At 46.6% G+C, this 72,089-nt stretch overlaps 1 protein-coding gene across 1 annotated transcript; it reads left to right on the top strand.

The window, feature by feature from the left end:
- Positions 1-35,833: 35,833 nt before the first annotated feature.
- Positions 35,834-62,550, top strand: LOC138448018 (proton channel OTOP2-like). The gene is made up of 6 exons (XM_069604550.1): positions 35,834-36,179; positions 40,263-40,399; positions 41,065-41,123; positions 45,526-45,707; positions 47,256-48,130; positions 62,216-62,550. Exons 1-6 carry the CDS (start codon positions 35,834-35,836, stop codon positions 62,384-62,386), a joined length of 1,770 nt encoding a protein of 589 aa, XP_069460651.1. The 3' UTR covers positions 62,387-62,550.
- The last annotated feature ends 9,539 nt before the right edge of the window (positions 62,551-72,089 follow it).

The following is a 72,089-nucleotide window of genomic DNA, read 5'->3' as shown; positions in this document are numbered from 1 at the left end:
GCCCCTGGAAGGTACTGGCATCATTGAAAGGAACTGTAGCCTCGTGCTGGCGTGGCACAGGAGTGTGCTGTGCTCAAAGGTTCTTCCTTGTCCCATGCTCAAAACGTGGGGAAGGGAGACCCTGCTATACCATCCTGACTTATCATTTGGTGAACATGTCTTTCTTTTCTTGAGAACATTATCCCACACTATTTTGTAACTTAGTTGTAAGGATTGGCAATATTTATTATTTTGTATATGCCCTTCTTATTTTTACACAAGGCCACCAGGATTGCTTTCTTATTATTTGATGGTCGTAGCTTGCTCCTATCTTAGAGTTAGGTTTAGATTAGGTGTTTTTCTCACCCATTATACAGTTTAAACACCCTTGAACTGTTTACTTTTGTCTGTATTTACTGTTGCCACCATGAGTTCCTTGTACTACCCATTGGCAAGGTTCTCCCTAAACACTGGGTAGTAGATCCCATCCCAGCCTACACTGCATCCCAAATGTTTTCCTCAACAGTGTCCTTTAGCACCCTTGCATTTCTTCCTTCTGCGCTCAGCCACCTCACCACTCGGCTGAGACTGCAACACAGCTTACCTAGCCTCTCCTATTGAACTTGCTCCCTTCCACCGACTACTACTACTGACTTGCCACATATCCTCCACCCCATCCTGACTCTTGAAACACTGTGTGCTCTGACATTGGTCAATAACCAGACCAGCTACGCTACTGAACAAAGCCAATCCATAACTACCACATTACAGAGCCCAGTTACCCCGGATTCACTCTGTCTATCAAGCACACATGTAAGCAGCCATTCACACAACATATGCATTGCGTGGGGCCTACCTGCCAACTCAGACTCCGGGCCAGAACCCGTCACTTCACCACCACATCCACTCCTCTACTGGGCTCTCCAAGACTGATGACATCTAGCCCTCTGACCCGCTCTCCCTCTCCACCACCTGCTCACAGACTACAACAGTCTCCCTCTCACTCCTGTCCCACCCCTCCACTCAAGCAATCAGAGGTCTTAAAATGTGCATTACTCCATGTGAGATCCCTATGTGCTCATGCCATTGACATCCCTGATCTCATCCTTGAACACAACCTGTATATCCAAGCAACCACTGAATCCTGGCTCCACAAAGCTCCTGGCCCTCTGATCTCCCTTGCCAGCCCTCCTAAATATACGATATTTAGGACAGACCGCCTCAACGCCATAGGAGGTGGGGCAGCCCCATCACCAAATCTTCCTTAAAGATTCAGCCTTGCGCCTTACCCACCACCACACGGTATTAAATGTTGCTTGTTAAGCTCACCACTGATCCCTCAACCACTTTCAACCTTCTCCTTCTCTATAAGCAGCCTTCCTGACCTAGTCATCCCACTCCTTATAGCTCTCTTTATGAAACCCTTGACGAAATGCATCAAATTGGGAGACTTTAACCTAGGATATAACAATGCCATAGATCCCAAAGCCTCTATGCTTACAGCAGCTCTCAGCAACATTAACTTTACCCAATGGATTAATGTGCACACGCATTCCAAAGGGCGAACCCTGTATTGGATTCGTATAGCCAATGTAACCATGAACATCTAATTTGTTGACCCATTTCCATGGTCCCACCACTTCCTCATCCAGTTGTAGCTCTCCTTGGCTAAGCCCCTCAAACACCTGCCTCTAGACTGAATCCTAAACAAGTTTACAATACCCGCAACTTGATGCATGAGTATCTAAGGCCCTCACTCTTGGCAACTCTCAACTCATGCACCAAGGCCCCCAGCATCTCCCCACTTGACTTGGCAAACCATTTCCATGCACGTCTGCACCAGACCCTTGACCACCGTACTCCTATTAAAAATAAAATGCCTAAACCCCACAAACCCAGGAATACCTGGTTTTCGGACCACCTAATGACCCTGCGAAGGAACAAAAGATCCCTAGAACATTTTACCAAAAAGCACCCCCCCCAAGCAACTACACAGCCCTCTCCACTGCAGTTCACTCATTCAAGAAAGCAGTAGTTGAATGCAGAGCAAATTCTTACAATGTCAGAATTGACAATGCTACTTCTAATACGAAATAATTATTTTCCACCCCTAGAGAGTTGGAAACACCCATCCCAACTATCGCTAGTTCTCAATCCGACAAAGCCTAGCACACCAGGATACAAGACTCCCTGTCTCATAAAATTGCCACACTACTGATCAAAGTGAGTGCAAAAAAGGTCTTGCTTGCTGCCAAAGCCCACTTGTCCAACTCCTTTGACCAACCCAGTGTTGTTCACCCCTCGCTGACCCCCCCTTTCACTTTCTGCCAAGTCACGCTAGAGCAAGTGGCCACCACTATCCAAGGGCTAAAACCCTCTAATTGTAAAGTTGACCATTGCCCTGCCTATTGTGAAAAACCTGATGGCATTCGCCCACCCACTCCCTCGGGATCTTCCATTCAGGTGGCCAGGGAAGGGCCATCGCTTTTCGATCCCGACCCTGGGGGTGGACAAGGGAGGGAGTATCACCTGAGTGGAGGGTCACAAGGGATTTGGAGGAGGATACCCAAGGGACAGACGTGGTATTTACCCATTCCCCAAAACACCCCAACCTACTCTCCCTCAGCCTTTGTGGAGTATCTCCAGTCTTACCCCATCTCCCCTTCCCCATTTCCAATAAATACTGAGACGAGGAAGAAGCAACTAAGATCAGCAAAGATTACCCATATGAATAACATGGGGAAAACCAGGTGAACCTACCATAGAAAGTACTCAAGTTGTCCCACTAATAGAGTCAGGCAGGGTCAGGCATTCGATAGTAACTATTTACACCTGACTCCATTTGACTGGTCTTTTCACTATAAAAGGTGTGGTCTGACACAGATATATGATTGTGTAGGAGAGCAAGCAGGAAAGCGAACTGGGAAGAGAGCCAAAATGCCAGAGTTGGCCAGGACCAGAGGCTAGAGACCAGGATGCCGGGATGCAGAGAAACTGCATTGCTAAAGAGCAGAAGCATGGCGAGGGAGCCGTGTCTCCAGGGAGCCAAGCTGAGTCTGTGTATGGGCGCCGAGAGGCGTGCTGGTCCGATGATGAACCTGTGTGTGCAAATGTGTGTTCCCCTGGGCCATTGAGATAGCCCCAGAGTATCCGAAGGGCAGGCGTTGAGACCCTGACCTTAGATTGAACAACTGTTGTGGAGCTTCAGCACAGAAGTCAGCCCAGTGAGTTTGAAAGCATTGCAGAGCCGGTTTGTGAAGAGCGCAATACAAGATAATGTAAGAAACAGGTAAGAAAGAGGGCCACGTTTGAATGAGCATTCAATTGCAGCTGACGGGAAGTCTTCAACAAAGATGGAAGTAAGAGTGTAAGCTCAAAACTAGGGAAAAGCGCGAGCATATTGGATAAAGAAGCGAGATGAATGAAAAGAGGGCTAGAAGCCTGTGGAAAAGGTACAAGAGGCACAAAAGGAAAGGACATTATAAAAAAGTGTGTGATTGACCCAGAAAGAAAGAAACAAGTGCAAGGGTGCAAAGAAACATCAAAGCAGCACGAGCAAGATAAGGAGTGAAGGACAGTGCAAGTATGCACGGAAAAGGGAAAGGAATACATAAAATGATGCAGGAAGCATCTGAAGATACAAAGCACAAAAGAAAGTCAGAATAAGACATAAAGAGCAAAGGGTCAGAGTGGTCATGCTGAAAAAAATCAAAGAGCCTGGCCTTTTCAGAAGCCTCTGATTCTACCCCATAAGAAGATAATATGTAAGAAAGACTTTACATAGGAAAAAGACACATCCTGAGCGGCTGACTTTGTGTTTTGTGGTGAAATTTGGAAGAGGCCTAAGCTTGCGGAAAGGAACCCTGAGGGGCCTGTTGAAGAAATTGATTTTGCGTTTTGTGTTGAAAGCTGAAAGTGAACAAGTTGAAGCTTGGGGAAGGGAACCCCAAGGCACTCCAAGACATTGAAGGTATTGAACCTCACTGTAAGGGCCCTGTCGAGAAGGTCTTACAAACAGCCCTGGTGAGTGAACCTATCTTTGTAACATTTGCTAAATTGCACCTGGTGAGAAGACCACTGGAAACCATGACATTTCTGTTGGACCACTATTTTTCCTTTTCAAAAGACGCCCCTATCACATTTTCGTACTGTGTGAGGGCAAGCATAGGTTTAGATACAGACAGACTTTTATTTTGGACTATTAGACAACGACGGCCATTAGAAACATCAGTTAAGTGAACCATCCCTTTAGAGTTAAGGACTGTTAGGCATTTCACCACCCCAGGAACCTTAGTAAATAAAGGTTTTAAAACAAATACTTTTCAGTCTGTGTCTCTCTTGATACCATGCCTGTCTCACACTATATAGTGAAACTCTGTGCTCCCATGTTGGCACCCGTTATCACTGAGTTTGCCAATGCCTCCTTCACTACAAGCACTGTGCCTTCAATATCAAATCCGCCTGGATCTCACCACTTTTAAAGAAATCCTTCCTAGACCCCTCCATCCCTACCAACTACCGTCTTTTCACCACTGTCTCTTTTCTACTTAAAATCTTGGACTGCCTTGCCAATGTCCATTTCCAGCAATTCCTGGAGCATCACCACATGCTTGGTGACAGACAATCTGATTTCTGTTCTAAGCACAGTAGCGAAACTGCCCTGCTGGATTTAAAAATCCAAGTGGATAGGATCCAGTACTCAGGCAACCATGCCATCCTCCTCTTACTAGATCTTTCAGCTACGTTTGATTTAGTTGACCATAAATTCTCTGCCAGCACCTCAGACAAAACTGCCACTTTTCACCTGAAGCCACTGATTGGATAAAATCCTTCCTTAGTGAGTGTACCAACAGAATATTCATTGCAGCCAAACCCATCCCTGCCCTGTTAGGTGTCCCACAAATTTCCTGCCTTTCACCCACACAGTATAACACATACACAAAACCCCTTTTCGATCTCTTTGACTCCAGAGAAATCATTTATACCAACTTTTTGGTTGACAAACAAATATTCATACCCATCACTGGCAATCATGCCCAGGATTCCACCAATATCAACTCAGTATACAGAACAATCCAAAACTGGAGGGCCATGTACAACTTCTGATTGAAGGATGAAAAAACAGAGCTCCTCATCGTTGGCTCCCCATACTGCTTCAAAAACACTTGGATAACACCTTTTCTTTCTTCTGTATTGATGACGGTACCATCTTCATCCTGAACCACATCAAACTGCTGAGGGTCCACCTCCAAGCGGACATATCCATGACCAGGCACATCAATGCCCTGGCCTCTTCCACTGCCGATACTGCAAGGCTCATCTCAATGAGTAGGCAATTCCTTTCACCGAGCAACTGCCTTACACTTGCTCGACCCCTTATTATCTCACAATTGGACCACTGTAATGTTATTGGGCACCACTGTGGCCAACATGTCCAAACTTCAATTACTACAAAAGAAAGCACTTCGAGAAGCCTTTGGTTTAAAACGCTCTGATCACATCACAGCAACCAGATGTGAGACCCACTGGCTCCCCATCAAAGCATGGGTTATCTTTAAAACACTGACTATCGCGCACCAATGTATCTATAAGGGGGCACTCTGCTACCTCAACAATTGCATTACTCAAAACATCCCCATCCGGGACCTAAGATTCAGCTACTGCACTTTTTTAGTCACTCCCCGCTTCAAGAACAAAAGAACTGGGCGGTCAGTTTTTTGTGTCACGGCTCCGTCTGGAACTCATTACCAGCACCCATCAGAAATGAAGAAACCTACACTACATTCAAAAGACTAGTAAAAACCTGGTTGTTTGACAGATATGAGTAAAACTGTTTTCTGGCGCTCACCACAATTGCCTGCTACTAATTATACTCTTTTTACTGATATACTGTACTTAATGCCATAATACCCTCGGGTCTGGGCATTGTCACAAATGTTAAAAATAAAATAAAATTAAAATAAATAGTGCTTCTCAGGGACTTAACCATCAAGACTGTGTTCTCTGTGTGGTTGGCCAGTGTTTGCTTGCTAACCTTCTCTTTTCATGCCTCTCGCCTGCTAAAAGACTGTAATTATGCTTTATAGAAAATACTTATAGATAATAATAGCATTGGTTCTGTGCCTAACCAGGCAAGGTTGGCATTTAGAAGTTCACAGTAACAATGCCCCATTGGGGGATTTTGTAATTAATTCTGCTGCCAGTTTGCTTCCTATTGTTTCTGCTTTTTGATAAATCGTGCCACACCCATGATATGATATGGCATTTGTAACGCGCCTATGCATGCCCCACCTACCCATGAATCCCTTTGCCTTAAATCTGCCACAGAGTGTAATCCTAAGAAGCATCTTTAGCAGACGTTCAAGTAGTCTTGCAGGTAAATGTGTCAACCGTGGTCCTAACAACCTGGGTTTGAATCTAGGCTTCTGCACCTCATAAAGCAGTCGAACAGACTAAACCAATTTAAGGGTGAAAATTGATTTTTCCAGATCAGGAAGTCATTTTTTGCTGGATCACAGATCTGGGAAATCTTAACGACAGCACTATTTTAGGGTGCTCCTACATCCACACACAATGGAAGTTGGGCCCCCCTGATCACAAACCTGGGCAACCCAGATAACAATTCCTGGAGCCGGGCCTGCATTGGACTAGACTCTACCTTCGGAATACTGACCTCATGTACATGTTTCCTGGCCGACGTGTCCTGCTTCCAGACTTTCTTGACACCGTGACCTTCCTGTGCTTTCAATTGATCTGAATTGGTGGATGTGCGGCCTTGAAGGTCGATGGAAATAGAACACCTACTTTTCGGTGTAAGCCCATCAGCTGAATACACGTTCCAGCGAGCAGTTAGTAACCCACATCGCCTTAGGACACAGGTGCAGGCAGCTTATAGTGAAAGGAAAAGCATGTGATGGACAGCAGCTGACTGGGGGCATACAATGTCTGAATCTGAATAACTTAAAGGCACAGCAGTGTCCCAAATCTCATGCACATCGGCCTTGGGCCAAACACATGCCGCTCCATAGTTGTTTGCTTAGAATTTTTTCATCTGATCGTTGATCCTTTGCCATTTCGTGTCAACTTATGTAACCTTTAAGTGCTCTAAATGTTTTTTTTTTTTTTTAAATGTGACTTAAACGTTGGCAAACTATTTTAGCCAGGAAATCCAGCCCCACAGTCATGTCGTCCGACTGTTTCTATTGTTCATTGTCTCCTAGACGTATGTAGGAACTGTACATTGTACACACTATGGGCCTCATTAGGACCCTGGCGGTATGGGTTTAACAGCGCCGTTAAAGGTGCCGGCACCCTTCAACCCATACCGCCCTATTACGAGGTTCCCTCGCGGGACCCGCTCTGGACGTCTGGTCAGACCAGATGCCCTTTGCGGGTCCCGCTAGGGGACCAGGGAGCTAACAACGGGCCCGTTATTAACGGGCCCATTGTTAACTCCCTCCCCATTCCCATTGAGCCCTATTGAGGCTCGAATGGGAATGGGGATGTTCCGGGTCTGGGTTTCCTGAATGGGGAAATACCGGGCCCTCCAAGGTCGGAATGGCCCGGTATTTCCCCATTCAGGGAACCCGGACCCAAGTTTGGAGGCAGCCATGCCCTTTTTAAGGGCATGGCTGCCTCCAAACCCCTAATGAGGCCCTATTTCTGCCTCAGATGTGTTGCCGGAAGAGCTATTGTGTAAGTAGAAATCATGTCATATTAACCTGGAGTTTCGTTGGGCATTCTGATGGCAAGCATCTGGCGAGGCCTTTTGTGCTCGGATATTGTCATCTAGAGGGTGGGGCGCTGTTTGTGCAGCAGATACAATGGCAGGCAGGTCGCAGACTCGCAGCCTGAAAACAAGGTGTTATGGAGGTGTTTTTCCTCCATTGTGGGACCGGGTGCGGTGACTAATGTTTGTGGGCCTGATTCATGGAGCCTTTTCCTATTGGGTTGCACCATTATAAAACCCTTCTGTGAATCGGGCCCTGCTCTCTGAAACAAGGCCTGCCCTGCCTCAACGCCTTTTGTGTCCTGTGTTTGCAAATGTTTGCAGTAAGTCCTATGAATGCGGGAGCTTAGCTGGACACGGAATCCTTTGTATGTGTGACTTGACCCGACCCTACCCAATATCAGCGGCATCTGATTTCTCACCATCGCGCCTCTGTTCATTGAATTTTTTTTTTCAAACCCACACCCACGATGTGAAGGAGTGTGTGTTTAATGAACGTTAAACTACTACATCTGATTCGTCCTCGGGCCCGGCTGCCACTCAGGCCAGGAAGACAGGCGCACTCTGCTGACGGGCCACCCGCAGTCGCAACACTGCCGAGACAGGTGCTTCTCCTGGCGGAGTCAGTCATAGTGGGCTGCGGGCAACTGTAGCTGTCGTCTCTTCTTCCCCACGCCGGCCCGGTCGCCCCCAGGCCGACCAGGTACACCCACTGTGGGGACACCAGGCCGGAGTCGGATCACAGGGAGCAGGGCTTCTAGCCTGTGGAGACGGAGACTGGGGCAACTGTGGCGGTTGGCGCCAGGGTCCCTTTGTGCAGCCTGGGTGGGGGTGAGGCCTAACGTTACTTACGCTTGACAATTCATGCAGGCTGCAGCTTGCAAGTGATGGCCTGGCAGAGCCCGTGGCCTGCGGTCGCATCATGGTGGTGCCGGGTAACGTAGCGCTCACAATGCCCATGCAGCCCCTCACACACAAGACAGAAACGTGCCAGCCCTATGACCAGGCTGAACTTACCTCATTGAGCAGAGGCAGGGAGGGCTCAGCTGAGCTCGAGACAGTTGAGACATGACACGTGCTACTGGCAATGAACAACGAGACAAAATGGAGCCTAGCCTAAGCTACACAGCCAGTCTTGCCTCACTCTAGCCATTCCCCCAGCACAGGGGTTGCAAATGGATTGGTAGGAGCTGCAAACCCAAAGGGAGGAGTCACAATAGCGACCCCTACAGACTGCTAAATTATGTCCAAGATGGAGGCAAAGAAAGTTAGGGACAGAAGCAGGTTAGAGGCGAGAAGAAAATGTTAGCCAGAAGGCAGATGAGAGGTAGATTTAGAGGCTAACTCGGAGTCGCTGTGGTAGGCTTTCTGTTTGGTTTTAAACAAATCCAAGTGGACTGGTTCTCGGATGTCCTGGGGAAGAGAATTCTGAACTTAAGGCCCTTGGCGGGTAGCGTGTCATACAGTTGGATGGGAAGAAGAGTAACTCTTTACACCAAATAATCAAACCAACTCAGGAAGATGATAAAGTTTGTTGACTGTTGCAACTGACATCAACGGACGTCGCACACCATTCTCTCTCTCGAAGCATTTCATAAAAAAGAATACTTTTACAGTAAAAATTCATCATACATGATGTCATACTATGTGGCAAACAAGAAAAACCTAAGGGGAGTTGTGGTTGGCTCAAGGTGAACATTTAAGTATACTTTCTATAAGGGGTTGTGTTGTGATTGGGTCTTTACAGTCAGGTGGAAAACTCATGCCCACCCCTAGTGCAAGTCATCTTCAATAGTTATTAGAAAAAGTACATCAATGGCTCTCAAACTATAAGGACCTTCATTATATGGCCCTCTACAATTGGTTTGCATGCTTGTGTCCTTCTGGAACATTCAGCTCACTAGCAGCACATACGCACATACCCCAGGTGCCAGTAGGTGGACATGACTTTACGTCCCCACCCAATTAGCACAACATCTCTCATCACCCATGCCTTCTGCCATGAAGATTGTCTTTGAACTTGGCCTTGCAAGAATATAAGGGAGTGTGGGCACATGGTTATCATGGATCTGGAACTGTATACCCAACTCTATTTTCATCCTGCGCTCAAATGACAGGAGACCGCAATTTGGTCCATTTTGCAGCTTTTAATTGTCTTGAATTAATAAAACTTGACACTCATGGTGTTATTTCTTTGCGCCTTAACAAGGGATGATTCAGTTTCTCACATTCTCTGCCTTCAAGAATAGATAACCAGTTCTTTGGCAGCTCCAGCCTTGGCACCTCAGACTTTCCTTCTCGCCTCTTCCACAATCCCAGTTAATTCTCTTCTGCGACACAGCTTTCAGCTGTTCTCTTCATGGGTTTGAACTTGCTAAAGTTGTGACACTGATGGCCAGCTTCTATATAATGGCAGCTCCGCCTGCAGAATATTTACTACGTATAGCCAGTTTTGAAGATTACTTGATCTACTTGTGTTGCTGCATCTGTACAGTTATTGAACGATTTGCATTTTCTGCAGTGCTCTTCACATGTGCAATCTTTGTTTTCGCATATGCAGGTTTACTCGATTCTTTACTTAATCATCAGTTTCTATAAGGACCATACATTCTCTTCTTCAGCCAGTCTTCTCAGTGCATCACACTCATTTCTTGTGACATCACCAACTTCTCTTTCTCTCTTTTTCATATTCCTTTGGGGATCTCCAAGAGATTGTCATCTCTTCGGGAATACATCTGATAGGGTTTTCTTAGTGGATACCTTGTCTTGAAGTTTCGACGCAGAATAGTCACAACTGCTGGTGTCAAACATGGCACAATTTCAGGCTGCCAGCATACAGGTAGTACAGGGGTAGGACATCCTGAAGGGGCAGATGACTGCTCTTCTACAATTCCATGCAAGTGGAGCAAGAAGAGAGAAAGAGCAGAAAAGAGAGGAAGCACATGGACTGTGAGGTGCCACAAGGGTAGTCAAGGAAGCAGAGCAGAGATTATGAGAAAGTTTGCAGAGCAGTGGCAGAGCGAGGCGAGGGGCAGGTAGTGGATGCCCCTTGGTTTCTCCCTGGTGCCCAGTGCACCCCCCAGGCTCCCGTTGGCCCCCTATTAGCCATCCCCGACACCAAATCTGCCTCTGCTACTGTTGCAGAGTTGGATAGAGGAGGATAGATACGGTTGTGCCTGACCGTGGATGGATTTGTGAACTAGGACAAGACATTTAAATATGGCCCTGTTTTGTATCATCAGCCATCCTGCTTGGTGACAGTACGAGGAAGTAAGTGTGAAGTGAGGGAGTTCAAAGAGAGTCCTTGTAGTCGAAGTTAATGATCTTGTCGAAAGAACAGAAAGCAAAGTTGGGGAGACCAAAGAGGACGATGGCCCAGTAGTCCAGTTTATAGAAAACAAGAGTTGTTAAAAGATGCGTGGCAGTGTTCAAAGGAAGGAGGTACCTGATGTTCCTAATATTTAGGAGGTTGAGATGAGCTGCTGTAGCAGTTATGGAGATGATAGTATAGAATGTGTGGGAAAGGTCATAGATGGTGCTGAGCTTTCGAGCATAAGAAGAGTAGGGGAATGAGTCAGGTTGGAACTGGATAGGCAAGGGAAGAGTTGAGAGGGGGATTTGCCAGAGAAGAAGTGCACCTCTATTTTGGAACAGTTTAATACCAGAGGGTGCAAAGCCATCCAATATTTAATTGGAGAGAGGCAGTTAGAACTTTTGATAGAGAGATCACAGGAGAGTTAATGAAAAGAGAAGAAGATTTGGCTGCTGTCTGCAAAGAGTTGGTACGAGAACCCAAAGAAGCCAATTAGTGCCTCAAGAGCAGAGGCGTAGAGTGTACAGAGAAGAGGACGCAAGATAGAACCTTGACCTTGTGGAACACCAACAGTTGGAGGAGTGAGTTGAGAGGTAAATTTACTCCAGGAGACAGAGAATTGGCGAGGTGCCAGATAGGTTTCAATCCAGACAAGGGCTTGACCGTGAATCCCAAGAAGAGAGTGAAAAACAGTGTCAAAGACATCAGACAGATCAAGAAGAATTAAGATAGAGGATAGGTTGGAGTGCGTAGCAGAGGCATTGATGTTGGAGACTTTCATGAGAGCAGTTTCTGTGGAGTGACATGAGCAGAAACCTGCGTGTAGGGGGTCTAGATTTGTGGCTTTCTAAGAAATTGGTAAGACATTTGAATACAACCCTTTCAAGCACTTTAGAGTAGTGCAGAAGGAGAGACACAGGGTGAAGGTTAGCTAGTAGCTTCTGGACAACCGCTTTCTTTTTTAGGAGAGTGATGAAGTTGGACGTTTTAAAAAATAGAGGAAAGCAAGTAGAGTATAAGGACAGGTTGATGGGTTTAGCGAGGTAAGAGGTCACTGATGGGGCTATAGGTTTAACTATCTGAGAAGCAAGAGGGTCCAATGGGGCACAAGAGGATTTTGCCTTCATCAGTAGAGAGAGGACTACTTCAGGTATTAGTGTGACTAAAATGGGAGATAGAGGCAGAGGATAATGGTAGAGTAGGGAGAGTCTACAATGTAGGAGGAGGGAGTGTAAGGAAGGTCAGGAGAGAGTCTTTCGTTTCGGACGCATGGTTGAGAATGCTGAGACTGTGGGGTAAAAGTAAGCATTGGGAAGTGAGAGGAGAATGAGTCCTATAGTAGGGATTGGAAGCTGCAGAAGGCAGCGTTTTTGGAGGAGGAATCAGGTGTGAAGGAGGAGAGGGAGAACTATAGGTGAGAGAGAAATGGTAGATGGTTATAATGTTTTTTTGTAATAGGTGAGGCAAGTGATGAGGTGAGGTCAGAGGGTAGAAAGCAGATGGTGATAGAAACAATGGAGTGGTGAGATAGGGACGGTGTGACAGTAGCATTAGTGGCTGAGAGTGAGGTGGAGATGAAGAAAAGATGCAAAGACTTACCCCCGGTGTGGGTAGGTAGGTTATGGATAGAGTGGAGAGCGTGGTCACTGAGAAAAGACTGAAGTTCAGATTTCTGAGAAGTGGTTGGCGAAGGGAAGGTTAACGTCACCTAAGGGAAGGAGGTGATGTGTACTGGAAAGAGTCAAGGAGTTGTTAGAGTTCATCACAGAATGGCCCAGTGGGTCTAGGAGGGTGATAGATGGATCCTAAAATGTATCAGCAGCAGTCTCCTAATCTGATGTGCTACCAGGCCACTTTCTGCTTTAGGGACTGTCCATCTTCTTTAAAGAATTCAACATTGCAGGTGGGCCCCTGATACTGCTCAAATTACTGCATTAGCAACAGTGCAATTCATGTACTGCTGGCTTAAAGGCCAATTGTGCTTCATCTCCTGCAGCATTAGCAATGCGTGTACGCTCATTGGGGAAGTACAGCGGGCAGCTGTAGCATGCTTAAACATCTCTTGGGGGCAAAGTGTGGTCCCTGCCACGGTTGCTCCTAAATGGGGCAGTTGCCTTCTTTACCCCACCCTCCATTACTTGGCGTCAATTGGGTCAGTGATTCTGAGGCCGGATCCCCTCCCTTGTGTGCTCCCCTGCTTAGGCCTCTTGCTTGGACCCTACCTGTGCTGCTTAATAATAAAGCAAGTCAGCGCATCTGTCCAGTCCAGCAGTCACGTGATCCCGAGAGACGTGGCCGCGCGCTTGCGTTGCTTATATTGCCTTCTTCTTCTTTCATAGCTACATTTTTGCCTACCACCGCAGATCATCCTTGTCAAAGCAGAATACACATCACTTTCAGTTTATTTACTAGAGTTACTTACAGGAGACTGGAGACATCCATTTGGCTCCAAGCACTGCACTAGCGCGCATGTTCCTGTTTCACAAACAAACGGAGCACTCAGTCAAGTGCAGCAGCGCGTAAACAAGACACTGCACGAGGAATTCGTTTCCGGCGACATTTGCAGTGGTGGCGTTAACACGACCATCTGACTGGAGCGATCCCAGTGCGGCAGTGCGCGCGCAGTCTTCCGAGAGGCATAGAAGGGATTTGCTTCCGGTAAATGCTCATGTGCACAGTGGGAGATCTTGAATCTGGAATAGTGCATTACCTCATGGGGTTCTCCTTCAGATCTGCCTGTAAACCTTATTTCTCCTAAAATGCACTGTTTCAACCCATTATTTTAAGTATCCTATGTGGGGGTGAGTCCCACCACTGCCCCCCACATCCCATCTGATGGGGTTAGACTCTCGCTCTTATATGTTCGGGGTACATATTGGCATCCCACCTGTTTGAAACTTCACCAGCCGCCACCACTATGCGCCCCCTTGCCCGCTCCATCCCCCTGTTGCTTCTGTGCCGGACTTGCGGTTCGCAAATCCTTATAATGGCATGTCATGTGTAATGCGTGCTGTGAGTCCCGCTGCAACAAGCAGGGTTTCTGATGCTGTGTGTTTGCAAAGGGTTGTGGTGCCACATGAAACAGGAGCTTTCTGGTAATATGCGTGACAGGATTATAGTGGCTCTTGTGTATCAGGGGTTTTGATGTTATGCGTAGCGTAGCCAGGGTCAAAATGCCACGAGTACATAAAGATAATAGCAGGAGTAACTGCAGTAGTAACAAAGGCATCAGAATTTACATGGGAAGTATTATTATTATTATTATTATTGTTTTAATTCGCAAAGTACTCAATTCAATTCGCATTGTATATGGGTGTGGGAAGATTGGCGTATTAAGCTTCAGCTGAATGTGTTTTTTTTCCTCATTATGTTATGTTTGTGTTTGTCACTTTTTAATCAGAAAAAAATATAATTTTGTTTTAAATTCTTATGTCTTCTATGTTTAAAATATCGGTGTAGTGCAGTTTACACCGAGTAGTGGTAAAAGCTGAAGGGCTGAGGCCTGCCTTGTGTGCAGGATTCTCCTATTATATTGTGATTGGCACATTTTAACAACAATAAATTATCACTTATCACTTATTAAAAAAAAAATGAGTGTGTCTCCTATTTTGTAGGCGTCAACAAAAAAGTTGTTGAACTTTACCTTCTGACCCACATACTTTTTTTCCCCCACGGATGTGAAACAACCCCCAGACATTAAAGAAAAATGGGAAATCACAATTCCCAGGCAACCCTCTTGGCAAAGGGATCCCATTTGCGAGGAGGCAGTGTTTCGGCTCGAGCCACAGATGTGCGATCTGCTGTGTGCCCCGGATGTGCATGTAGAGGTGAGGGGCATAGGGACTAAGGGGTTAAGAGAAGGCACCCAAAGATTAGTGTCTGGACACAATTACATTAACTAGGCACAGTAAAACAGAAGTCTTTTTACTATGTCTATAATGTGTCTACAAAACGATGCTAACTCCCTGCATGTATTTGTTTTTCTACATTTGAACCACCTGTTTATTCCTGTTCAGGATTACCTGTTCTATTTGCCTTCATTTTTGTTTCACGCTGACATAACCTCTGATGGAAAACATTGCACCCTATGAGACATACTATTAAATAACTAGCAATTAAAAAAGACAAATATTTCTAAATTGCATTGTTGGTGCCTTCTAGAGCAGAGGTCTTGAAACTGTGGGGCGGGGCGCAGGAGCCCAACCTGAGAATTTCCCCAACATGTTTCTTTTTAAAAGAAAAAATGGAGGAAAGAAAAAGCCAGCTTGGTATGGGACATACACGTTTCATATCCTGTCCTACCATGGCCCCCGCTGCTCATGCTCAGAGTGACGGGGCCAGGCTTAGGGTCCTTGGGAGTAGCTGACCCAGAGAATAGACACCCTGGAAGTGCGTTCTCTATCCCTTTACAGAGAGCGTGCTTCCATGGTGTTTGAATCTAGTCCCAGGAACGAAACGGGGGTGGGATTATATAAGGAGGGGAACCTGTTTTTTTTGTGGAAAGGGTGGGGGTCTTTTGGGTTGTTTTTGGAGTGGGCGGGGGAGCCCTGGGGTTGTTTTTGGAGTGTCTGGGGGAGCCCTTGTGTTGTTTTTGAAGAGGGTGGTGGGATTCCTGGATTGTTTTTGGAGTGGTCGGGGCAGTGGTCGAAGTGTATGAAAAGTAGTAGTGGAAATATGTTTCCCTGCTGGCCTGCCCCCACCCCCCACAAACCCCATCGCCACGCCCCCTCCCACACACATTACAATCCCCCAAACAAATGCAACTCTGTTTAAAAGAACATTCAGTGCAGTGCACTGAAGTGCACATTTGAACTTCTTCCTACAATTTTATTTTAAAACTAAACCATTTCAGAACGGGTTCTTTTTAAAATAGGAATAGTAAAATTTAGTAGGAAAAAGTAGAGGAGCACCGCTCCCAACTGCTCCCGCCCACTTCGACCATTGGATGGGGGAGCCCTGGGGTTGTTTTTAGAGAGGGTGTGGGGCCCTGGGACTATGCAGGGAGTGGAGTACGAGGAGCGGAGCGGGGGGGCCCTGGGATGTGCTCATAGCGGGGTGGGGGATAGGCATGGAATAGTGGTGGGACTAGGGTGGGTAGAGCCCAGGGACTTTGGTCGGAGCAGGGTAGGGAGAGTCCTGGGACTGGGCTAAGAGTTGGATGAGGGAGCCCAGAGACTGTGATGGGAACAGGTGGGGGAGCCCAGGGACTATACTAGGAGCCGGGTGCGGCGACGGAGCACAATATTTACAGCCTTTTGGAATTACTGGCCATTTGGCATTTCGGGGGGGTGGGGCTGGCCTGCCCATATTTTGCTCAGGGGGGGGCCCAGGTCAAAAAAGTTCCAAGACCACTGATCTCGAGGCATTTCAGCTCTGATTCTTAAATAGTAGGAGTGGTAAGTTTCACACAATATACCCTTCCATTTCTATTGACCCGGGAGGATAGCTCAGGGGTAACGTGCTCACCTTGGAAGCAAGATGACACGAAGCAACACAGGTTTGATCCCCGGTCCGCGCTTAGAAACCTCTGGGTATTAAGCGCGTTATAAATAACATATCATATCACACTAGCGACTCGGACCCAACGGAACACAGGCAAAGAAACTATATGCACACATATGTTTAATTTCAGCCAATGTTAACTCTTTTCACAAAGCACTCAAATGTTCATACTCAAACTCGGCACACAACCAACCAAGCGGCTGACTCACATCTTCCCAATATCCCTCTCACCAGATGGCAAACAACAGAACATAACACCTCTTTAACCACATTACATACCGCAACCCCGGCCAATGCATCTTCGGACTATGGACAAAGTCTCCTTTCTCGAAACAAACTCCTCTGTACTAGTAAAACAAAACACTCTGGTCTGTGCTCTTCAACGCAAGAACACAGCAATCTTCTATTTTCCCTCTCATCCCAACTAACCAAACCCTACTGGTTCGCTCTCCTGCTGCCAGAGCACATAGAGACCCAGAAAATGGCAGCGGTGTGCGGTACAAGATCCTAATCACATCACATAGCACCAATGGTTTATTTTGTAATAGTTGGCTTGGTTAATTTCCTGTCTTCATTGTTTATTTTTGTCATGTACATTGTTATTTTTACTCCGTAAATTGTACTTTCTCATGTTTATTGCGGTTACTCCTTTATTATTATAGCGTAAACCCCTGCAGGCATGAGAGCGATATATAATTAGGAGGCGGCACCTGTGCAGGAGTTGGGAGGCGTTTTTGTGCTTGATTGTCTGTGGCTTCTACAGACGGCTGGCCAATCATGCAGGAGGGTCTTAGTTGACCGGGAAGGCGTGCAGCAGGGCGCAGTCACGCCGCTGCCCTTCACGTGACTACGGCACGCGCGCTAAAGCACCTGCCCCTTGCATGTTACTTTGGCAATCGCTGCAGCATTTGGCTGGAGGGCAGGCAGCCCGCTGGCACCAGTAGGGCTTTAGTCGCCATGGAGGACGGTGATATCAGCATGGAATGGCGAGTGGTCACTCCCCACCTAGTTGCCATAGCACCAGGGCTATGTATGGGAAGGCTGCTGCACCATAGTGCTACCTCGACCAAAAATGCACAATGCTGCAGCCTTGCTCCGAAAAATGTGGATTGAAAAATGAGAAAATGCATTACACTTAAAAATGATTAAAACATGAAATTATCCATCCAACTACAATTGCCCATAGATGCAACCTGAGCAAAGCTTCCCGATGGGGAGCATAACCCAGAGGGGTAAGGATTAACTACTGCGTGGTTGGCGCGGGCTCTTCCAGCCAAGCTGAGTGCTTGCAAGGGTATGGATCTGAAATGTTGTGGAACATCTTTTTTAGTGAATAATGTACTCAGAAAAACGTTGAGTTATTTGCCTGGCTACTCGCTGCCATTCTTGGCCTTGTGGCAACCCTTTGGGCATCTACCTGACTTCATGGACCAGTACTGTGCAAATGGTTGCAGCCTTTGTCGCCTTGCACGGCCAGTGAGCCAGGAACACACAGGTCTTCCTCTCTCCTGTGCCATGCGCAATTGGAAAAACACTTGAAGTCTTTGCACCATGCACAGCCTTGGAGCAGCCCCTGCCATGTCTCCCAGCCCCCGGTGGCATGCCTGGCTGGCAGCGTGCCCCACAGTGGCTACTGTACGTCCTTGTCACCGGCAGCGCTGCCAGCTCATTAGTAAATCCAAAGGGTGTGCCAAGGACAGAACCAGTCTGATAGGGTTTGCTGTCATCATGTTTAGTTACACAAGTCCCGCCTTGATATGTACATTCCCGACAGTCGTCAAGGAGTTTTTGGAACAGATTATTGTTGGACAGTGACTGGGAAAGAACCTGCTTCCATGCTGACCCTGCACGCCCCACATTCCATTTCCCTGCAGGAAGCGGGCATAGATATATAAAAGAAGGCACCTGAGTGGCACACTTGAGAAGAAAGGGTTCCTCCTCTGCAGTCAGGTAAGCTCCATGCTCCTTGGGCTGCGCTTTCCATGTTCACTTGGCTTGGGTTCTTTGCGTTATTGTTCTAATGCTGTGGAATGGTTGTTTGCGGGAGAGGCGGCTGCGGTGATCAACATATGCATTGTGGCTGTCACTGGATTTAGAGCATGACTTATGCAGGTGAAATCTGGGGAGAACCGGCCACAGCCTCCTATGATCTCTGTTACGAGGCTACAGTCACCAGAGATCTTTGGCAGGGGACTACAGCCATCAGCAAACTTCAATGGGGGGGCTGCAGTCCCCAGCGAGCTTCAGCACAGCAGGGGGCAACAATCACCACCGATCTTCAGCAGGGTGCTATAGTTCCCAGCGACCTTCAGCAGGGGGCTGCAATCACCAGTAATCTTCAGCAGGGGACTACAGCCATCAGCGAACCTCAATGGGGGGCTACAGTCCCCAGAGAGCTTCATCAGGTGGCACCAATCACCACCGATCTTCAGCAGGGGGCTACAGTCACCAGCGACCTTCAGCAGGGGGCTACAATCACCAGCAATCTTCAGCAGGGGACTACAGACATCAGCGAACATCAACGGTTGGCCGGGGGGGCTACAGTCCCCAGAGAGCTTAAGCAGGTGGCACCAATCACCAGCGATCTTCAGCAGGGGGCTCTAGTCATCAACAACATTCAGCAGTGGGCTATAGCCACCAGCAAGCTTCAGCAGGGGCTACAGTCAACAGCAATCTTCAGCAGATGATTACAGTCCCCAGAGAGCTTCAGCAGGGAAGAATCTCCTGTGTCACTAGAAAGTCCACTGGCATTGGAGCCCTATAGCAGGGTGGGGCCCATTATCACCAACAGGGGACCTCTGCGACTAGCAGCGGGCGCAGAGTCCTCACTATTTCTACAAGCAGCAGGGCAGAGTCTCCAGTCATCTTCAGCAGAGGGCTTGCAGTCCCCCTCACCGGATGCATGGTCACCAGCAATCTTCAGCAGAAGATCCCTAGGAACCGGTGGTCTTTCCTAAGAGTGACGTTGACCAGTGCACTGCGACCCTAGAATACAGCTCAGTAATTCCTTGCGCAACTAAAAGTTTTAGCCGGCGCTGTTTATCACATAACAGACATCTGCATTCACCCCTATTCTTCTGAAGCTGTCTTTTCCACTAGACAATATCATTTATCGAGACGATTAATATCATTGGTGTGCCATCTCTCCACTGCTAGAAAAAAGCACCCTTTAGACTCGAGCGCTACTAATGTTTAAAGACCAGTGCCCTGTATTACTGATTTAGCTGAAATGAGTGGCCAATTACATCAAAGAAGAGTCTGCCGGATACCGTCCAATCTGCTTTCAACGGGTGACCCCGCCAAGCTTACTGTTGGAGGTAGCGTCCCTGGCTCTGCTGATGAGACAACCCCATACTTCTGATGCTGTTAGGCATGTTAGCAGCACTGGGCACATTTATATGCCATCTCAGAGAGGAGCTCAGTGACTCTAATACAGCTCTGAAATGGTGTGCCCGTGCCCACTTGGAGGGGGTGCAGCTTTGGAGCAGTATCATTCCATTAGGGTTCTAAGATGGTGGGACAGCCCTCACCCAGAGGGTGAAATGGGTGCAACTTCCGGAGCAGCATCATTCCACTGGGGATCTGGCATGGTGTGCCAACCCTTACCCAGGGGGTGAAATGGCTGCAACCTCTAGAGTAGCATTATTCCACTGGGGCTCGGTGATCCAGGGCCAACCGTCACAGAAAGGGTTATTTATCTGGGTGCAACGTCCAGAGAGCATCATTTCACTGACGCTCTGAGACAGTGGGCACACCCTCACAGAGGGGGTGTAATGGGTACAACTTCCAGATCAGCACCATTCAATTGGAGCTCTGAGATGGTGAGCCACCCTTCGCTGAGAGGGTGAAAGAAGCAGAGGGTGAAGTGTGCAGGAACGTAAGGGTGTGACATTTCCTTCCATACCAGGGAAATCTGCCATGCCATGGTCCCTTTACTTTACGCGACCTGGAGCTCCATTCCAGGGCGAAATGTAGAGGCATTTTCTTTTCACCTCACCCCTGCAGGGGACCCACACCTGGGCTCCGTTGGCAACACATCAGTGACACAGCACACCGCACGATCTCGCAGGTGCTGGACTGCTTTTGTTTATTTTGTATAGACTGCTTGGGACATAGCGTCAATTTTCGAGCTGCCGTTAAGATCCGCTGGTGGTGATCTGTATTTGTCATCTGCAATTTAGCTTGGATTGCTGCAGACACAGCTGTTTGTGCAGGTAATAGGGGCAGGAGGGTGTGTGGCTATCGTCCTAGGCGTGTCCCTTTAGAGGTGCGAATGGTGGGTGATTGGAAGGGGGGGGGCTGACTAAAGCTGCATGCTCTGGCGTACAATGACAAACTAATGGTGGTTATTTAAATGCATCTTCTATCATGTGTTCATCAGAATTCAGAGGACTGTTGTAAAATACAGTGGTGTGGGGTGGAGTGGATGAAAGGAAGTACCTAGGTGTGGGGTGTGAATGGGGGGGGTGATTATGGGGTCGGTGGGGCAGCAGAGGTGGGAGAAGAAGGGATAGGGGCAGGAGAACATAGTTCCACTACTTTCTTTTACACTATGATTTTTACACTAGGACCCATTGGAAGGGGTGCAGCTTCAAGGCAGCATCGTTCCATTCGCCTGTGGAGTCTCTAGAAGCACAAACGTGCTCTCAACTATGCAGTCCCTACACGTGTGTTAGCTTTTATTTGTGTTGATGCTAAGTGTTGGCAGAATGTTAAGTGCTGGTCTCCAGTCGGGGTGATCATTTGGGGTGTACTGCAATGCCCTCACTTTCGGGACATACCGAAACGGCTGAACAGGTAATTCAGCCAAGACACATATTTCGACCAGTTGGCAAAATGCTGAGTGGTTGCCCATAGCCATAGCACTAGGGGCGAGCTGCTGCACTGGAGGGCTAGCTGCACTCCATCCTCACTCAGAAACATGTGGATTCAAAAAAGCAGATGTTCTGAGTAGGAGTGTAGCTACAGAGACCGCATACGGCTGAAGCCTCACTATCAAAACGAAAGTCATGTGTCATTCGTAAGCTGGCAAGATTGCTCAGCGAGTTAAGCCCTTGCCCCAGGCATCTAACCTGCAGTAAACATGTTTGATTCCTGGCAGGTCCAACTCAGCCCTTCTTCGTCATTCTGAGGTGGATCAATTAAGTACCATTGAATTGGGTAATAGTAACACCCTTTGATTGCAGTGCATAAAAGGGGAGGAACCCAGCATGGCACCCTAAATAACATGTGATTGTATTATTATCCAGAATTGATGACATTATTAATGCTCTTGTGGACCTGACTAAACCTTTAAATCTAGACACCTGAGGTATCTTATCTTCAAATAATCCAAAGCCCAACGGCCATGCTCGTTTTCCTCTCCGGCCATTGGAGCTCTGAACTGGCTCCCAGATAAGAGACGAATTACACTTAAAATCCTCTGGTGTGCAGCTCTGTTCACAAGCAGGTTGCACACTACAGATGCCACACAAGCCACATCCAGCAACCCAAGCTCCGCCTGCTCTCTGCCTCCTAGCCAGGTTCACACAGAAGTTTAAATGCCCTGCGTAAGTGGGCTCAGGGCTCAAGGTTCAGGTCTGAGATCACATCATTTTCAGCCCTTTGGTACAGGAGCTGCACTAGTTTCGGCAAGTACTCACTCTCTATAGAAAGACATTTGAATAGACATCTTTAAAACTCACACTACTTGGGTTGTCCATGGAGATCCAGCCAGCATGGATTTGATAGTACTTGGGTTGTCCCTGGAGATCCAGGCAGCACGCATTTGATAGTACCTGGGTTGTCCCTGGAGATCCAACCAGCACGGATTTGACAGTACTTGGCTTGTCCCTGGAGATCCAGCCAGCACGGATTTGATAGTTTTGGGTTGTCCCTGGAGATCCAGCCAGCACGGATTTGATAGTACTTGGGTTGTCCCTGGAGATCCAGCCAGCACGCATTTGATAGTACCTGGGTTGTCCCTGGAGATCCAACCAGCACGGATTTGACAGTACTTGGCTTGTCCCTGGAGATCCAGCCAGCACGGATTTGATAGTTTTGGGTTGTCCCTGGAGATCCAGCCAGCACGGATTTGATAGTACTTGGGTTGTCCCTGGAGATCCAGCCAGCACGGAATTGATAGTACTTGGTTTGTCCCCCTGGAGATCCAGCCAGCATGGATTTGATAGTACTTGGGTTGTCCCTGGAGATCCAGCCAGCACGGATTTGATAGTATCTAGGTTGTCTCTGGAGATCAAGCCAGCATGGATTTGATATAACTTGGGTTGTCCCTGGAAATCCAGCCAGCACGGATTAGATAGTATCTAGGTTGTCCCTGGAGATCCAGCCAGCATGGATTAGATAGTATCTAGGTTGTCCCTGGAGATCCAGCCAGCATGGATTTGATAGTACTTGGGTTGTCCCTGGAGATCCAGCCAGCATGGCTTTGATAGTACTTGGGTTGCCCCTGGATATCCAGCCAGCATGGATTTGATAGTACTTGGGTTGTCCCTGGAGATCCAGCTAGCATGGATTTGATAGTATCTAGGTTGTCCCTGGAGATCCAGCCAGCATGGATTTGATAGTACTTGAGTGGTCCCTGGAGATCCAGCCAGCATGGATTTGATAGTACTTGGGTTTTCCCTGGAGATCCAGCCAGCATGGATTTGATAGTACCTGGGTTGTCCCTGGAGATCCAGCCAGCACGGATTTGATAGTACTTTGGTTGTCCCTGGAGACCAAGCCAGCACGAGTTTGAAAATACCTGGGTTGTCCCTGGAGATCCATCCAGCAAGGATTTGATAGTACTTGGGCTGTCCCTGGAGATCCTGCCAGCACGGATTTGATAGTACCTGGGTTGTCCCTGGAGATCCAGCCAGCACGGATTTGATAGTACCTGGGTTGTCCCTGGAGATCCAGCCAGCACGGATTTGATAGTACTTGGTTTGTCCCTGGAGATCCAGCCAGCACGGATTTCATAGGCATGATTGGATAGGTCATAGAGAGTGAGGGTAGACCGCAATCTGTATCCAAACCTAGTTCATGCTGATGTTTCAATGCCCTGCCTAAGTGGGCTCAGCGTTCTAGGTTCATGTCCAAGATCATGTCACAGACATCTTTGAAGCGCACGCCGCTGGAACAGGCTTGGCAGTGAGACTTCAAACTGTTGGTGATTCTGTTCACTGTGTGGTCTGCATTTGTATGCTGCTGCCGCCCTGCAACATGGGGTTGGGCAACATGTTTGTGTCACATAAACCTACTCTGCATTTGTATGTTGCTGCTGCCGTACAACATGGGGTTAGGCAGCCTGTATGTTTCTGTATGTTTTTTGCTAGCAGTTATGCAACTAAGTAAGCTTTCTGTAACAGCACCGCAATGTCCAAGAGCTGTTGTGTGCTTTATTAATGCAAATAAATACAATTAAAAAAATATATATATAAACCACCAGTGATTTGACCAATCCTTCCCTTAAGGAGTGGCAAAGAGCTTTGATACGAGCATATCATATCTTTGCACAGCTCCTCTTCAATTATTAACTCCTCGTTGTCAGCCTCTTGTGGGTGTCTCTGGCATTGTCCTGGTGAGAGGGGAATCTATTTATTTAGGGTCCTCTCCCCCAAACCATACATTCAGAGAAAGAATCAGAAATTCCAGAGTATTTACATGCATTGTAATAGTCAGATTTTCCATTTATTTGGGCCCCTGAGAAAATTGTGCTGAATCATGCGGGCACATTTAGAGAGATTGCTTGTAAGACAGCTAGAGCTGAGGCCTTTCTGTGTTTGTGGGAATTCTTCACACACGGTGGGAATAGACTACGGAATGGCGGGGCCTCTTTTCTGGCATCTTGCGATAGATGTGACATTCCCAGGCCATTCCTGCAGGGATGGTGTCCTCTTTTATCCATTCCGTATTCTCCCTCTGTGGATCTTCTGCGGTGTGACTTCTGTTATCCCAGGTTTGGGACACGGCGCGCATTCTGGTATTCCTGTTCTTCTTCACTCTCAACCTCTCCCACTTGCCCACCCTCCATGATTCCCTAGTGATGTCCGCTTCCTTCTTACTATTTCCTTTTGGTAGAGCGTGTTTCTTTCTGTGTGGTGTGTACCATTTGGTTCTACGTTATGTGTGGGCATTGCAGGCCTGTGTAGTCCACTCACTTTGAAGGTCGAGCGATTCTGAGCCCACGTCCCTCCTACGCTGTACAGACTTGATCTGCGAGAGAAGAGATGAAGATAAAGGACAGACTGATGCCTTTTGCCAGCCCTTAGAGCACTGAGTGTTGCTGGACCTGTCTCCTCTGGGGGATCTGGCAGCCCAGCCACTCCCCAAAGCATCACCCTTATTCTTTCCACATTACACTGCACATATCAACCAGCGAACAGGGACACAATCGGAGTCCTGCTGACCAAACAGCATACAATCACACAATCACCACTCTTCACTTTAGCCACCCACCCACCACTCCACAGCCGCCTCCTCCCACTCAGGCTTGCAGTGCGAAAACTCATTACTACAAAACACAGCATAGCAGCACCCGAGCTCTTGTGTGGCAACAGAAACGCTATGCGCCCTAATCCAACTCATCTAGAATCGCACAGGTCCTCACATAACGAGCAATTAAGATCTGCAGACATCAACACCACAGACTTCACACCTTGCTATGCCTCTCACGCCACTATCTCCAGCCCTCCATCCCTTGGTGAATCGAGCGCCCAGAGACCTCCCAAATGGCGGAAGTCCCGCTATGCAAGAGTCAGCAGTAGCATTACACAGCATGGCATTAGATGGCCAGATCGGGGCCTTAGAGGCCTGTGAATGACTCGTGTAGGGACATAGACCTTTTCCGTGTTTGCAAATGACTGCACACCGAGAGGCCTCCCAATCTTACTCCCACCACACAGAGCTTTCCCACCTCTGCTATGAACTCCTCTTTTCTACTCTAAATTCTTTTGTCTTCACCATTTGTCAATTATTCATTATTTACGCCCACAACAGGGTGCTCTCCTAATTTTTCGCCAAAACTTTGAAAGCCCCCTCGACCCTCAACTTTTGTGCTATTTAATGAACCACGTGTTACTATTAAGTTTAACATTCAGTTCTACATCATCCAATGTAGATGAAATGTTTGTGTTGGAGTGGCCCAGGCACAGTAAATTAGCATCATAGCACTTTGCAACAAGTTGCTCTGTACAATGTGGAGAACTTCATGTCCCTGCCCAGGCCCAGACAACAGTGCTTTCTGTAGGCTAACCCAATCAGTGGCGGCTGCAATAGGACTTGCATGGACTGCAAAAGTTCACGTAGCTCAGTGGGTTGTGCGGCCGCTGAATAGATAGTCTGCTGCCCGTAGACGCATAGGCCAGCAGGACACACACATCATTTTCCTGTTCAGACACGTGGATAATTCATGAATTCTAGTCTGTGGGGGAAAAATATACAGAAGAGCCAGCTGATCCTTTTACGGAAGCATTGTTTGTCAATAATTCGCTATCTTATTTATTTTTGGTAATTGTATTGATATTAATTTATATTTACTTCTGTTCTCTAAAAAAACGAATTCTCAACCATTGTTTTTACACATATTGAAATGATAAATAAACTGCAGTGCTCGGATGCGTGTAGAGGGCCAGGCACAGAGCTGGGCTCCAGCAGAGAAGCCAAGGCCTTGTTTACATTTTCTACAGCTATGGATCGGGGCTACAGCAAAGCAAGCGTGGCATCACGTGTACCTTTAACTCAAACGTCAGCATATCGGCGTTTCCTTGTTTGCAAATGTATATTGGCACAGATGGGTCCAAGATCCAACGCGTCAAATAATTCTCCATTGTTTTCCCATCAACCGACACATAGATGTATTTGCTAAAAACACGAGCTTTCCTACTTACATACAGAACACAATAGAAGCTCAATTATTGCACATCAAGCCAAAATCATAAAATAAATTAGCTGTCCTGTGATTGCTGGTGGCGTGGGCCACATTGCAGAAGCCAATTAAACTGCTGCAAATAGGAAGCGGCAGCTTTCTTCATGCTCTCTGTGCTAACTCTCAAGGTATGGCTAAACTTAGGGAGGCCAAATAAATGAGCGCTCCTGTGATTGCTGGTGGCATGGGCCACATTGCAGAAAGCACGTAAACAGCTGCAAATAGAGGCCATCAGCTTTCTTCAGGCTCTCTATGCTGTCTCACAAGGCATGGCTAACCATAGGGAGGCCTAAAAAAAGAGCAGTCCTGTGATTGCTGGTGGTGTGGGCCACATCGCAGAAGCCAAGTAAACTGCTGCAAATGGGAAGCAGCAGCTTTCTTCAGGTTCTCTATGCTAGTTCACAGGGCATACATAACCATAGGGAGCCCAAACAAATGAGTGCTCCTGTGATTGCTGATGACCAGAGCCACATCGCAGAAGCCAATTATACTGCTGCAAATAGGAAGCAGCAGCTTTCTTCAGGTTCTCTGTGTTAGCTCACAACGAATGCCTAACCATAGGGAGGCCAAACAGATGAGTGCTCCTGTGATTGCTGATGACCAGAGCCACACCGCAGAAGCCAATTATACTGCTGCAAATAGGAAGCAGCAGCTTTCTTCAGGTTCTCTGTGTTAGCTCACAACGAATGCCTAACCATAGGGAGGCCAAACAGATGAGTGCTCCTGTGATTGCTGATGACCAGAGCCACATCGCAGAAGCCAAGTAAACTGCTGCAGATAGGAAGCAGCAGCGTTCTTCAGGCTCGCTATGCTAGCTCACAGGGCATGCCTAATCATAGGGAGGCCAAACAAATGAGCAATCCTGTGATTGCTGATGACCAGAGCCACATCACAGAAGCCAAGTAAACTTCTGCAAATAGGAAGCAGAAACTTTCTTCAGCCTCTCTATGCTAGCTTACAGGCTATGCCTAACCATAGGGATGCCTAATAAATGAGTGCTCCTGTGAAAAGTAAATGGTTGTGTGAAACCCTTGGGACACTTGTAGTGCTTCAATAAGTGCTAGGAGCTTGGCTGCTTGAGCCAAGAAATGCATCAGTAACCTTTTCTGCACCAGTGTCTCATTTCCCCCATCCACTAGGCAGACCACTGCGGCACCACTGTGTCTCAGGCCCCTGTCCTGGTCAATTGTTGTTGACCCGTCAGCATTGACCCATCAGTGAAGAGGATCTCCTCTCCCCATCAAGTGCTCTGTCATGTCACTTATGGATATTGTCTTCCTCTCCCTCATAAGTTACACAGTCATGGTTAGCCAAGTCTTCGTCAGAACACATTTTGGTCAGGAAAGTGGCAGGGTTAACGGTTTTGCATCGTACAATGTGTATGTTTGAACTGGATAGAATGATCTTTTATGCAGATGCTCACTGTGTGGTTAGTGTGGACTTAGAGCGCTCTAAGAGGCCAAACCCTGCTAGTTCAACGTACAATGTTACGGAGCATCCTATAACAATAGTTGAACTCTTTTCAATGGCAAATGCTGATGCAGCAAGTACTTGCTCACAGGCAAATTGACCCTGCATAACTGAATCTTGGATGCTGTTGTAGTAGGCCAGTGGTGCACTTTTACGTCAGTGCTGCAGTCATGAGTTGCCCATTAGAATGTGAAAATAAATAGAACTCCTGCATGTAGTCTGAGGTTGCTAACACAGGCACAGTTGAGATAACTTCTTTCAGGTCAATGACATTTCCACACATTTCCTCTGTCCATGCCATTTTGTTTTCATCCTTCTGAGCTTCCTTGAGGCCTTGCAACAAAGGCCTTGTGTATTCTGCATGATCAAGTATCCATGACCTACAATAATTACATAGCCCCAAAAACATTTGCATCTCCTTCAATGTTTTGGGCTGTGGGGTGGCACGCACAGAGGCCGAGCGATCAGGAATTATTCTTTTGCCATTGACAGAAATTAATTGCCCCAAGTAGAGCACCTCCTGAAGGCAATACTATAGTTTTGCTTTGTAAATCTTGTATCCCTTGCAGGGCAAGACCTGTATGAGTGTTATGGAGTCCTGTCTGCAATGTCGCTCACTGACACTGCACCCATAGGGGCTCAAGTGGGAATGGGGATGTACAGGTACGGGTCCCGCGAAAGGGAATTACCGGGCCCTCCAAGGTCAGAATGTCCCGGTAAATCCCCTTTTGTGTGACCCGGACCCGAGTTTGGAGGTAGCCATGACGCTAAAAATGGCATGGCTACCTCCAAACTCGTAATGAGGCCCACTGAATTATAGTACTGGGCACATGAAATTGCCTAAATCAAGATGCAGTATTCTATTGAAGATTCTGGGGTATTCACAGTACCCTTGATGCAATCTTGTATGTTCAAAATGCATTCCCCATGTGTAAACACAGTGAAGTATTGTGAATCAGGGTGACGAGAAACAGAGAAGAAGGCATTCTTAAGATCCACCACAGTAAAGTCGGTCACTTTTTTGGGGATGTTGCAAAGCATTGTAGCGGGTTTGGGCCCACTGGAATTTCTACCTGTACAATGTCATTAAGAGGGCGCAAATCCTGAATCATTCTCCAACTTCCCCCTTTTGCCTTCTTTATTGGATAGATTGCTGTGTTGCATGGGGGAGTAGATGGTACAATTATTCCCTGATTTAGAAGGGCAACAATGGTGTCCCTTATCCCTTCTTCTGCCTCTCTCTATAAGAGGTACTGTCTCACCCATGGCAGCACTGCTCCTGATTTGAGTGTTATTTGGACTGGGGTCACCCCTTGCAGGAGCCCAACATTGTGAGTATTTGTCATCCACAATGTCTGAGGGACATGTTCTAAGTCTGTGCCAGTGATGGGGGCAGAGCTACAAGAGCCATTAAAGGACATCACACTTTCTGATACTGCACCATAATGTCACAATGGCTAGCACAATCTTGCCATCTCCTGGTCAGTCTTCAAACACCTCTGCATCAGTCACTTCTTTGAGAAGCATTGTGGGGTCAATAAACAGCACTGTGAACCACCCGCATCCTTCGGAGTCTGTTCCTATTACACCAACCCATTTTGCTGACACTGTAAATTTACAATGTCCTTTTACACCTTCTGGACAAAATGCTTCTAATCTGACATCTGGAGGGGCGGATGTCTGCTCCACCACCTCCGTTCGTGCACTCGATGGTACTGCCCCCTCAACTGCTAGTTTCTTTTGTACTAGATTCACTTCCTCCACCTGTAGCCATTGAGCTGTTTCCTTTTCTCACTCTTTTATTTTTTAGAGTGATGTTTGATGATAATTTGTACTCAGCCCACCCCTTCGCATCAATGTCCGCAATTTCATCTAGCGCCTTCTGAACTTTGGGCAAACCCTCAAATGCCAGCACTGCCACCCAGTGGTGTCATTAGGGTAGGGCCAGGGGGTGTGCTGGGGAGCCCCTCTGAAATCCCAGTCTCCCTTTGTGCTCCCGCTGCCTAGGCTACTCTCTGTACTGTCTGCAGTGCTGCCTGGTGTCCCCCTGCAAGGCACACACACACACAAGACCGTAATGAAGCCGCACACAACGAAAACCAGTTAACTTCATCCTGCAGCCCTCCCACTCTAATGATGAGTCATTAGTGACTTAATGGTTTCATGCCTACATTCTGATGGGAGGGGCGGTGCAGTGGGGTGTGATAGTTGGTGTGCACATAAGCTTCTCTGCAAGAGTGCTTGTGATGTTACACATTCCATTTTATAGGCAGCCCCCCTACTTAACAGCTGCAGCCACAGATCCTCCAGAGAAACTCCGGTCTTCTCCCCCCAATTGCTGCTCCTTCGGTTTATGAAATACTGCAAACACCACCACCTCCATCCACAAAGCTAGCGTCTCCACCCGGCCCTCACGGCGTTCTGCGCAAACACACCATGAGTAGGCTGGCACCTTCTCCTTAGACACTTACTTAGCCTTGAGTCGATGTAAACTCTGGGATTTGCAAATGTATGTTCTAAAGGGATTGGAAGTAGGGAGATATGAGTATGTGTGATCGATATGTCCACCAGCGCAACAAAATTGATGAATTTTGCCTTTTGCCATTTCATGAAAAACATAGCTGTCATATCAGCCACTTAAAGACCAGAATATTGTGTGTGATTTTGCAATTTCGTAGCAATGTCGGGCATGTAAATGCCACATAATTGCACATGATTTGCATGTCAGCTACCATTTCAGATTGTTAATTTTAATGTTAAAGGATATTTGTACCGCACACTATCACCACCGGAGTGGTCCCCTGGCGCTCTGGTGGCTTTGAAAAATGGGAGGGGACGAGTTAGTGGGAATAAGCTGGAAAAGTGCAAGAGAGCAGTGATGTGCTGTTGGCAACCTCAGCCCGGTGGGTCCGTTGGCTGGGCTTGGGGTGTTTTACGGTCGGTAGTCATCGTATGCTGTTGTGCGAGTCTATGGGTGGTTTGTTTTGTTGTTGCAGTGTAGGGAAGTTTGTGTGGATTGTTGTGTAGTAGGCTTTTGGTTGTGTTTGCTTAGAGTTTGAGAGGTGTATGCAGAGGGGTGAAATTGTTAGTGGATTGGTTAATTGGCATTGCTGTCCTTGCAGTTATGTCTAGGTGTGAGGCTTGCTATCGTTCACCATTCCATCCGAGTGTGGCACTTGCTAATCTTCAATATCATATTTAGATGTGAGGCAGGCTAGTGATCAGGATTACATCTAAGTGTGGCACATGCTAACATTCATAATCCTATCTACATGTGATGCAGGCTAAAGTTAAGAATTCCATCTAAGTGTGGCACATGCTAGGTTTAATTAGCAAATATCTTGCACATTTCTGGCAGACAATTCTGTGGAAAGAGTTGCAGAATTGTCACCACCCCTCAATATGAAAAAAAACGAAGTGTGAGAGAAATGAGAATGCTGGAGACGGTGGGCGGTTGGAGAAAGTTTGACATAAGAGTGTGTTTGAAAGTAGGAGGCAGAGAAGCGATGAGAGTGGTGGCGAGGGTGGTTGATAGGATCGAGATTGGGAGGGAGAAATGGAGCGTGAGGTATGAAAGAACGGGAGAGAGGTGAGAGTGCTGGAGAGAACAGGTGATAGTGCTTGGGTGGGACAGTTGCTTGGTCTGGAAAAGACCCAGGGCTACGCTGATGTTGGAACTGTTGGGACTGGGGGCTACCTAGCCTTTTGGCTGTTGCTCCTGAGATTCTATCTAGGGCTACAACCAAAAGATCTGAGGCTAAAGCCCCCTTAATAGCACCCCCCCACCAGCACCGCCTCTGGGTGGGAGTTAAAGTATTGTAGAGAGTGGCAGGCATGAGAAAACTGGAGAGAACGGGCGGAAGTGCTGGTGAGTGTGGATGGTATGAGAGGGCGCCCAAGCAATGAGAGCGATAGAGCTCAAGGTGAATGGGAGAAAGGAAGTGGATGGTAAGAGCTGAAAGTGAATGGGAGAAAGGAAGAGGATGGTAGGCCGTAGATTTGGGAAACGTGCAATGTGTGGCAGCTGTAGACAGTGATTAATTGAAAACAACCCTCTACTGCTAGACCGAGTGCCCATGTCAATTTCAAGTAATGTATGGGATGCAAATTCCTTCTGCTGCTCTCAGAGGCCTTGCCAGTTTCAAGTAATCAAAGCAAGGTAGGGAAGCTACAATGAACAATTAGCCGCACCTGTCCCGAGGAACTCCCCACTGAATATCGGGTATGGGTGGAGTGGCGCAAGGCACATGTCCGATGCACCTCGTGTATTACCGACTGTGCCCATGTCCTGCACGCTCATAGGCACAGGCCTGTTATATGGCTGACTCTACACAGAGCACTGGTCTTTCAGGGGCGAGCCTAGCATTTGACTGGCACTTGTTCAATCCCTTTTTTCTTTTAGGGACAGAGATGGTGAATTACCACCTCCAGCCTCATCGCTCTGCACTATTGGCCTTCCAATGCCCTACCAATAATTCTCCATACCCCCTACAAACCAGCCCACGCCCCCCCCTGGGGCTGACCAAGGCGTGGGAGTATGAGAGTAGGAGAATGGTGGTCCTGCAAAGTCCCCTGCCCATCAGGCCCTCCTATTTATTAGGGCAATGGTGCCACACTGGAAGGATCTGCTTCTCATGGGTCGTGAGTGGGCGGAACATTGCGTTGTATAGTGATATTCGAAAATGAAGTGCCTCAAAATAAGGTTGATAACATGGGTGATCCGCACACACACCAAAAGGCATCATTTGGAAAGAGAATCTGGCCATTTCGGCAGAAATTGGATGAAAAAGGCAAAGGGAGACTGTAGAGAAAAATAAACAGATGAGGCTTTGATTCTGTAGCACGTGGCATGGATACAGGGGAATATTTGCCCCGGTACCCGGAGCTATTCGGTCAAAGAAAAGCCAAAATAGTTAATCGCGGTTTCAAAGTTTGATAGCGTGTTAGGTAAACATATTTAATGAAGAAAAAACACACAGGTTTGGCAGAAAAAGTCACAAAACCACAGCGCTTGTATGAATAAATATAAAGAGTGCACATAGGCTGCAGGTGCCTGAGAGGTGTGGGAGTACTGCCAAGTACAACCCACTGGTGTGGAAACAATTAGAGCACGGGCAATTCTCAGTCGCACTGCGCCCAAGACTGCAATATAGGCATGTGTTGCAAGTAATTGAAGAGACATGTGGTTAAAAGTCTGATGGATTTATTTGCAAAGTAGCCTGACACGTGTTTAGAGTCACAACCGACTCAAAAGGGCTGTTTCCTTTCACATCACTTTGACTTTTCCAGCTATGCTAAAATTACCGCAATTGCGAAGCCGTGAGAGAATTTTCTGGCACTTTCCTTCATTCAATTCATCTTAGGGCCCATCTCCCATTTACAGCCTCGGATGAAGAGTCGGTTTAGACTCGAAACACGTGTCAGGCTACTTTGCAAATAAATCCATCGGCTTTATAACCACATCTCTCTTCAATTACTTGCAACACATGCCTATAATGCAATTTTGGGTGCAGTGTGACTGAGAATTGCCTTTGCTCTAATATTTAATGAAGAATATGTGCCAAAAGTGCCACGTGCCAGCTACATTTATATCCTAATGCCAGGGAGTGTTGAAATAGAGGGTGCTACACCCGAAGGTTAGTGACCTGTGGCAACACACATAGCTCTCACTTCCTGCCTCTAATGTATACTTACCTTGTTGAGTCAGTAGGCCGGGTTCTCTTTGGAAACAATTGAAGCAGGGAGAGGCTCTCAAAAAACATATATTGCCTACAAACCCCTAATATGAGTGTGTTGAAGATGTTGTTGGTATCCTTCGCCGCTCCCTCCCTCAGACTCTATTTTTGGAGACCATGGCTCCTCCCTACAGGGTGGGGTACACACCACTCAGCACACCTCCCAAGTATTCTCACTGCCTACTGTTTTCAGACACTCTCTGATGATTTACTGCTTGGTAGTAGCATAGATAGAGTCCATGAGGCCCAAGTCAATTACATCAATATTAGACAGATCGCACCGATGTGGGGGATGGGCACCTCATGGTCAGAGCAGATGGCGACCCCTGGACATGTCCAGCATTCAGATTTCTACAGATGGGTCTGGTCATTCTCCATGGCTTGATCCCATAATGTTGCCAGATGGATCAGCAAGGCCTCAGGTCACTATTCAGAAGACACCCTCTTAATAGCATTTTCTTGCTTGCGGTTAAGATCATTGAAAGAAAGACATGGGTGTCCTGGTTTAACAGGCCACCTCTCCTGAGATGCAATCAAAGTTCCATAACATAGATTTTAGAAGATGTCAATGTCCTAAAACCTATTTTCCCACTGACATTTCTAATTTGTTAGTACCCAATGTCTGGAAAAGGGGGCCCTCTTGAAGAAGGGGGCAAGTTCTAAATGAAGATCAGGCCCCTGTTCTCACTTGGTATAACCCTTAGGATAAACAGGAATAATCCAAAATTGTGAGTGAAGGGCACTGGATCTCTAGACTCACCTAGCAGCTCAGCAGCCCATTGTGAAATATAAGGGAAGGGTGGTTCTGCTCCATTTCAGAAATATGATGTAGGTTTTCCCTAAAATAAGAGTATTTTGGTAACATTAGATGTGTATGTCTATTGGGCATCCAAAGGGTTAATCACTTAGTTTGTCAGTAAGAAATTGTTTGGTTATATCATTTAACTTTAGCTAGCCTCAGGGTTTTAACTCTCCACCCAAAGAGTGGTAACTGTTGCGGCATGCAGGAAAAACTGTGTTCTGCTTCAAAGGTTTTCCCACCAGTACAGATGGGAGTATCTCTTGCCCTACCTGCCCCTGTTTTTTTTTATTTTTATTTTTATTTGCTTTAGTGGGTATTTGCACGCTTATAACATTTGCTTGTGAATTACATACAACACTTGTGTGTGTGTCCTTGCTAAAGGCCCAGCAAACTCTTTGCCCGTTCTCTGGCCACCAGGCCCACCCCTCAGTGCGTGGGAAAAATCTAAAGGAGGTTGTCAGGGCCACCCGGGAAGTCACTGGCGGTGCCACTGACCTTGTGGGAGCCATCCACTGCAGCCACAAATCCATGTCCAGCTCACCACATGGCACAGATGGACCCTCTGCCATCCTGGACAAGGACACTTCTACCCAAAAGGTTCACTGTGCCTGTTGAATAATATCCATTCACATCTTTTTCATTGGGCATTGATGTATCTGCAGGGAACCCCTGATACCAGGGATCTGGTGCTCAAGTGTTTTCTGTGAAGCCGCGTTCTGGTGCTCATGTGTGATATCGAGGATGAGCACCACAGGAGTCTGCAAGGAAGCTACTGACATGCCAAATGTCCTGTACCTCTCTGCTCGTTAGTCGATGTGTTTTGTATGTGTACTTGTCTGTATGTGGCGCCCTGATGCCTGCGAGCTTCCAGCGCCTAATAAACAAACAAATAAATAAACGAAATAAATACTGACCAGTAAAGCTGTGCCCTGATATGCATCAATTCTGCTTGGGGGCAATGATACGCTGGGTTGGAGCTTACATGTGTCTGCCAGGGGGCCTTGCTCTGGTATTCATTGGGGCAGAGCTTTGAGGGGTCTGCGACAGAGCCTCTCTCTTTTACTCACCAATAATACCTTGAGGTACAAGGGGCTTATGTATGTAAGAATTCCAACCATATAGCAAACAGGAAGCTAAGGCTCTGCCTGCTCATCTTCCTTCTATTTGTGATTATTTGTGCAAGGCCCTATTGATGATCCATAGGTGTCCTTGATCGTGATTAAGCCTATGTACTGCAGCAAAATCCAGCTTGTAATGTGTTAACCCTTTAAAAAAAGACCTTTTCGGAGCACAAATGATTCTATCAATGTCAAAACTTTCAGAAGGACTCACAATGTTTTTTTTTTTTCCCCAGCAAGAGCAAACTGCACCTGTTGCTTGATCGCTTGAAAACCTGATGGAGCCAGACCCCGGAACGCAGCATGCCCTCGGCATTCCAGCGACCACTCCTGAAGAGAGGGCGGAGGCGCCCCCCACCCCAGCAATCCCTTCCGGGTTTCAGAAGAAGGGAGGACGCCTGCTCTCGCTCTTGCTGGCTATTAACCTACTCCTGATTGGCTGCGCTATGGTCACCAGCGGGGGCTTGGACTACGTGGTGATCCATGACCTGGAGGTCCTAATCATGTTGACCATTCTCATGTGCATGGCCACCGTCTGCATGCTCATCATGCTCTTCTCCATCTCCAGGAATCAAGACGCCGTCCTGTACAAGGATTCCCATGCCGGTCCCATCTGGCTGAGAGGTAAGGGGTCGTAGGCTAAGGGTCTTACTCTGTCTTATGCTTGGCCTTGTCCCTCAGTTTTGCCCATACCCATTATTCATTCTCCTTAGCCATGAGTATGTTTTGGGTCTTTATGGCGGCACCAACTGCATATGGGCACTCTGTTTTGGGTTTATTGATCTGCGTTGTTCTCCTTTGGGAAATGGTACCCATAGCCAATTGTTCTTCCCTAAAAGTTCACTCATTTCATCATTCATCATGTTTATTTCGGATATGCATAATAAACAATCCATAAAAACAAAACACAATACACAAACCACAATCCTCACTCAGTGCCAGCTTGCTGAAACTTAGAGCGATCCGAAAAACCGTCCAACACACACAGAAGATCATTATTGAAGTCTGTGTAACTTACACCGGAGGAGCCATGTTCCATTTGCATTTTGGTGTAAACAGGAGCGACCTCTTTGCGGTAATGGTCAATATTTGCACATCAGAGTTCAAAGGGGTTGTGTTAAATGGTGGCATGCTCACCTCTACGCCGCCCTTTTGAGCTGTACCGTGCTATTGGAGCAAAGGCCGCCTGACGGTAATGCATGTCAGGTAGCGGCCTGTACAATGGATTCCAATGGAATCGCCTTGCTTTTTGCCGGTGTTAAAATACAGGCAGATTCCTTAGGAAGCCACAGCATTTGTGTCAGCTTCAAAATGTCACGCTAGAGGATTTGCATGGCAGAGAGGAAGGGGGAGGATAATGGGAACTTATGATCCGCGCCTCCTCTCTGCTATAAAAATGAATGAAAATGAGGTGTAGGACAGTGGCGTCGCTAGGGGGGGACTTGGGGGGTACCTGCCCCCCTATGAGCCCCCTGTACCCCCCCATGCACCCCCCACCTAAGATGAGCAGTGACCATGTTCTCCCCTTACTTTTGTCTGTGCCCCCCTACTTTTGTCTTTGGCCCCCTCTGTGCCCCTCCTAAATTTGATAACTGGCGACGCCACTGGTGTAGGATAACACTGCGCCTCTTGGAACATGAGCCCCTTAGCATTCAAAAAGGAAACATAGGTGGCCCTACTTATATTTTGCAAATGTCAGTCACAAGATTTGAAATAGGCTACCACGTGAAATTCAAGGTAGACATGTCATTATAGGCCTCAGGGTGTGTAACATATTTCCTTAAGCACATATGTCAACAGACATTTGCAGCCGCCTTGGCTTCTGATGTCACACAAAAAATTATGATATTTCCAGATATGTAATGACAAAAAGTCATTTTCCCCCTTTTTCCACAATCATTTCTTAAAATACACTTGCTCTGTGAGCGGACAGCTCTCCTTTAGCTCTCCGCTCCTGGTGGCCCCCAGATGCCAGATATGAACTCCTTGGGCTACAGAGCGTTAGGGTGGGCACCCTGTTATGCTAATGGAGATGATTCAACACACACGTTCCAGTGCAGAAAAATAATTGCAAATAATTTCGTCTACAATATACATTTGTATAAAAGGAACAGATAGTTTGTTTGGAAAAGGGGATCATGGTTTCTTCGGGGTGGGGTGATGGCAAGAGAGGTTAACAGGGGCGAGGAGGTTGCAGGGTTGTTCCCTGCATTTTGCTACTGCACTGAATTTGAAAATGATAAACATTTAAAAATGAAACATTCTGCAGTGAACACAATGAGGATAAAAACACATGCAAGCGTTTGGGGCTCCATAGACCCTAGATCCCAAAGAAGGGGACCATGTGAACCTATAGGGTTCAGTCAATTACAAACAAAGACTCCAAGGCTTGTCATCTTGTACACCCTGAAGGGAGTGAGAGGACCCCTTCTCCTGGCCACTCTATCCCACCCATTCAGCTATCCCTCCTCATCACTGCTATCACTGGGCCTTTGAGTAGACCTCACTCTCTTGGGCGCCTTGTTTCTTCCTTCCAGTGGCCCATCAGGATGTGGCAAAGCTTCCCAGAAGAAGAGCCACAGACCAGAGATGCAGGGTCTAACATCATCCATCATTTGTGAGCGATGAGCTCTTGGTGGGTGGGGGGAGACAGTAACACGATGCAGAGGGCACTGGAAACAGACCAGTCTGCGTTGGACATTATCCATTCTGCCGCCTTGTCTGGTGGCAGGTTTAGTGCTCTGACGCGGCGTTTCATTGGCTCCTTAGGAACACGTTAAACGTTGAAGGGAATTGGTCCCTAGGTCAAGGGAAGGGCATTTCCGTGGAGTGAATGAAATCTGGGAGACAGGTCTGGTGTTTGTGGCTGGAAAGATGGCTGTCGGACGGGGATTGGAGGAGCGGCTAGAAGAATAGAGGAAGAAGGACTGGGCTGTACATGGGGACCACACCATGAACTGATCTGTAAACCAGGTTGCTGCAGGAGTGCAGGGTCCAGTCCGTGGCCCGGGATCCTGCTGTCTAAAGGTGGAGGCGCAAGAGGATCCAGAGAAGCAGGACAGTGTATGGATGACCCAGTCCAGGACTTTATGTATCCTCAGAAAGCCCAGGGGAGCCAGTCTAGGAAGGAGACCTGCTGCCCTAGTCAATTGTACTCAGACTCAGGTTGGAAGTCATTTGGTTTTTGGGAAAGTGAGTTGGTGGTGCTGGATTGTGTGTCTGCTCAGAATGTGGCTTGGGGCGACAGTAGCAGGTGAGGTGCTGGAGGAGGAGCGATGCACGTGTCTGTCAAAATGTTAGGCCGGGAATCCTGGCAGAGGGTGCCAGGAGGATGAAGCAAGGGTTGTACACAAGATAATAGTCTGGCAGTGTTGAGTTCTCCATGGAAGTATATGTTCCCAGCCTTGGCGATACTCAGTTCATGGCTATCAAGTGGCGGACAGCAATGAGGCGGTATCCAGTCTTTATATTGAAAATGTATATAGAGAAGCACACATATATCGAGGATTTTATAACGAAAACCTGTGTACCGAATGTATTTTTGGGTAGGATAAAGGGTTAATTTTTGGGGCGAAATGTTTGTGCTGGGGTTTTAAGGGTGGTAAATTGGGGTTTGTGGGGGGGCCCCTCCCCCCCCCCAAAAAAATTCATTTGGTATACAAGTTTTCGTTATAAAGTACTAAATATATGTGTGTTTCACTATAACATATTCGATATAAAGACATGCAACCCAAAGAGGCAATCTGTGCACTGCGACAACAGCAGTGGGATGAGGGTGAGGAAGGAGAAGAAGGCCTGAGCGCCATCTGCAAACAGATGACAGAAGAGAGGGACATGAGATAATGATGCCAGAAAAAGCGGAGGGGGTCCTGGGCGGACCCCGGTACCCACCCTCTGGCATGGAGGTGCAGTGCGATTAGGAGCATCACAGAGTAGCGCGTCAGAGAGATGAACCAGGTACGAGGCAAGCCAAGTGAGGGGGATGCTGCGAAGACAAGTGAGGAAATGGTGGGAATAAGTATGTTGTGGTACCCACTTTCTCAAGGGCATCCAGGAGATGAATCTGGAATGCACCTGAAGAACCAGTTGTGGTGTGCCAACATGAGCTGGGGTTTACTATGTAAATAATGTATGACAGTGTATGATATTGAATGTTAAGACTGCAAGATTAGATGGTAACAATCACTTCCTTTACTGTACCTTACCTATGTAACAACGCTTCCATGAAAAAGCTGAATTCTATGCCTAGATAAAATTAAGCGCCTAGATACCTCTGGGTTTTGCGCACTATATAAATGTTCAAATAAATAAACAAATAAATAAATAAATGAGGAAGAATGAGGCAAATGGGTCGGTCTCTGTGGAGCGGTGGAAGCAGTAGAAGCCTAACTGGAGAGGTTAGATTGGGTTGTTGAGCGCAGGGTCAGGAGGGGGACTGGCGGGTAGATGCAGGAGTCGTGATGAGAGCTCTCTCTGCATGTCTCTGTGACCCCGTTTACCTACCTCTGTGACCCTCTCTAACGGTTCTGTGGTGCCCTGCCTGTCTCTGTGACCCTATGTATCTGTGGACTCCTCTATCTGTCTCTGCGACCCACTGCATGCCTCTGTGACACCCCACCTGTCTCAGCCAGCCAATGCTTGTCTCCTTGGCTCTCTCGGCGTGATGAGTTGATGCTCACTGCTTTTGTCTCATTGTCTCTCGTGCAGGTGGTATGGTCTTCTTTGGGACTTTTATTCTGATGCAGGACACCTTCAAGATGGGATACCTTGTGATCCTACGAGGCTGCGAGTCTCCCTTGAAAATCATCCACCCGGTGGTGCAGACCATCTTCGTGATAGTCCAGGTAAGTGCAGACTTGTCACTGTTCTAGAGACACCACACCAGGTGTGACTCGAGCGACTGGCAGATAATGTGTGTGCTCCCTTCATAGTCCAGAGATGATATCCCTTGTGCCCATGGCCCTTGGTCCATGTAACTAATGCTGCTGTGCAGTAGGCATGCATGTGCCCTTTCAGTCCTCCCGTGGCCCTTGGTCCATGCAACTCCTGCTGCTGGAGCGAGTGGAGACCGCCTCTGCGGTGGTGATGGTGCGTGGTATAAGTCAACATAACATAACATATGTCACAAGGACTATGGCTTTGTTTGATCTCATCTAATCAAGTAGCGTTCTTCCTTTTCATGTATACTAGCACTGAATGTTTATTTCTGGTTGTGTTCATACACGCACTTCAGGAAGTTACCCGTTACACACATGGAGGAGAGTGCGGACCTTCATGTAGTCCTATAGATTGGCTCAAGGAGGTGTTGCACTCCTTTGCAGGCCCCGGGTTCCTAGCGGGGGGAAAAGGTGTGTCACAGCAAGTCTGAGCTGCCTGCTTACCCACCTGGGTAGGTCGGCCACCAGGGCGGAATTGTGAAATACTTGCTTTGAGACTGTTTGCCTTGCAGCATGTGACGTACTCTGTTCACTGGCTAAAGAACATGCGCTCTTCCTTCCCTTTCCTCTAGACCTACTTCCTCTTTGTGTCCTGTAAGAAGTGCGTGCAGATCCACACCAATCTGACCAGGTGAGACCCTCGGGGATGGGTCCTCTTCTGCTGCAAGTCCTCGGACGTCACATCGTAGACATGGGCTCCTTCAACACATGCCTACACCTGCAGGCAAGGCTGTCCACATTCAGGACACGCCGTGGACCATGGGTGACTTAGGGGGCTGCTTGGACTTTGGAGCCAAGCAGTCCCTCAATCCATTAAACTGATCATGGAAGACTGTTCTGTTCTGTTTAGCAGAAGGTGGATTATTGTGCATAGTGGAACCAAAAAGTGATGGATAGCATTGAATTGATCATAACCACTGGCATAACTCTGGGCATTCTTCCACATTGCTGATTTGTGGCCCAAACTGTGTCTTGGTCCAGCAACCAATGGCAGCAGCCAAAGTCCAAGCGGCCGGGCCATGTCGTGTCTGAACTGGAACACAGGCAACACAGCAACAGACTATTTTTTTTTTTAACGTTGTGTTTTAGTTCTATGAACTTTTCACAATATCGTAAAAGAAAAATAATACATTATTTGGACTTCAATAATACATCAACAGCCAATAAAATCCATACAAGTAAAATATTCCATAAAATAACAATAAACGTTTGCATTACTTCAACACATAATGCGAAGACTGTTTAAAAAATAACCAAAACAGTCCCACTACTCCTGAATAGACCAATGTATAATATAATAATCATGGCACATTTGAGCCATGGCCAAACTTTGCTTCTAGCCAAGAATTGTAGGATTGTAAATCACGCCCGCTTTGTTGGTAATCATTCCATAGACTTCGGTACTCTGTAATGTGTGGCTCATGAGGGCAGCATCTGGTGTTCATGCTTCCCACACATCACAGTCGGTAATCATTCCTTCCATAGATGGCCATACTCTGTAATGTGCTGCTCATGAGGGCAGCATCTGGTGTTCATGCTTCCCACACATCACAGTCGGTAATCATTCCTTCCATAGATGTCCATACTCTGTAATGTGCGGCTCATGAGGGCAGCATCTGGTGTTCATGCTTCCCACACATCACAGTCGGTAATCATTCCTTCCATAGATGTCCATACTCTGTAATGTGCTGCTCATGAGGGCAGCATCTGGTGTTCATGCTTCCCACACATCACAGTCGGTAATCATTCCTTCCATAGATGGCCATACTCTGTAATGTGCGGCTCATGAGGGCAGCATCTGGTGTTCATGCTTCCCACACAGCACAGTCGGTAATCATTTCTTCGATAGATGTCCATACTCTGTAATGTGCTGCTCATGAGGGCAGCATCTGGTGTTCATGCTTCCCACACATCACAGTCGGTAATCATTCCTTCCATAGATGGCCATACTCTGTAATGTGCTGCTCAGTCGGTAATCAAGGGGTGTTCATGCTTCCCACACATCACAGTCGGTAATCATTCCTTCCATAGATGGCCATACTCTGTAATGTGCTGCTCATGAGGGCAGCATCTGGTGTTCATGTTTCCCACACATCACAGTCGGTAATCATTCCTTCCATAGATGTCCATACTCTGTAATGTGCGGCTCATGAGGGCAGCATCTGGTGTTCATGTTTCCCACACATCACAGTCGGTAATCATTCCTTCCATAGATGTCCATACTCTGTAATGTGCGGCTCATGAGGGCAGCATCTGGTGTTCATGCTTCCCACACAGCACAGTCGGTAATCATTCCTTCCATAGATGTCCATACTCTGTAATGTGCTGCTCATGAGGGCAGCATCTGGTGTTCATGCTTCCCACACATCACAGTCGGTAATCATTCCTTCCATAGATGGCCATACTCTGTAATGTGCTGCTCAGTCGGTAATCAAGGGGTGTTCATGCTTCCCACACATCACAGTCGGTAATCATTCCTTCCATAGATGGCCATACTCTGTAATGTGCTGCTCATGAGGGCAGCATCTGGTGTTCATGTTTCCCACACATCACAGTCGGTAATCATTCCTTCCATAGATGTCCATACTCTGTAATGTGCGGCTCATGAGGGCAGCATCTGGTGTTCATGTTTCCCACACATCACAGTCGGTAATCATTCCTTCCATAGATGTCCATACTCTGTAATGTGCGGCTCATGAGGGCAGCATCTGGTGTTCATGCTTCCCACACAGCACAGTCGGTAATCATTCCTTCCATAGATGTCCATACTCTGTAATGTGCTGCTCATGAGGGCAGCATCTGGTGTTCATGCTTCCCACACATCACAGTCGGTAATCAAGGGGTGTTCATGCTTCCCACACATCACAGTCGGTAATCATTCCTTGCATAGATGTCCATACTCTGTAAAGTGCAATTCGCACAGACTCTAAGCCTGATTCATGGAAGTGTTTTATAATGGTGCACATTTTAGTTTATTTATTTGCATGTTTAAAGCGCTCACACACCCCTGCGGCATTGAGGCGCTGTTACAGGATTATTATTTTTTTTTTGGTTGCATAATTGTTTTGTTTTTTGTCTTAGTTGCGTATTTATAACATGCTTAAATACCCAGTAGTCTCTAAGCGCGGACCCGGGGATCAAGCCTGTGTTGCTTCGGGTCGTCTTGCTTCCAAGGCGAACATGTTGCCGCTGAGCTATCCTCCCTGGACAATCCCATAGGAAAACATTCCATGATTCAGGCCCTATTAGTTTTCATACAATAAGAGCAGAATTCTCTTGTTTGAATGTCGGCAGGATTATAGAGCAACTGGCTGAAGTATTTCATAGAGATATCTCCTAGTTCTTTACACAAAGTCAGCACGTGTCTTTCTCCACCCCCCCCTCCAACTCCCCCGCTTATCTTACAAACTCCACAGGTTCTTGTTTCCCTACTGAGACCCTGGCTTGATCCACGCACGGCAATTGTGGGGCTTTGCCATGGTCTTGGCAGACGTATACATCGTCTCAAGGCACGATCTGGGCACATATCCAAATACTGCTGCACACAAAATATCTCAGGTGGCAGACCGGAAAATTCAGAATAGTAGTTTAGCCCAGCTGAGTGCTGATTATTTAAGCACCATTCATGCGCTCTCAATATTGCCATGAAATCACATTTCAGGGCAAAATAATCAGTCGCCCAGTCAGGTTACCAACTCATATCCTCCACCAATCTCCCAATTCATCTCATATAATCACCACCTAACGAATAATGCAGATTGTATAGCATCCGACACAGCTGCTTTAAAAATGGGCATTGAGAATCTTTTAACATTTTCAAATGCAGTAACCCCTGCTTTTCCCTTACTCGGCCAGCTAGGCACAACAGTCCCAACTCCAATCTTAGGGCAACGATAGGGACAGGTGTCGGGAGGCCGAGCATGCGTCTCAAGTACTTGCCTCGTATTACACTCAGCCATTGGAACCGGCTCTCTTTTTTAACCTTGGTCTCTAAACCATGCAAAACCATGGCGGAAAGACACTGTTTGGAGATCATCATGATCCCCTTTAGGCTATATTCAGCAGTTTCTTTAGCTACTTCATAGTGGAGCTAATCATCCTTAGCACCCGCGGCGGGGGTCGCAGCCAATCAGGTTTTGCAGAAGTTTTTTTTAAACTTATCCCAGCCCCTCTTCCCAGCCCCACTTACCTGATTGAGGCAGTGACGACTGTCGCCACAACACCTTCCCTCCTTCTCGGTTTGCGGCCGCCATGGAAATGGAAGAGGGGCTCTGTATGGAAATCCGCCTACCATAACCATGGCGGCCATCTTGGCACAGTATTTTCATTCAATGAACGGGACACACACGCACATCCCATTCTTTGAATGTAAATACTCTTTCTTTAGCACCCCGGGTTACTGCTTTCGTAACCAGGTGTGCTTATAGCGTTAGCTCCCCGTTCCAAGGGCTGGAACGGGGCTAACCTCCCGGTGCCAATGTCCCGGTACCCTCGAAATAGGTCCAAGCTTTGCTCAAGCCTAAAACTAGGGCTCACAAGAAGTTACCGGTCCCCCGTTCCAGCCTTTGGGGCGGGGTGCTAATGTCATATTTTTTCCTTACATTTCTTATACACCACTAGTTCCTCCTGTGATTTTACAGTGTTAATGGGAATACCGAGACAACAGTAGCTCTGCACCTGATTAATGGCTTCCGCTGGTGCATAAATTATCTTAGCTGAATAATTTTTCCTTCCAAAATGCATATTTTTCGTATCTTCCAGTTTCACAACTAGGCCATTATCACTGCCATAATACCCCAATTCGCTAAACACACTGTGCCTCCTTCAGATTTCTGGCAACAGAATATTGTCAAATTTATTTCCCTTGTAACTTCATGATCCAAATGGAGAATGATAAGATTGGGTAATAATAATGAATGATAAATACTAGAAATAGTGCTCCACAATAATAGCATGGGAATATATTGTATGATACAGTAAAGGTTGCAGAGTCCAAATAATAATCGTTTTTACCCTGATGACTTGCTCCGCAGGCACGGACTGATGCTGGTCCTAGTCACTAACCTCATCATGTGGATGGCAGCAGTGACAGATGAGTCGAACCACCATTATGAAGAAGAACGCCAGCACCAAGTACCCAATCACAGAACAGAGAACACAAGTATGGACCACGACCACACGTCAGATGACGACAGCAGATCATGGATGATAAAAGGTATGGCATCCCACTTATTCCACAGAGGCCTAGCGTAGAGTTGGGAATCTGGTGCCGCGTGGCTGGGCTACCATACCTCGTGCGGCGCCCCGACTCTGGGTCCTTTTCCACAAGTCTTGACCACACTATCACAAGACACCTGGCTGTTATCAGAGCTAACACAGATGTATTTGTCTATAAGCGAGAGTGCAGTCCTAGGTGCAACACACAGAGTGAGCACATCTCCAGAGGGAAAGCTTCGAATAATCAGAGTGGAGCGCGGCAGGCAATGACAGGTTAGCAAGTAAAACAATCAGAAGTCCTGGTGACTTTTCTGTGCTGGGATGGCTGGATCTGCTACAGCACTTGAAAGAGGGTGTCCGAGCCTGACCTACTCTGGCCACCACAGTGGCATGGTGAAGCTGCCCACGCTACAGCGTCTGAGGCACAGGGTGTGAAATGCCCATGGGAGACATTTGAGACTATCCTGAGAGTCAGTGGATGCCCACTTCTGCTGTCACCGAAGGAGCGGGATAGGGCAGAGGTGGCGGCTCCGTGCCTTTTGGTTACAGACTGATATAGTGTCCAATCTGGAGATTTCTCCGATGGAGCAGTGTTCAAGAACATGCATAGGGTGGGGACTGAAAGGCTGGTGTTTCAGTCTTCAATGGCATCGGAAGAACTCCCCCATATTTGACATGCCACCGGAGGAAAGGGCCTGGGAGAAATCCATCAATTTATCAAGAAGCCAGTTTGCCACATTTCTTACCCCTGCCCCACACATACACAAACACACACATACTATCTCAGCATCACATCACCACTGCCTCTGCATGTTCCATCAGGCACCCTTGGTACCCTCCAACAGCCTGGGAGAGGAAGTGTAAACATCACGTGTTTATCTGAAACAGAAGCACCCACCAGCTGGGGAACATCTCTCGGTGTATTTGGGACTCTTCAACAGGAGTCAAAAAGAAGAGACTAGAGGGTGCAAAGGGCAAGCAGGAACACAGCCAGTGTAGTTCAAATCAGAGTCCTTTGTGGTTGACCTTCCCATACCTTTCAGATTGTATGGTAATGGTGACCACCAGGAGGGTAGAACTCAAAGAACTGCACATTACGTGGGAAAGACACAGGAGGGGGGTGGTAGTGTGCATCAGGGGCAGAGCCACATTACAAACTAGGTATGTTTTTCTAAGTATAGCTATGGAAAGAAGTAGACCAAATTCACCTGCCCCTGCTGACCGACATCAGTTTAATTCTAGATGCACTCTGACCTGAACCAATTCTCCATAAGCCCCGTGCACTGCCAACCATCTACCTGTCACCAGCGCATGGCAATTCCCCCCCAAAGCGCTGCCTATCCCCATCCTCACCCTGTGTGTCTCCCACTTGCCATACTAGGAGGAGGTGTCCATGATCCACTGTCACTTGTGAACCTACAGTCGTAAACTTCCTCCCAGATACCCTCAGTCTGCACCACATTCCTCAAACGACGCGCATTACCAAGAGCGTGACTCAATACTCACACATTGTTGGAGTGCTAACCTTCCTTCTTCCTTACTCTAGGTGCCATAGACAGCACAGAGTCCTGCCAGTGCAACTCCAGCTTGTGCCACGTCTTTGAAAATGGATATTATTACATGTATCCCTTCAACATCGAGTATAACCTCTTTGCTGTCACTTTGACCTACATCATGTGGAGGAACGTCGGACGCCTCATCGACGGCAACGTTCAGCACAAGCGGCCATGGAAGCTGTGCTTCTGCATGCCTACCTTCTTTCTGGGCATCATCCTTGGGACGGTCGTTCTTCTGTTGGGGTTGATGACTCTGATCTTCTACAAGGTGGACACAGACTCCGAGAAGGCGCTCGTCATGCTTTACATCTTTAGTATATGTGCCTTGAGTGTAATGTCTCTCGCGTCCCTTATAGGATCCATCATCTACAGGTTTGATAGAAGAGATATGGTCAGTCACAAAAATCCAAGTAGAACATTGGACATGACTTTGCTTCTGGGCGCAGCCCTTGGGCAGTACTGCATCTCCTATTACTCAATTGTGGCCATTGTGACATCCAGTCCAGGGGAGTACTTGGCTGTCCTGAATCTTCTCTACTCCATTTTAGTCATTGTGCAACACTCATTCCAGAATATCTTCATTATTGAGGGCCTCCATCGTCAGTCCTACAAGGACACTGAGCACCATGACAGTGAGAATCTTCCAGGGCTCTTCTACGCCAACAGCCCTGTTGTATCAAACGGACAAAATGAGGATGGTCCCTCCTTAGCTTCCAGCGCGGCACAGACTCAACATGTCACAGCAACATCGACACCAGGAATGTTGGTCACTGCAGAGAGCGCATCAATGCCATCCAAGAGGCCTCAATGGAAGAGGAAGTTTCTGAGGGAGATTTTATTATTTCTGCTTCTCTGCAACGTCATAGTAAGTTCAACCAGAATTAATGATTGGCAAAATATTGCATTGCCGGTTGTCCTCAATTTGCTGCAAATTGCAAACAAGCAACAGAGAGTGTGGGGGTAGATGGTTCAAGAGCTGTCATTGACACTGGGTAGCCTGTACACTGTTGGTTTGTATTTGTATTTACTCGTTTCCAAGAAGCCATGTACATAAGATAGTATTGGCAGCAATAGAAGTGGCTGCCTCATTAGCATAGTGGTGATGGGGAAAGATGAAGAGTATGTGGGCTGGAACATCAAGAGGGGATAGCACAAACAGACATAGGTTACCTATATTTCAATTCTAATGTGCAACACATGAAGTCAAGATTGGAGCCTCCAGGGTGCGCTGTCGCACTTTAGGTCACAGTAGGTTTTCTCAACAAGGGGGAAGGAATTCTGAAGGGCAATTCACATCCATGTTACTGTGGAAATGTTTATCCTTCCTGTGAGGGAGGTTGTTCCAGTGATGGGATTGGTAGCTGGTATGGTGAATGAGAATAAGTGAGAGGCAGTGCTGAATGGGCGGGGGATGGTAAGGTTGCATGGAAAATCATCCCATGTAGAAGCAGTGCGCTAAAGGGATGAGAATTTTTGAGGTTGAGAGACAGGGTATGGCGGTAGAGACTGGGAAATCTTCACTTCAGTTTTGGACGAGTTGAGTATTAGTCATCGCCACACATTACAGTGGTGGATGGCGGTGTCACTGTTGGTGATTTGAGTTTCATCAGCAAAAAGTTGACGTTAGAAGGGGTAGAAGCTGATAAGGGCTTGCCAGGGGATGAGGAATAGAGAATGACAACGAAGACAGAGACCAGAGAATTAGAGGACACCTAGTGGGTGGCAGGTAGACAAGAATGGCCAGTGTTCCAGGAGATGTAGAAGGAGTGACTGGCAATGTAGAAGGTGGCCCAAGCAATGACAGCACCCTGATAGAGGGTCTGGAGGAGGAAGGGATAATCAACATGATTAAACGTGGCAGAGGGGTCAAGCGGTACTGATGAGAGGTGGGAGTGTTGAGCCACGCTGAGGAAGTTAGAGACATATGCAAGTGCAATTTTGATGGCTTGACGGCTGGATTTTAGACAATGGAGGGAGTTGTTGAGTCTTATCCTCCCGGTGGGTAGTGATTTCATTGAATAACACACATTAAAGGACTTTGGAGTGGGTGGGATAGAATGTAAACAGGTTCCTGTTGTTTGGGGCAGCAGTGTAATCCTTTGAGATGGGGAAGGCAGTGACCACCTTGAAGCAGGTTGAGAGGATCTCAGCGGAGAATAACATAATGAAAGGATGAGATAAAACAGGGAAGGTTTGGGCAGTCAGTTATTTGACTGTCTGTGTCTGACCAGAGAATGTATGCCAGTTCAGTAGGGATGGAAGGATGGAAGTCCAATAGAGATGGGAAAGTGTTGGTGAGGAAAGTCAGGGGATTCAAGTATTTGGAAAACTCTCGAGGAGACATAGCAGGCAAAGATGTCAGTTGAGAGACAGTTGAAGAGAGACCAGACTCAAGGAGAAGGTGCAAGCATGGACTATAAGGTCATTCATATTTTGCGAGGGTGAGAACAGGGAACTAAGAGATTAGGTCAATGTTGTAGGTGGGCTTGGCAGAGTTGAGGGCAGAGGAGAGAGGACGGAGGGATTCCTTGTAAAATGTAAGGAGAGAAGGACTGGGTTTTGCTACAATAGCTCGAGCAAAGAAGTATGGCTGTTCCCAGCTGTTGCGTTGAAAGGGGCCCCTAGGGGTCCCTTACGTCTATGGAAACAAGGCAGGCCACCACACACGATAGATACGCCAGACATGAGGTTGTATTCCCAAAGCTAGGGTTTATTGCAAAAGCAAAAGTCTGAGTTGGCCAACTCGGTCTCACGCCCCGCGACGTGTATCTCTAGACCTCGAGGGATGCAAGAGAGTGAATTACGTACATCAGTTACATATATACAAAATGCATATCAAACAATCAGCTATGACATGTTTAACACCCCCCTTTATTAGGTCTCTTTGAACTTGGTGTGATGATGGACACTTTCGACAACTATGACACGTTCAAATATCTATTCTAGTAACAATTTGCAATTTGTGAGTGCGGAGGCATCTTTCAGTTGTTGAACAGAACACAGCGCTTCTGTTCCTGGACGCGAACAACTTACGGGGGGAGAGTTGCATTCCAGACCTTGCTATTCGTGTCCTGGGAGCCGACATGCTCTAACGGAGCTCAGCAAAGGGGGGCCGTAAGAAGAGCATAATTCAAACCTTTAGCTGCTTTATTCTAACATATTCTACCATATAACGAGACTGACTGGCATCTGCGAAATGATTAAATGCCCTGCAGCTCTGCTTCAAGGATACATTTGGGAGGGAGCCGTGCATTCTTCCTGGCGTTGCCTATGTTGTGTTTCAACAAACTCTTGTTATCCTCACGGCCCTGTTGCCTTGTCCTTTCACGTGCAGACAACAATGTTTTACAGTCGAGCGGTGTAAGCAGAAAATGTACTGCGAAGCAATAAGAACAGAAAGCAATGAGCAATGGTTAGAAAACAAAATGGTGATTCTTATTACATTAAAATGGCCGTTCATTGGCAAACTCGGAAACCTATATTCTGACATATTGTGCATGAGACGGTTGGCCCACAGCCATCAAAATACGTTTGCGGTCACAAAGTAGAGGTATCCATTTTTCTAGACTGACAAACCCTCCTTTGGCCGTATGCCAAACGTCTCATCCATTTATTGAAACCTCCTCTTATGATGATAAGTCTGAAATACTTATGTCTGAATTTTGCATGATATCGTAAACATCATCATTTTCATCAATATCTATAGCCAACAATTCTTTTACTGTTTTCATCTCATTTGTGCCTTGGTCAGCCCGACCATGAGTTTGTTTTCTTTCTGTCATCCTATGTACACATCCCTTAGTACATCCCTCAGTTACCTCAGTGCAAACTATTGGTAGGCAGTGTATGCAACAACAGCACGTTATGAATATTCCAAACATCACTACTAATATCGAAATCAACTTCCATCCCCAAGAACGCAGTATTCCCCAAAACCAAGACCCTATTCCCCAGCCTCCTTCTCCAGTAGAGAGTTCGGAATTTAGGACATGCATTTTCTTTATTGCTTCAAAGATTGTAGGGGAATAGTCATCTACATATACACAACACGCTGATCCCACTATTTTGCAAATTCCCCCACGATCAACCTGGATCACATCGAGAGCCATTCTATTTTGCAGCATCATTAACCTGATTCCTCTTTCTTCCAACGTCATGTTAAATAGTATATCTGTCGTCGTGTTTATGGTATTTTTTATTATTCTGGACAGCTGTCTTATATTATAGGAGTTCATTATCTGCCCCAAGAATGGAATGAATGCTAGGTCAGTTGCTATCAAAACACCTTCGCTACTCCTTTTGCCTCTAGATCTGGATAGTCTGGCCATGTCTGCTGTTTCTAAGAGGAACACTCCTGGGAACAGTAGACCTCGGTAACATGTACCTCCCCAGTTTCTGGGCAACCACGGATATGCTTTCTCTCCGCATATAAAAGAAACTGGATCTCCCACATATACTGGTTCTATTTCCCATTTCAATACCACTGTATTCATGCACCCAGTAAATGTTCCGACTGAAAAGGAGCCTTTCTTTTTTAGACAAAAAGGGACAGTTCTTGGGTTATAATTCACCGTATAAGAAGGGGGAACTGCATCTTTGTCCCCGTCTGTTCTTACACGAAACGTCATCACAGATGTTTTAACTGGTGGGGACAATCTATCTTGTCTATTTTGTCGGGTTATCTTTTGCGTACTTTTCCTCATAGGCTCTGGGGCCAGTACTTGTGCTTTATGGAATATGGAACAACCCACAGGCTTCATTATTATTTCCTCAAACTCATTCATGTTGTTTCTGTCTAATGGACCTGTACTACTCTCATTCCATTTCCCATAGAACATTGCACTTAAAGATGCACTACATGCTGAACTTAATGGTAATGGCTGTACATATCAACCTATCCCCTTCCCAGCATGCTGCGGTAAATGGGCACATACCCAGCAATTTGTTTTCTTCAGAATTGCATGTGTCATGTTCATAATTAATAACAACGTGTTGTTACCAAACCCTTCCCTGTGTCTTTCTTCCATTAGGGACAGGGTATAGGTAATCACCTGAACCGGGCTTTCAGTAGTGGATATATTAACTATTGGTAAAAACATTCCCAATGGGTGTATCGATTCCACATACCATAATACTAGGGCTGTCGTTGTTGGTGCTACCACGCTCATAAAGAACATAATTATTGTCAGTGCCAGCATACAATTCTTTTTACCATGCGTTTTTCTTAAGCTTACAGTCTTTATAATTGAATCATTCTCAGCAGTGGTGCAGGAGGAGGCTGGAACCGGTCCCGACATGTTTCTCATCGTCCTTCTTCTTCCTTATTACAGTTCGTCGTGGATATCTCTCTTGGTTGCACTTGCTCTGATGTCAATAAGTTCAACGGAATTGTCACAGTTCAGTTCTGCCAGTCCTTTATAGCCTGTATTTGCTTATTTATTTTTAGGCAGGATCACTTGTCCTTTCTCATACTGCTCAGAGGACCTTTGATCAGTTATCTTATTGCCTTAGTACCATGTGCGCCCAGCTTGTCCACTCTGGTTCAGGACATATGTACTTTTTATGATTGCACCGAGGTGCCGTGAGTCTTGAATTGTCCGATTTGCACAATTCTCACGCTTCTCTCCTCTACACCTCTAGTTCCTTCTCCGTCCTTGAGCAGAACCAGAGGTTGATATAAACCCAAAATAACTGTGGATCACTTTGTCTTTCGAGGCCGCAAATTGGATCGCCTCACTCCTGGTATTGTGTGATCCGTGAACAGTGCTGGTGCACTTCCAGATTCAGGCTAAAAGTCAGCCTGTGGCGCTACTGCAGGTGCTGGTGTGCGCCGCACCAGTGATTTCGTGTCGGCCAACAGTGATGTCAATTCTGCTGGGCAACGTTGGGGCACTCTTTGCCCTTCCCCTTTTTTGGCAGTCGTTTCAGGCTTTGTTTCGAGTTTTACTTCTCGCTTGGGCAGATTTGGTGGCGGCATACTGGCAACAGTGTCTTCCGTTTCTGGGACCGTTGTCTCTTTCCGGTCGTCTGGGTCAGGCAAGTTTTTCAGTGACATTGGAACCTTTTTGGCATGGGTGGCATGGATCCACAACTTCCGTCCATCCACCCATATCGCCGTCTGTATTGCCAAGAGTACTTGATAGGGGCCGCGCCACCTGGGTGCTAACGATGACTTTCTTTCACAGCACCCAGTCTCCTGGCTCCAGCGCGTGCCCCGGACCGGTGTATCTCACTGGTAATGCCTCCTGCACCTGCTGATGAATGAAACGCAATTTCTGCATTAAAAAGCCACAATAAGTACTAAGCACAGGATGTTCTACCTCTCTAAGTCATTTTGGCTGAGGTGCGCACCAAACATTTGCCCGCCTCCCCATTACGATTTTGTACGGGGAGAGCCCAGTTATAGCCTGTACAGACGTACGCATACATAACAGCGCTATTGGTAATGCATCCACCCAACTCAATTTGCTTCCCGCACATATTTTACTGATCTTTGACTTGAGAATCCCATTGTGCCTCTCCACAAGACCGGCCAAACTCGGATGCCTTGAACTATGGAATCTCTTATTGATCTAAAGACCCGCACTTATCTGTAACACCACTGCACCCACAAAATACGGGCCATTATCTGACCATAAGACACGGGGCAAGCCAAAACGGGAAAAAAATTCTTTAAGCATTACTTTTGCCATGCTCATTGCTGTGCAGTCCTTTAAGGGATCTGCCTCCACCCACTTACTGAATGCACAGATCACCACTAAGACATATTTCAAATGTTGGCATCCCTCCATCTCCATGAAATCAAAATGGATCACTTCAAAAGGCATAGAGGGCGGGCCAAAACTGCCTATTGGAGTCACTGTTCCCTTTCCTACATTGTGTTGTAAACACGTGATACAGTTCTGCACCAACCTCTCTGCATTCTTCTTTATGTTTACATTCTGCCATACTGTAGATCGGTGCTGTATTATCTTTTTTGCACAGATGTGGGTAGGGTGTGTGAGCCATTGTGACCATTGCAGTCACATAGGGATTTGGCAACATCCAGTTCCTAGTTCCCTTGTCCACCCAACAACCTTCCAGATCTAACTCAGCAGGGCCCTCTGCCCACCCTTGTATTTCATTGGCCGTAGCTTCGTCCTGCATTTCATTGACAGTGGCAACTCCATTTTCTATCATACAGGGTACTTCCTCAGTTTGAACCGTTATCATTTTGGTATTTAACTCAGTGGCAGTTTGTTTCGCAATTCTGTCTGCAAACGCGTTTCCCTCTCCTACTTTGCATGTTACCTTTTTGTGTGCCTCACATTTCACTATTGCTAGGCGTTTTGGAAGCATGAGTGCAGATAGCAATCGTACAATCAAAGGGCCATGTTGAATTCTGGCACCATGTGATGTCAAAAACCCTCTCTCAGCCCAGAGTCGACCAAAGTTATGAACCACTCCAAAAGCATACTGACTATCAGTATATATATTCACATTCAAATTTTCAGAAATCTCGCAGGCTCTGGTTAACCCTATTATCTCTGCGGCTTGTGCCGAGTTGTAGGGGATTCTTTTGCTTTCTACAACGCTCTCTAGGGTAGTGATAGCGTATGCAGCAGTTGTCGTGCCGTCAGGTAATTTAAAACAAGAGCCGTCACAAAATAACTCTCCATCTGGCTCTTTCTGTGGGGTATTACTTAAATCAACTCTCCCCTTGGTTTCTTCCTCAGTGACCATTAAGCAATCGTGGGGGGGTGATTCATTCTCCCCAATTTCTTTTATGGGTAGTGGCATTAATTCTGCAGAATTCAAAGCGCTACACCTCATAATTTGGATATGGGGCGCGAACAAGATAATCTCATATCTTGTCAATCTAGCAGAGGTGAGGTGTTGCGTCTGTGTCCTATTTAATAGAACGTCTATGGCATCATCACAATTAAAGTATGCCCCAATAAAATACATTCCGTTTGTTTCACTGACGCAGCAGCCGCCGCGAAAGATCGCAAACATCTTGGTAGTGCACGCGCTACAGGGTCCAGCGCAGAAGAAAAATAGCCGCATGGCCTATTTCTTCCACCTTGTTCCTGTGTCAAAACCGCCAATGCACATCCTTCACTTTCACACACAAACTGTCTAAAAACCTTCTCATAATTCGGCGTGCCCAAAACTGGAGCCAAACATAATGCAGTTTTCAATTGATCAAATGCTTTCTGATATTCCTCATCCCACTGTAAAGGCATAACCGCATCCTTTCTAGTCAAATTCACCATCGGTTTCACAATTAACGTAAAATTACCAATCCATTGTCGGCAATATGAAGCCATGCCTATTATGGCTCTGACTCCTTTCTGTGTCTTTGGAATAGGCATACAAGAAATACTTTCTATGCGTTCTGGCGTCAGCCTTCTCCCTTCTTTCGAAAGTAGGTAGCCCAAATAGGCTACCTCCCTTCGATTATATTGAAATTACTTCAAACTAGCTTTATGGCCATGTGCCGCTAGGTGTGACAGTAGTAATACAGTGCTTTCTTTACAAATCTCCTCTGTGTCAGCAGCTAACAATAGATCGTCTATGTATTGCAAGAGTACATAACCCACTGGTAATTCTAGGATGTCTAGCTGCTCTTTCAATGCTCTACTGTAAATACTCAGACTTTCCGTGTAACCTTGCGGAATCCGCGTGAATGTAAATGATCGTCCTCCTAATGTGAACGCGAACAAATATCTGCTGTCCTTGTCCACTGGAATGCTGAAGAACGCATTTTTTAGATCAACTACACTAAAATATTCTGCTGAAACAGGTATCATTGTCAATATTGTAGTGACATCTGGCACTAAAGGAAATTGTTGATCTGCTACCTTGTTTAGCGTGCGCAAATCAATTATAAAATGGTATGGTACTTCATTGCCTCATTTTTTATAAACTGGAAGAATCGGGCTGTTGCATGTACTGCCTGTAATTTCTTCAATTACCCCTAATTTCACCAAATCTGTAACAATACTCTTCAATCCTTTCTCACCTTCAGCCAAAATTCTGTATTGGGAAATTCGCAGTAGGGTAACACCTTCTTTCAAAATGATCTTTACTGGCTCTATTTTCAAGCATCCTACATCGTTGTCATGCATTGCCCATATACAGGTTGGCACTTTACTTAGTTCTCCTGGTAAAGTTTCAGACATCTGTTCTGACAAAGGGGCATCTTGTGGCCAAATCGTTAGGAACACCCTGTCTGCCGTGCAATGTATAACAGAACTAATTTTTTCAACAAATTTAATCCCAACAGGTTCTCCCCACAATTTTCTGTTAAAAGGAAAGGATAGTGTTCAGTGAATGGTCCTATACTAACTGGGACTGGTTGGGACACTGGGTTTATGACTGGTGTACCTGCGAACCCTACGGAAACATTCTTTTGCCCTGACAGTGGTATATCCGGAACCAAGTGGTCGTCTAGTGAACACTTTTGAGCTCCTGTATCTACAAGAAAGCGGTGCTCCTCATTCCCGACTCTCATTTCTACGTAGGGTCCTCTCTGATTCACGGGAATAGACACTGGTTCCAACCCCTGTCCTGGGCTGTCCTATTGGGGAAATAACACATCGTCCGATGTGTAATCATTACTGTTACTGTAATACGTGTTTGGCTGAGTATCGAAAACGTTCCCACTCTCTCCTCTATTTCCCCCACTCTGATTTCCATACTGTTGGTTTTGCTGTCCCTGACTCTGGTTAGGGGCACTTTGGTTTTGGGCTTGGTTTTGATTACCTCCATTATTATGGTGCTGCTGAATACTATTCCTATTTGGTCCTTTCGCTCCTTGGTGTCCTCTATGCTGTCTCCTCTGACCAGACCCTTTTCTATTCTGCAGATGCGGACATTGCGCTCGCCAGTGTCCTTCCTCCTTACAATGCGCACACTGATTTGGTCCCTCTGGTCCCCCATGCATATTCAAATTACTTGTGCGTTCCCTCTCCCTCTATTGTGTCCTACTACTTGCTGCAGTAGTACCTGCGTTTTCAATAGGCATGCTTTCAAGTCTGCCCCCATCTGTTTTAACAATGATAATTCGTCCACTATTTCCTTCTGCCCTGGTGATGGTAACTGCTGCCTTTCATTATGTGACCCCTGCATTCCCGTCCGAGGTCTCCCAATATCCTTACCCCTGTATCCAGGTGTAGTAAACATTTCGGCATAATTATTATCTAATTCATCTTTAATTTCAAAAAGTCCATATACATGTTCTCTCACTTCTTCATCCCTCTCCCTACAGCGTGCTAATGCATTCAAATCTAACAATCGCTGCGGTGGTAATTTCCCAATTAACTGTTTCCATTTCTCCACCAAATATTCACCCATGCATTTCAACACTACCTGTCTTTCGTTGCTTCTTCGGAAGTCATACATCGAAGCCAATGCTGCCGTCCCATCATTCCCGTCTATATACATTTCTGCCTGTTGCTGCAATTCCACCTTCCTTTCTTTGCTGATCGCGCTGCGAGTTACCCTCGTGCATCCCCTTTGTTCAGTCCCGCCTCTCGCTCCCGTGGTTTCAACTTCAACCCCTGGAGGAATGGACGGTACCGAGTCTGTGTCTAAGGCGGGAAGTGCGGATGGGACAATGGGAACAGGGAGTGTCTGTTGTGGGCATGGTTGGCTAATAGGAAGTGTTACGTGCGCGGTCTGTGGCTGTGTGAGGGCTTCAGCTACCGGAAGGAGTGTTTGGGCTACGGGTGGGGTTTGGGCAATTGTTACTGACGTGGTTGGCCTCACTTCTGATCTTGGGCCTGGTTTTGTATGAGTCAATATGTTTTCTAGCAATTCATCTGCTATATGTAATTCTCGTTGTGGGTATATTCTTTCTATATTCAACTGGTCACATCTATCTGACCTTCTTAGACTCTCGGTCCACTCCTCCTCTTCTTTCTCTTCTGCTACTTCACCTTTCGATTTATGCCTGCGTGCATGCTTCGCTCTACTTCTAAATCGGAGCATTGCTTCCCTTCTCCAGTCTTTAACGATATCAAATGCTGCAGGACGCGCTTTCTTTCTTATCAACACCCTTTCCAAGAGATCTATTCTCGCTATCTCAAAACTACCATTAATCGGCCACTGATGGTCTTGTTGCTTTCTGGTTTGCCTATGCCAAGTCTCACAGAATATTATCGCACCCACACCATACTTCACATACATCTCATACGCCGGCGTTCCCCCAGGTGGTGCAATTTGGCCATCTTCCAAAGATTGTCTACCACAGCGGAAAAACCCTGCTAGGGTGGACAATACCCCAGGCATGTTTCAACCTTCCCCCTGGTTAATCAACCTTACCTAGGGCGTTTGATTTTGCAAAGTCAAGTCTCAACCAATATCAGGATTACTTTGAAACGGGGAATGACTCACCTGATAAATCAAATTGTTTGTATACTGACGCACCAAATGACGTTGTGTCTGCATTTCTTGGCTTCCGCCTCGTTTCGGGACCCTCGCCCACTTGTTCTCTAGCCAGGCACGTCGATCAGGGATCAGATGTGTGCAAATCTGCAAAGGAGTCTCTCATCACTTCTACAGGGCGCCCCGAACACCTCTTGATCCCGGCTCGATCGTCCCGTCCTTGCCGTTCTCCGCCTTACTCAATTACAACGTATGCGATGGAACAAGTGGGGGAGGGTCCCTATTTGGGTGCCATCTTGAAAGGGGCCCCTTGGGCTCCCTTACATCTATGGAAACAAGGCGAGTCACCACACATGATAGATACGCCAGACACAAGGTTGTATTCCCAAAGTTAGGGTTTATTGCAAAAGCAAAAGTCTCAGTTGGCCAACTCGGTCTCATGCCCCGCGACGTGCATCTCTCGACCTCAAGGGATGCAAGAGAGTGAATTACGTACATCAGTTACATATATACAAAATGCATATCAAACAATCAGCTATGACATGTTTAACACCCCCCTTTATTGGGTTTCTTTGAACTTGGTGTGATGATGGACACTTTCGACAACTATGACACCTTCAAATACCTATTATAGTAACAATTTGCAATTTGTGAGTGCGAGGCATCTTTCAGTTGTTGAACAGAACACAGCGCTTCTGTTCCTGGAAGCGAGCAACTTACGGGGGGATAGTTGCATTCCAGACCTTGCTATCTATGAGGTGCTATTCATGTCCTGGGAGCCGACAGGTTCTAACAGGGCTCAGCAAAGGGGGGCCGTAAGAAGAGCATAATTCAAGCCTTCAGCTGCTTTATTCTAACATATTCTACCATATAACGAAACTGGCTGGAAGCTGCGAAATGATTAAATGCCCTGCAGCTCTGCTTCAAGGCTACATTCGGGAGGGAGCCGGGCATTCTTCCTGGCGCTGCCTACGTTGTGTTTCAACAAACTCTTGTTATCCTCGCGGCCCTGCGGCCTTGTCCTTTCACGTGCAGACAACAATGTTTTACAGTCGAGCGGTGTACCAGAAAATGTACTGCGAAGCAATAAGAACAGAAAGCAATGAGCAATGGTTAGAAAACAAAATGGCGATTCTTGTTACATCAAAATGGACGTTCATTGGCAAACTCGGAAACCTATATTCTGTCATATCATGCATGAGACGGTTGGCCCACGGCCATCAAAATACGTTTGCGGTCACAAAGTAGAGGTATCCATATTTCTAGACTGACAGCGTGGCTTGAGGTGTCCATGCCTGTGGGGGAACACAGAAGATAGTGAATGGCGATCAAAACACTGGTATTCAAAGGGAGCTTCTAGTCCTGAATCGAAGTCTGTGAAGGCCAGTTCAATTGAGTCAATGAGAGGTGGAGGAAGAGGTTGACGGGAAGCCCTGACTTCCTCAAGATAGAGAGTCACATTGTCATGTTTGAATTCATGTTTATTGATGTGGGAGGAGGGCAAGTGGAGGAAGGACTGAGTCAGTGATGTGAAATAGTGAGAGGTCAGAGGGTGAGAAATCAGGGTAGAAGGCTAAGGACTTGATGGAGCAGGAGAGGAAGGTGAACTTCATTGAGTTGTCATGATTGTGTATTGACTCATTCTGGGGACCAACCACAGAGTGGCCAAAGGGAGTGGAATCCAATTCAACGTGGTGGGCCTTTGTCAGGTGTTGAATTCTAGCATGACAATGAATAGAGTTTCTGAAGTTCTGGACTCAAATGGAAGTGCCAGAACATGGAAGAATCGCGCAAGCCCGTTGAGCCTTCAAAGGTGACGCTAGATGAGGAAGATGTTGAGAGGGGTTGGCAGAAAAGCAATGTTTTTGAAACAAAGAATGGGGAAAGTGGCAGAGGATGGGATCAGAGGGGCAGATAGGCTGGCTCTGCTGATCATGAAGATTGGAGAGTGGGAGATACACCTGTGTATGAGCGTAATATGATTAAAATATTGTATCATATCAGAAGAGAGTGGAATCGGCATTTAGGGCTCCAGGCATATTCAAGCCAGGAAGGGGAATCCAGGCTTCAGTAATAGCTGTTGCAGACAGATAAGGGTGGATGAAGTCGAATTGGTTAGCGAGAACATATTATTTTTTTAAGAGAGTCCAGTGGGGCCATAGGAAGAGGCAGAGTGGGGGCTTGCTCCTCGAGGGAGACAAGAGGGGTAGGTGAGGTTGGTTTGTTTGTGAGCAGATTGACCTGAGTTGCATTGGTGAGAGCTGTGACGCATAGGTACGGTGTTTGAGGATGTAGTAGGAAGGAGGGGTGGACGGATCCCAGAAGGGGGTGCAAAGAGCGACCCGGGTGAAGGGCAGGGTGACAGTGATAAGAGTGGTGATGAAGTGTGTGGGTGGTGATTACCATGTAGGCTGAAGGTAATATGTAAGTATTAACCGAAAGGTAAAGGCAGTAGGAAGGTGCCACAAATAGTACTTTTATGGGGCAGACCACACCATTAGTTCAGGTAGAGCACATGTCACACAAATAGTACAGGTTTAGGACAGGTTGCACAATTAATACAGGTAGAGGGGAGATCTCAGCAAGAGAACAGGTACAGGAAAGATCCACCATGTGCATATGTATTGGACAGATCGCACCATCAATACAGTTAAAGGGTAGATCTCAGCAAGAGAACAGGTACTGGACAGGTTTCACGATTAATACAGGCATTAGGCAGATATCGGCAATGGTGCAATTGTAAGGCAGACTAAAAGTGCATGCACGGAGCAGTTCACACCAATCGTGCATGGGCTGCCATTCCCAGTGGAAATGACGTTGGTCGGCCAATCATTGAGGTAGACATTGGCTTCAAGTAATGATGAGAATTTTGGTTTGGGTGCAGTCATGGGCAGAGGAAAAGAGAGGCAATGGCACACAGGAGGGTGTGGGAGTTTTATAAGGGGCTTAAATGGCAAGGGAAATAATGGAGTAGATTGATTTGTGCAGTGTCTCTAGCCCAGGAGCGGGTCAGCACTGGGGTAACTAGAAAAAAAAATTGGACATAGATTGGTCTGCCGAGTGCCATCAGTTTGTTGAATATTGGCAAAACTGAGACCCTCCATGTCCTATGGTACTACCCTGCAAATCTGTCTTTTGGAAATGCCAATATTCCAATTTCCAAGACATTAGAGTGGCGCTCAATAGATGAAGGGACATAGAAATTGAATTTGAAGACAATGACACCTAAGTGGTGCCATCCACCCCGGCCATTCCCCTGCTTACTTTAGACCCTGCGACCCCCACCTGATCTCCAGTTTATACCTAGATTACTCATAGTCCCTACTGTTATTCCCAGGTCTAGAATGTAAAGCCAGCCAGGGCATTGAAATGGCACTCAGTCGCCTGGGCTCAGCAGCCTGGCAGTCTCCCAACGCTAATGAGCTTTGTACAAGGAGGTAAGCTAGCGTTGCATGCTGTAATGGGATTTTCTGCGCATACGCCCGCTGGGGCGACAAGGCAGTGGAAAGTCAGTGAATGTACCGTGTGACTGCCACTTGATGAGTCTCCATGGAATAATTCTCATTCTTTTTGCCCACAGTTCTGGATCATTCCTGCATTCGGTGCCCGGCCACAGCTCAAGTATAACTTGGAACAGGAGTTCTACGGCAGCTACATGTGGGACATCGTGGTGAACGTCTCCTTCCCCTTTGGAATCTTCTACCGGCTGCACTCAGTGGCCAGCCTCCTGGAGGTCTTCATGAGCACCTAAGGGGCTGACAAGAAGAGCCATCAGGAAGCGCACGAGGACTTGCCAGCAGCATTAAGGCAAGGGCCCTTTTAGCACTGAGGAGCGGCATTTGTGTCTTACAAGTAGCTCAGCAGTTTGAGCCAACTTGCCCTCGACTTCCCACACCCCTGTGGGTTGCTGGGGGGTGCATCCTCAGCCGTGAAATGCCAGAGGAGTCTCATTGGCCACGTTCTACGTCAATCAGAATATTTGACTTAATCCTTGCAGTTCTGCAGCATCTCCCATCTCTGGCTGCTATTGGCCAACCGAGAAACCAAGAGGCCGCCTGAGCAGCCACTCCACTGGCGGGCCTGAAAACAGGGTCCACAGATGATATGGGGAGGGGTATTTCCAAATGATCTTTTGGGGCCCCCCTTGCCGACAGCTGGGAACCTACCTGCATATGTTAAAAACACACATCCGTTGTCTGGTTGAACGTTTTCAAATGTGGAGTGGCAGATACGTTTTCTGGGGAAGAAGCAGGTTCAGGGAGCACCCATCGGATCCTGCAATGTATATCTAATAAGGAATGGAAAGAATGAATTGAGTGGGTACAGCTGTGTGGTGCATGCATTATAATGGAGGATATTTGCTAATGGCGATTCCAATGGATGGTGTATCTGTTTTTTTTTTCTCATTGCAATTGACACCAATGAGCTCCTTTAATATCCACGCACATTCCCTTCCCCACACCAAAAAGCTGGACCCAGGGTAAAGCATGCCTGGGATGCGTGAACGCACATTTAAAGGGACACAGCCTTTAGTATATGATGGATGGTGCTTCCTTGCCGAATATGTGCATGCCAGGAGTGCCACTGTGTGCTTCCTTCTGTGGCAAAGTGCTAGATTAAGCAATTGAGGGATGGGGCACTACAGTGAAGGCATTGCAATAGCACAGGCAGTTTAGGGGGAATGGCAATGCTGTTTGGAAGTTGTCATTTCAAAGGGCAATGTGAGGTGGACTAGCGGAAATGGGGGAATGCCAGATGGCTTTCAGTCTAGCAATATGCCCGTAGCCGGGAGGATAGCTCTAGCGCAACAAGCTTGCCTTGGGGCCAGGACAATGCTGTGCATAATGTCTACAGAAGCCCGGTTGGGGCGACTCATCCTTCCCTCCTCCAATCCCCCCTGCCCTAATCCCCAGGGGGCGACTTATCCCTCCCTCCTCCAATCTCCCCTGCCCCGATCCCCAGGGGGCAACTCATCCTTCCCTCCTCCAATCCCCCCTGCCCCGATCCCCAGGGGGCAACTCATCCTTCCCTCCTCCAATCCCTCCTGCCCCGATCCCGAGGGGGCAACTCATCCTTCCCTCCCCCAATCCCCCCTGCCCCCATCCCCAGGCGGCAACTCATTCTTCCCTCCTCCAATCCCTCCTGCCCCGATCCCCAGGGGGCGACTCATCCTTCCCTCCTCCAATCCCTCCTGCCCCGATCCCCAGGGGGCCACTCATCCTTCCCTCCTCCAATCCCTCCTGCCCCGATCCCAAGGGGGCGACTCATCCTTCCCTCCTCCAATCCCTCCTGCCCCGATCTCCAGGGGGCGACTCATCCTTCCCTCCTCCAATCCCCCCTGCCCCGATCCCCAGGGGGCAACTCATCCCCCCCTCCTCCAATCCCCCACTGCCCCGATCCCCAGGGGGCAACTCATCCTTCCCTCCTCCAATCCCTCCTGCCCCGATCCCCAGGGGGCGACTCGCCCTTCCCTCCTGCAATCCCTCTTGCCCCGATCGCCAGGGGGCGACTCGTCCTTCCCTCCTCCAATCTCCCTGTCCCGACCCCCTGGTTCATAAAATGAGTACCACATTGTGAGTAGTAATGATGGTAATAATGAACATCTGTTACTGTGGGATCTGCAACTGGATACCTGGTGATAGTGCACTTGGTAATTCACTAGAATAATTATTATTAGTATTATGTGTTATGTTTTCTACCTCGGTGGGCCCGTGCACATAACCTGAGCTACACTCTTATTGACTGTGAAGTCACGGGGAATTCAGAATATTATGAAAGGACTTGTGAGAACAAGATGGGATTTCAGATGAGGACTCTAGGAAGCAAATTCCAGTAAATAAGACAGTACGAGTCGAAGAGAAGCATCAAGAAAACCAACCCTTGAATGGCCTCCGGCTACGAGGGTGTGATTGGTCCTTTAACTGTGTACTCTGCATGTATTAAAGAGCCTGACTAATACCTTAACCACGGCCTAACTGCATTGCTTTATTGTCCATCATGACCGGTCATCGTGTGATAGCTGTATTCAGTGTGCGCTGCAGTACGGCAGTTCAGCACAAGCACTAATAATGGAACATGAATATTAGGACCCCCCCTCCTACAGATGGAACCATGCTTTCAGTGTGGAATGTAGAATTCTGTATTTTCAAGTGGTCCTTATAGCCATGTGGTCCAAGATACGTTTGTGGAATGTAAATAATTGGGAGCATTTTTTGTTGAACCTCAGCTCAATCATAATGTCTTGCAGAGATGCCCGGAAGATCCACCTTTATAATCTCTGGACATAGTGCAGAGGCTGACAGACGACTGTGTGGAGTCTTCAGCGACGTCAGGGCACCTACACCAGCTACCGTCAGAAACCATGCTGTTACATTCACTTTGGCTCTTTTCAGGGTCGTCATGTCACTGCCCGTTAAAACAAGCATTGGGGCTTTTGAATAGCCTTGGGAAAGGCACTTGCTAGGCACAACCGCAGTGCTATTAATTGCCCATTAATGGCAGCAAGTGCAAATGGTGCGAGTACCTGGGCATCTAATAGCAGTGACTGGCAAATGCCTAATACTAACAGACAAGCCAAAACTGTTAGCTTTGCCAATGCTTGTTTTTAAAAGGACTTCAGTGAAGCACTTGTGTATGGGGTTATAAATTGCGTGGCTGAAGGCAGACCTGGTTGACATTTGTATTACACCAGTAGCTGGTTTACAACGCAAATTAAGTCAATAACTCTCAGCATATTGCTTTGAAAAAACACACAGCCATTCAAGTACAATATTTGATGGTAAGACTTCATTAAAGTGAGCTCAAAGAGTTCCCATGAGGAGATGTTTTGGGGGGGGAGAGGCAAGAACTGGGTGGGAATGGCCACTGGGATGAACATGGCCATGGACAGTCAATGGGTGGGCTCTTAACCAAACAATTAGAGACTGTGGGTCCCTCCTCATGTGTCATTCCTCCCTATCTGTACCCTAATGGAATAGCTTGGACTTATAGGGGTCGCAAGTGACGCTTAACAGCCCACGCTTGAAATAGAAGGAAGAGATAGATGATCTTTCCACCTGCTTTGTGATCATTAAACTGAAAAATAAAGCTAAAGTATTGGAGAAGGAGATCACAAACCAACCCCAAAGATGCACTGATCAACAGTCAATGATTCATGGCATCCAGCAAGAGTAGGACAGGCCCCTCTCGTAGACGAGGTAGTTAGATCTCTGGTGGACAGCAATCAATGACCCTACTATTTATATGTGTAGCAGCTGCGTGTGATACGTTCAACCACTGCATCTTTCCATCATGAGTACAGGGATGTGTGAGGGACGAATGCTAGGCATCCTTTTCCCATGCTTGCACAAAACAAAGATGGCATCTTTCTTTTGTGTGACTTGTCAATGTCAGTCAAACACACTCTATAAAATGTGTGTGGACAATACTTGGGTCTTGTTCTGCCTTGGGCCTATGACACCTTGCGACCTTTTCCTTCTGTCTGACAAGAGTGCAACAGTGGATGGGAGAAAGAGTGCTGCCTCTGCCTAAACACATCAAAAGCTGCAGTGGTGTTAGTTGGAAAAGTCAAAATCCAGCAGCTATTGCCTCCTATGGTGATCCCCCTAAACCTGTCTTTAATGCCAAAAGCCTAGTTCAATTTCCATAAGTGTAATGAATGCTATTACTATATGATAACAATAATAATAATTCTATTATTATTATTATTATTATTATTATGGTATTTATTGTGCCTGGACCTATCTTTGAGAGGTAACGGAGTGCTTTACAGCCATATAGGGGAGAACACAGCGAGGGAAGCAGAGAAAAGGGAGCTGAGAGCAAAAAACTGGGGCGGGCAGGCAATTGACAGCAAGGCATCTACAAGCAACCAAGGGAGGAAACCGGAGGCGATCACAGAGTTTCAAGTAGGGTTGGGAGTGGAGGGTGGGTGGGCCTTGGTGTAAGGGAGGAGCCAATCCTTGAAGAGGAAGGTCTTGGGATCTTTCCTGAACTGAAGAAGCGATGGGGGGAGTCTGACATTGACAAGAAGGAGGTTCCAGATCCTTGGGGTATAGACAGAGACGAATGATCACAAAATCTATTTATTTCCTTCCTGCACTGGTGGAGTTCAAGTGTTCACATGTCCTTTCTTCTGGTGGATCACAAGCCTCCAGAGATGGTGAGTTTCTCAGTGAGGTACCTTGGGGACTTCAGGGAGACAGCCTTATAGATGATGCAACAGGATTTGAAAATGATACAGACTTGCAGTGGGAGCCAGTACAGTTCTTATGAGGGTCAGCGTGAGGTGGTCCAATTTTCAGAGTCCTTTGATAACTCATGCTGCTGCATGTGGGACACATCTAAGGAGTCCCATGGTAGATGCCGGAAGTCCTTCCAAAAGGACATTATCATCATCCAGGTGGGAGAGAACCAATGTTTGGGCAGTGGACCCAAAGTTGTTTTCTGGGATGAATGGCTTCATTTTCCATAGTAGAGAAAGTTGGTACCAAGCCGTTTGTGTCTTCCTTGCTATGTGCTCTTTAAAGGAGATGTGTCTGTCAATGTTGAACCTATAGGACTTGGACACAGGTGGTCAGCTAGGGTGTGAAGCTCTCGAGGTTCATTGCAGAGAGGCAGGTCTGGATGTTAGGGTGTTCTGTGTTGTTGGTCAGCAGTAGAAATTCAGTCTTGGAGGGACTGAGCTTCAAGTAAGCACTGGACATCCACAACTGGATCAATGTCATGCAGGTCTTGAACTTCTGTATGTCTTTGATGGAGGCTATCCTAAGGTGGATCTGTGTGTCATCTGTGTATTGGTGGGTATGGATGTTGTGTGGAATGAGGAAGATTCTGGCAAGTTCCATTTACAGATTGAAGAGCACGGCAGATAGGACTGATCCCTACGGAAAGTGATGGGTAGAGTTGGTGATCTGGATGAATCTATTTGTTTGAACTGTTGACAATTAGCAAGGTAGGATTTGAACCAGCTGATAATAATCTCACAGATTCCCATGCAATTACATTGTTTGTCAGTGAGTGTCGGGTGGTCAACTGGGTCAAATGCTGATGAGAGGTCAAGGAGAACCATGATGCAAGGTTGGCCAACATCTATGATTTTAAGGGCAGCGTCAACCACCTTGATGGTAGCAGTATCGGTGCTGCGATCAAGGGCACTAATCTCCTGCTCCACATGTCCAGCAACATTGCCCTCATCCTCATTTATCAGCAAAACGGCCCTAGTTTCTGAAATAGTACTTTCATTCTCAACAATGGCAACAGCATGTATAGTGATCTTCCAAAAAATTACAAAAATGGTGACGCCTGCACCTACCTGGATTGCTTCATTCTCCAATACAAACACCCCACATCCCACCTAACTACCAGCGTGCGTTCCCCATGGTTTCGTCCTAAGATCCCTACTCTTTATCCTCATCACCTACTTTCGGAGTGAGCTCATCTCCTCCTTTAGATTCTCAGCCCACCTAGTTGTTGATGATAAATCAAGAGAAAATAAAGTATATAAAGACTACTGAATTGGAACTATGACAGACTATTCGTAATTGATCCGGCTATGCTTAATAGATGCCAAGCACCACAAAAAGAAGGAGATGTGTCCACAAACATTTGTGCTGTTTGTTGTTGTGAAATAGTTACTAGGGCCACAGGCTACATAGGCTGTTGTATGTAATTTCCCCTGAAGAAGTTCCTAATATGTGAATTGTCACCATATAAGGAACAAAACATGTTGGGTATGGTTATATGCGCCCATATTGAGGTGGTTGCTAAAAAACAAGATCATGAAAAGGAGTTAAGCAGAATATAACAATGCTCCTACATACAATTAATATTAGTGCTGCTAATAGGAATTGCGCGATAGTGTAACATTGTGGCTGTGTATGTATATGTTTTGATGTGAGTAATTGTCCTATTCGTGTATGATATCAATTGTTCATTGCAATATTTTCAATATTTGCACAAGACACTTTACGGGTTGCACAGGTCACTTTCTTGAGTACAAGTCACTTTCTGATGTTTTTAACAATGTTACTCGTGTTATTTTTAATAAATAGAATTTTTGAATTATTCGTGTTGACTTCAAATGTGAAGGTTGAATTTTCCTTTACAAACGGCTGCCCTATTTTAGTATTTCTTTGAATGTTTTTTATAAGATCATTTATTAACATAGGGCTTCATTACAAGTGTGGCGGTCTGGAAACAAGAATGCCAATAAGCTTACCAGCGCCCTTGTTTATGGACCGCCACACTACGGGTCTGCCTGCTGGGGCCGCTGCCCCGACAAATCTGACCCTTTCAGGTGCAGTGGTCTCCGGCAGGCAGAGTTGCCATGGAAGCACCAGCACCATTAGTGACGGTGCCGGTGCTTCCGAGTCCCCATTCCCGTGGAGTCCAAATGCGACTCCACGGAAATGGGCACTTACCGAATCCCCTGCCTGACTCCCCGCTCCACCGAACTTGGAATGTCCCGGTGGTACCAGGAAGTGAGGTGGCAGATCCAGTGTTACGGGTACAGCGGCAACTCACCGGTAGCACCGGCATGTTACCGCTGTACTCATAATGAGGCCCTAGATACGTATCCAATGGTTTCCACATAGCGTTAAAGGTAGTGGGCCTTTATAGTGTGTTGTTGATGATACCCATTTCTTCTGCTCCTTTCTCAAAATTATCCCTGATCTTTTTTATCTTATAAAGGATTCACCACTGAATGGCTCCGCTTGTCCTTTAACCCTGATCTTCTCATGCCATAATCCAAAGTTTGCAACCTTGGGGTTCACTTGGACAGCAATATCAAACACCATTGATTTATGACCTCCGCTGTTACTGCGGCAAGGCTCAACATATTGAACACCAGGAAAATCTTATCCATGCAGATCTACCACACCATTAAATAATAGTGCATTTTGCTCTGGCAAAGAATGTTCACAGTAACTTCTTTGTCTCACAGCTTATATTTCACCTTTAAAAATGGCAACTCAATCATTCAATCATTTTTGCATGTTACTTCACTGATAGCTTTAATACAATTTTTTTTTAAAAAGCAATAATTTCAAATAAGCAAGTCCAATATTGCTTGTTTTTTTACGTCCACGCTATCTTCTGGACTATCTTCTGGTCAAATACTGACAGTGGTAGTGCTTTCTGCTTTGGGAGGCAATGTCTACTCCAATGCTTCTCTATCTTATTGTTTGATATCAAATGGAATCATTGCTGTTTAGAAACAAAATCCATCCACACAATTTCCTTTTTGTCACCATTAGAGAGGCAGTCTGACAGTTGATTTAAGAAGAAAGTCTTGGTGTACAAAACAAGGTCTCGGATTCCATACCCCTTTACAGTTTACCCTCTCCAGAACATCCTGAAGAACTTCTGTTTTCTTGCCTATAGCCTATAAGTACCCTATTATGTAATACAGCCAAATACATCCAGTAAAAATTTGTTTTTATTATTTCTCTTTTTCCACAAATTCTACAATTAATCAGGTTCCGTCTATGGCGGCCTTCCTTTATGTTCATTAGCACCCTTGGAGGCGCTGTCAACCAATGAGAATGCTCGGAACACGGGCAGTAGTCACTAAGGAAAGTTGGCGTTCTGAGCAATTTCATTTGTGTCAGGCACTTCCCTTCCCTTCCCCGCTCCCCCTTCACCTTAGCACCTGTGTAGCTCCCTACACAGGTGATAATGGTGTCTTTTAAGTTTCAGAACGAATAAGAGAAAACCTTTATCCCGATGCCACACAGTGCTGTAACAGAGCCAGGCAGTCCCTCTTAAATGTCAACAACATTGTAAACGGACTTGCACTGTGCGGCCACAGATAAAGGTACGTTTTCTTTTATTTAAAAACAACATTGGAACCCGTGTAGGGATCTACACGCGTGCTAATGGTGATATGCCCCGTGGTGGTGGGTCGGCCCTGAAGGTAACGGCTTGCTACCCTCATTAAGGGACACTCACTGAGCTCGGGCCCTTACTTTGGGTGACGAGCTATTACCTACAGGGTCGGCCTGCCACGTCGGTGCATATTGCCTCAGTAATGTCATGTGCAAAACATGTGGAATGCCTTTTTACTTTGATTTTGTTTGATAAGTTAAACTTATAACTGAACAGTGTGCCATAATCATCCAACAGTTTAAGCGACTAACATATAGACATATTAGGGTTCAACCAAAGTAACAAAATGTAATTTGTATTAGCCAATACCTTTTAAGGCCTGCCATAATATATTGCGCTTCATCGAGAATGGTCATCAATATTGTCTCCAAAGGTGCATTTTATAGCATTGAGAAAGAATGCACCTTTAACAAGTCCTCCTTACCAAAGAGGAATTCCCCAGGCACAGCCTTTAGTTGATACAAGGGCCTTAGAACAAGAGTAAAAGGCATTAATTACACTTTTAAACCTGTTTGAAATAGCCAAGTTAATACATTGTCTTAACTAGTAATAAACAGTAATATTCCGAAGCATTTCCATTATTATGTGGAGTTCTACACGGGTCATCACTGACACCAATATTGTTTAAATCTACCTTAAGCCATTGATGGACATTTTTTCTAGGTTTTTTCTAGGTTCAAATTAAACTATCATTCATATGCAGATGACACGCAAATATATGTTAGATTAAAGTCTGCACCGGAAGCGACAGAGTGTGTTGTGGCCTTTGCAAATGCGATTAAGCTTCAGCTTAACCCCACCAGAACTGAGGTTATACTATTTGGTCCAAAGCATCTCCTTAACAAATATCATGCCTTTAATCCATGTCCGGCCAATTTTGACCCAGCTACATCCTTCTCTTGTAAGGTAAAAAACATTGGCTGTCTTTGGCATGCATCTTTGGGCTGTAATGCACATGGTTCAGAGGTAGTTAAACCTGTTTATTTCCAACTCCGACTTCTGAAACCCATTCTGCCCTTTGTCTCTGAATCAGACCGTGCCGTGGTTGTGGTAAACACTAGCTTGGATTACTGTGGCATGCTGCTATTTGGGACCCCAGATTGTCAACTGTAAGGACTCCAGGTAGCCCAGAACGCTGTTCTGGGCTACCTCCTCGTACAGGGAACCATTTGTATTGCTTATCACTGCGAGAAAGGACTATATTACCAATAGGAGTAAAAAAGAAAGTATCTCTTCTCCTGATGAACAATTGATAGTTTCAATGGGGAAACACTTGTCGAGAGAGATTTAAGGACATAGAATTTGAAGTACAGTAAGGATCTGCACATATTATCTGATGTGGAAGCTATAAGGTGTGAAATTAACACCAGGCAGTAAATCATCTTTGTTTGTTCGTTCTTTAACATATCATGTGAATAAAATAACATTTCAAGAACATTATCAATATTGAATTGGAAACCTTTCTTTTAAAAGTATAAATTGGAATTTGTTTTGACTATATAACACTAACTGGATGACTCACCTTTGAATACTTTAGGAATAAGGTTGGCGCATCTGAGTAACTT

This window comes from Ambystoma mexicanum, chromosome 3q (assembly GCF_040938575.1).
Source record: "Ambystoma mexicanum isolate Mex_15411 chromosome 3q, UKY_AmexF1_1, whole genome shotgun sequence".
NCBI lineage: Eukaryota > Metazoa > Chordata > Amphibia > Caudata > Ambystomatidae > Ambystoma > Ambystoma mexicanum.
Note: the sequence above shows the minus strand (reverse complement) of the source record. Positions and strands in the feature narration are given on the sequence as shown.

What these genes read in the sequence shown, in the direction of transcription:
- LOC138448018 (XM_069604550.1), top strand. Translation starts at nt 35,834, where the DNA reads ATGGAGCCAGACCCCGGAACGCAGCATGCCCTCGGCATTCCAGCGACC. An exon ending in CCATCTTCGTGATAGTCCAG is followed by an intron (nt 40,400 to 41,064) that starts GTAAGTGCAGAC and finishes CCTTTCCTCTAG; the next exon opens with ACCTACTTCCTCTTTGTGTC. An exon ending in TGCTTCTCTGCAACGTCATA is followed by an intron (nt 48,131 to 62,215) that starts GTAAGTTCAACC and finishes TTTTGCCCACAG; the next exon opens with TTCTGGATCATTCCTGCATT.